We start from the raw sequence: 72089 nt of genomic DNA, 5'->3' as shown, positions 1-72089 counted from the left end.
CTGAGGGTAGGCTCTGAGGGTAGGCTCTGGGGGTAGGCTCTGAGGGTAGGCTCTGGGGGTAGGCTCTGAGGGTAGGCTCTGAGGGTAGGCTCTGGGGTAGGCTCTGAGGGTAGGCTCTGAGGGAGGGCTCTGAGGGTAGGCTCTGAGGGTAGGCTCTGAGGGTAGGCTCTGAGGGTAGGCTCTGGGGTAGGCTCTGAGGGTAGGCTGGGGGTAGGCTCTGAGGGTAGGCTCTGGGGGTAGGCTCTGAGGGTAGGCTCTGAGGGTAGGCTCTGAGGGTAGGCTCTGAGGTAGGCTCTGAGGGTAGGCTCTGGGGGTAGGCTCTGGGGGTAGGCTCTGAGGGTAGGCTCTGGGGGTAGGCTCTGAGGGTGGGCTCTGAGGGTAGGCTCTGAGGGTAGGCTCTGAGGGTAGGCTCTGAGGGTAGGCTCTGAGGATAGGCTCTGAGGGTAGGCTCTGAGGGTAGGCTCTGAGGGAGGGCTCTGAGGGTAGGCTCTGAGGGAGAGCTCTGAGGGTAGGCTCTGAGGGTGGCTCTGAGGGTGGGGTCTGAGGGTAGGCTCTGAGGGTGGGCTCTGAGGGTAGGCTCTGAGGGTAGGCTCTGAGGGTAGGCTCTGAGGGTAGGCTCTGAGGGTGGGCTCTGAGGGTGGGCTCTGAGGGAGGGCTCTGAGGGTAGGCTCTGAGGGTGGGCTCTGAGGGTGGGGTCTGAGGGTAGGCTCTGAGGGTGGGCTCTGAGGGTGGGCTCTGAGGGTAGGCTCTGAGGGTAGGCTCTGAGGGTAGGCTCTGAGGGTAGGCTCTGAGGGTAGGCTCTGAGGGTAGGCTCTGAGGGTGGGCTCTGAGGGTGGGCTCTGAGGGAGGGCTCTGAGGGTAGGCTCTGAGGGTGGGCTCTGAGGGTGGGGTCTGAGGGTAGGCTCTGAGGGTAGGCTCTGAGGGTAGGCTCTGAGGGTAGGCTCTGAGGGTGGGCTCTGAGGGTGGGCTCTGAGGGTGGGGTCTGAGGGTGGGCTCTGAGGGTGGGCTCTGAGGGTGGGGTCTGAGGGTAGGCTCTGAGGGTGGGCTCTGAGGGTGGGCGCTGAGGGTAGGCTCTGAGGGTGGGCTCTGAGGGTGGGCTTTGAGGGTGGGCTCTGAGGGTGGGCTCTGAGGGTAGGCTCTGAGGGTAGGCTCTGAGGGTGGGCTCTGAGGGTGGGCTCTGAGGGTAGGGTCTGAGGGTGGGCTCTGAGGGTGGGCTCTGAGGGTGGGCTCTGAGGGTGGGGTCAGAGGGTGGGCTCTGAGGGTGGGCTCTGAGGGTGGGCTCTGAGGGTGGGCTCTGAGGCTGGGCTCTGAGGGTGGGCTCTGAGGGTGGGGTCAGAGGGTGGGCTCTGAGGGTAGGCTCTGAGAGGTGGGCTCTGAGGGTGGGCTCTGAGGGTGGGCTCTGAGGGTGGGGTCTGAGGGTGGGCTCTGAGGGTGGGGTCTGAGGGTGGGCTCTGAGGGTGGGCTCTGAGGGTGGGGTCTGAGGGTGGGCTCTGAGGGTGGGTTCTGAGGGTGGGGCTCCGAGGGTGGGGCTCTGAGGGTGGGCTCCGAGGGTGGGGCTCAAAGGGTGGGCTCTGAGGGTGGGCTCTGAGGTGGGGTCTGAGGGTGGGGCTCTGAGGGTGGGGCTCTGAGGGTGGGGCTCTGAGGGTGGGGCTCTGAGGGTGGGGCTCTGAGGGTGTGCTCTGAGGGTAGACTCTGAGGGTGGGGCTCTGAGGGTGGGCTCTGAGGGTGGGTTCTGAGGGTGGGGCTCTGAGGGTGGGCTCTGAGGGTGGGGCTCTGAGGGTGGGGCTCTGAGGGTGGGCTCTGAGGGTGGGGCTCTGAGGGTGTGCTCTGAGGGTGGGGGCTGAGGGTGGGCTCTGAGGGTGGGCTCTGAGGGTGGGCTTTGAGGGTGGGGTCTGAGGGTGGGGTCTGAGGGTGGGGTCTGAGGGTGGGGTCTGAGGGGTGGGGCTCTGAGGGTGGGCTCTGAGGGTGGGCGCTGAGGGTGGGCTCTGAGGTGGGCTTTGAGGGTGGGGTCTGAGGGTGGGGTCTGAGGGTGGGCTCTGAGGGTGGGGCTCTGAGGGTGGGCTCTGAGGGTGTGGTCTGAGGGTGGGCTCTGAGGGTGGGCTCTGTGAGGTGGGCTCTGAGGATGGGGTGGGCTCTGAGGGTGGGCTCTGAGGTAGGGGTCTGTGGGGTGGGCTCTGAGGGTGGGCTCTGAGGTAGGGGTCTGTGGGGTGGGCTCTGAGGGTGGGCTCTGAGGGGTGGGCTCTGAGGGTGGGCTCTGAGGGTGTGGTCTGAGGGTGTGGTCTGAGGGTGGGCTCTGAGGGTGGGCTCTGAGGGTGGGGGTCTGAGGGTAGGCTCTGAGGGTGGGCTCTGAGGGTGGGGTCTGTGGGGTTGGCTCTGAGGGTGGGCTCTGAGGGTGGGCTCTGAGGGGTGGGCTCTGAGGGTGGGCTCTGAGGGGTGTGGTCTGAGGGGGCTCTGAGGGTGGGCTCTGAGGGTGGGGTCTGTGGGGTGGGCTCTGAGGGGTGGGCTCTGAGGGTGGGCTCTGAGGGTGGGGTCTGTGGGGTGGGCTCTGAGGGGTGGGCTCTGAGGGTGGGCTCTGAGAGTGGGCTCTGAGGGGTGGGCTCTGAGGGTGGGCTCTGAGGGTGTGGTTTGAGGGGTGAACTCTGAGGGTGGGCTCTGAGGGTGGGCTTTCTGTCCCTCTGGACGACCCTGGACGCTGGCCAGGCATCACCCACATCTCTGGACGACCCTGGACGCTGGCCAGGCATCACCCCGCACCTCTGGACGACCCTGGACGCTGGCCAGGCATCACCCCACACTTCTGGACGACCCTGGACGTTGGCCGGGCATCACCCCACACTTCTGGACGACCCTGGACGTTGACCGGGCATCACCCCACACTTCTGGACGACCCTGGACGTTGGCCGGGCATCACCCCACACTTCTGGACGACCCTGGACGTTGACCGGGCATCACCCCACACTTCTGGACGACCCTGGACGTTGGCCGGGGCATCACCCCACACTTCTGGACGACCCTGGACGTTGACCGGGCATCACCCCACACTTCTGGACGACCCTGGACGTTGGCCGGGCATCACCCCACACTTCTGGACGACCCTGGACGTTGACCGGGCATCAATTAGCGACACATCTGCCACTCTTCTAAATCCCGCGCCGGATTTCAGGATTTAATTTCCTTCCTTGCCTTTGATATAAAGTTGTCCATAATATTTTCCAATATTTTTGAATTGGTGGATCCAATGATGGATCCATAGCAGGTGTGTGTAACACCAGACCGTAGTGTATACACACACCAGGTGTGTGTAACACCAGACCGTAGTGTATACACACACCAGGTGTGTGTAACACCAGACCGTAGTGTATACACACACCAGGTGTGTGTAACACCAGACCGTAGTGTATACACACACCAGGTGTGTGTAACACCAGACCGTGATGTACACACACACCAGGTGTGTAAGGTATGGTTGTGTGAGGGCCAGGTGTGGACACGTGGTTAGCCGCCTGCCTTGTCTTCTCAACAGAACAGCTTTGATCTTTATAAACATGATTACTGCCTTTCACTGCTGGAAAACAGTGAGTAATTTACAATTAAATTAATAAATATACAAAACAAAATATCCTTTATTAATTATTTATTGTCCCCTTAATATTTTCTTATCACACGAGGCCTAATGTTGCCTACACTTTAGTGAACAATGTATTGTGGAGCATGAGGAGTGGTGACTGTGTACTGTGTACTGGTGACACTGTGCACTGGTGACTGTGCACTACTGTGTACTGGTTAACCTGAGTACGACCCAGCAATATAATATCATCAGCTACAACACTATATATAATATGAATTTAAATTTTTCACTTTGACAAGGTTGACAGCAAATGTACTGAACCAGTTGACATACAGGTTGCCGGCTGGTGTACTGGCAACACGTTCTTGCCTGCAAACATCACCAGTCAGTGAGTGTGTGTGTGAGTAGTCCTGGTGATGCTGGCTACCTCAGTAGCTCTCTTGATGGGAGGAAATACCTCCCTGCTAAAGTTCCTCTCTGTGGGTTGTTAACCTTCCTGGAAGCTGACTGTGAACCTCTCCTAAACTGTGGCTTAAACTGGGACATTAGACTGGCTCTCCCAGACCTGAGGTAATACTGTCACCATGACGGGGTAATGTTACGGCCAAGATGGGGCAATGAGCTGTTGAATAGCAGCTTAAGGTTCAGTGTATAGAGTCGGTTTAAAGTGGTGCCACTCTGTGTGTGAGAGAGAGAGAGAGAGAGAGAGAGAGAGAGAGAGAGAGAGAGAGAGAGAGAGAGAGAGAGAGAGAGAGAGAGAGAGAGAGAGAGAGAGAGAGAGAGAGAGAGAGAGAGAGGGAGAGAGAGAGAGGGAGAGAGAGAGGGAGAGAGAGAGAGGGAGAGAGGGAGGGAGAGAGGGAGAGAGAGAGAGGGAGAGAGAGAGGAGAGAGAGAGGGAGGAGAGAGAGGGAGAGAGGGAGGGAGAGAGGGAGAGAGAGAGAGGGAGAGAGAGAGGGAGAGAGAGAGAGGGAGAGAGGGAGGGAGAGAGGGAGAGAGAGAGGGAGAGAGAGAGAGAGAGAGAGAGAGAGAGAGAGAGAGAGAGAGAGAGAGAGAGAGAGAGAGAGAGAGAGAGAGAGACAGAGAGAGAGAGAGACAGAGAGAGAGAGACAGAGAGAGAGAGAGACAGAGAGAGAGAGAGAGAGAGAGAGAGAGAGAGATGGATCGGATTGGTGGATAGATAAATGGATCGATAGATGAATGAATAGATGGATCGATAGATGAATGGATAGATGGATGGATAAATGGATAGATACTTGAATAGGTAGATAGATGGAGAAATAGATGGATAGATAAATCTAGATGGATGAATAGACTGATAGACAGATGGGAGACAGATGACAGACCCGGGTAACGCCGGGTCCCTAGTATAGTACATATATGTGCTATAATAGGCCTGGGAATATTTAAGCTTGGGTTTTAGCTTTATTTTGTCCGGACACTATAAAATAAATTGTCCATTACGTCAATACATGAAAATTATGAGAAGAATCAAGACAGATGAAGATAGACAGAGACTACAGGACGACCTGGTCAGGCTGGAGGAATAGTCTAGAAAATGGCTACTAAAGTTCAACTCGGGAAAGTGTAAATTAATGAAATTAGGCGAAGGAGCAGGAGGCTGAACACAAGGTACCATCTGGGAGGTGAAATCCTGCAAGAGTCAAATAGAGAGAAAGATCTGCGGGGTTGATATCACACCGAACCTGTCCCCAGAGGCCCACATCAAAAGGATATCATCAGCGGCATATGCTAGATTGACCAACATAAGTACTGCCTTTAGAAACTTGTGAAAGGAATCGTTCAAGACCTTATATCCCACTTATGTCAGACCAATCCTGGAATATGCAACTCCAGCCTGGAGTCCATACCTAGTTAAACACAAGACAAAGTTAGAGAATATTCAAAGGTATGCCACCAGACTAGTCCCAGAAGTGAGAGGTATGAGCTCCGAGGGAAGGCTAGGGAAGCTAAACCTCAGGTCCCTGGAAGACAGAAGACTTAGTGGAGATATGATCACCACCTACAAAATTCTCACGAGGAACTGACAGGATGGACAAAGACAAACTATTTAGCATGGGTGGAACACGAACAAGGGGACACAGGCAGAAAATTAGTACCCAAATGAGCCACAGATATATTAGAAATAATTTTGTCAAGTGTCAGAGTAGTTAACAAATGGCAGTAATGTGGTGGAGGCTGACTCCATACACAGCTTCAAGTGTAGACATGATAGAGCCCAATAGGCTCAGGAACCTGTACACCAGTTGATTGACAGTTGAGAGGCGGGACCAAAGAACCAGAGCTCAACCACCGCAAGCACAACTAGGTGAGTACATGTTAGGCTTATATCGACATCCCTCCCGGGGTCGAATTACTGCCCCCTCCCCCTCCGATGCAACCCCACAATAAGCTGATTAACTCGTGTGTCCCTATTTACCGCTGGGTGAACAGGTGCATTAGATGATTAGAAACGCGCCCAACCGTTTCTGTTCCTCTTGGGATTCCCGAGCGTGAGTCAGGAACTTTGATATGCGTGTTAATTGGTCTGTTAGGTTAATCACCGTTGGACCTCGTTAGCAGTTGGATGGGTGATCCTGAGGACAGATTCTCCAGTGGACTTTGATAATCCTACGAGCCTTCATGAGCCCGACAACGGTATAGCTATACTATTATATATCAGAATATATGCGAGTGCCCAGCCCGATATATTCGAACATTCAAACTTACGAATGGAACACGTGCCAGAATATTTACGAAAATATGTTTAGAGATATGAACATGGCTTTAGGCATTGTATGTACTACCTCTATATATAATCTATCAATTTATGTAAAATCTCTTGTATGTATGTATGTACCTTACTTGAATAAAAATTTTATTTATTTTATTTATTTGTTATAACTGGGCCCCAGACCATAGTACAGGAACAAAGTACAGTTAATACAGCGCCATCCCACAAGTGTTTCATATAGACCAACCATTACCTCACACGCCAAGCCCGGCTAGCTCAGTCGGTAGAGCACGAGACTCTTAATCTCGGGGTCGTGGGTTCGAGCCCCACGTTGGGCGAGTGTTTTGAGGAGCGGGTGTGGCAGGCTACGCAGCGGCGGCTTGTCCACTCATTACGTCAACACAACTTGTCAATAAAACAAGTTATCAACAAGTTATCAACACAACTTACAAGTTATCAACACAATTTCAATAAGATTAATTAATTATAAAGTTTCTAATATAAATAGCCGAATATTTTGCTATAATTGTGGTACCTTTTGTATTTCCTTGAATGTTGGGTGAATGTGAGATGTACTCACCTAGTGGTGCTTGCGAGGGTTGAGCTCTGGCTCTTTGGTCCCGCCTGTATACACCTGTATAGTTGTTGTATAAACTCAAGTGCTCTTGTAGCCCCTGACGGCCGTCGATACAACTAATGTACAAAACATGACCACATTCCTGATGACCAAATGTGACATACTGGTTATCACTTGAATTGCTGACCATAAAGTTTGTGGCTCCAGCTACTTTACTGCAAAGTTACCTTTTATGCTTTTATTGTGTGAGAGAAACGAATATAAAATTTAGTACTTATATATATATATATATATATATATATATATATATATATATATATATATATATATATATATATATATATATATATATATGTTTATATATCATACTATTATATATGAGAATATAAGCGAGTGTTTCATATACATAAATCATGACCATACAATTCAAATCAAGGTGAGGCTATGGGTTCACCTTTAAGATGTCTCAGCACCAGGTGAGGCTACGGGTTCACCTTTAAGATGCCTCAGCACCAGGTGAGGCTATGGGTTCACCTTTAAGATGTCTCAGCACCAGGTGAGGCTACGGGTTCACCTTTAAGATGCCTCAGCACCAGGTGAGGCTATGGGTTCACCTTTAAGATGCCTCAGCACCAGGTGAGGCTATGGGTTCACCTTTAAGATGCCTCAGCACCAGGTGAGGCTATGGGTTCACCTTTAAGATGTCTCAGCACCAGGTGAGGCTATGGGTTCACCTTTAAGATGTCTCAGCACCAGGTGAGGCTACGGGTTCACCTTTAAGATGCCTCAGCACCAGGTGAGGCTATGGGTTCACCTTTAAGATGTCTCAGCACCAGGTGAGGCTACGGGTTCACCTTTAAGATGCCTCAGCACCAGGTGAGGCTATGGGTTCACCTTTAAGATGTCTCAGCACCAGGTGAGGCTACGGGTTCACCTTTAAGATGCCTCAGCACCAGGTGAGGCTATGGGTTCACCTTTAAGATGCCTCAGCACCAGGTGAGGCTATGGGTTCACCTTTAAGATGCCTCAGCACCAGGTGAGGCTATGGGTTCACCTTTAAGATGTCTCAGCACCAGGTGAGGCTATGGGTTCACCTTTAAGATGTCTCAGCACCAGGTGAGGCTATGGGTTCACCTTTAAGATGTCTCAGCACCAGGTGAGGCTATGGGTTCACCTTTAAGATGTCTCAGCACCAGGTGAGGCTACGGGTTCACCTTTAAGATGTCTCAGCACCAGGTGAGGCTATGGGTTCACCTTTAAGATGTCTCAGCACCAGGTGAGGCTATGGGTTCACCTTTAAGATGTCTCAGCACCAGGTGAGGCTATGGGTTCACCTTTAAGATGTCTCAGCACCAGGTGAGGCTATGGGTTCACCTTTAAGATGTCTCAGCACCAGGTGAGGCTACGGGTTCACCTTTAAGATGTCTCAGCACCAGGTGAGGCTATGGGTTCACCTTTAAGATGTCTCAGCACCAGGTGAGGCTATGGGTTCACCTTTAAGATGTCTCAGCACCAGGTGAGGCTACGGGTTCACCTTTAAGATGTCTCAGCACCAGGTGAGGCTATAGGTTCACCTTTAAGATGTCTCAGCACCAGGTGAGGCTATAGGTTCACCTTTAAGATGTCTCAGCACCAGGTGAGGCTACGGGTTCACCTTTAAGATGTCTCAGCACCAGGTGAGGCTACGGGTTCACCTTTAAGATGCCTCAGCACCAGGTGAGGCTAGGGAAGTGTGGAGTAGAGTGTTTTGGTCACGCTACGCTTGGTCGGTGACTGTTGGTCACACACGTACAGTAAAACCTCCTTATACGGTCCTCCAGCAACCGCCATATCCGGTATCCACACTGCTGGCCACCTGGAGATGTTGATAAACCTGAATTCTGAAATCAAGTTTCAGTGAATGTAGGTGTGTGTGTGTGTGTGTGTGTGTGTGTGTGTGTGTGTGTGTGTGTGTGTGTCTGTATACTATGTGTCTGCAGAAACGAGCTATTTAGTTCTTGGACCCCGCCTTTCTAGCCAATCTATTTTTCCTCTATTATGTCTATTACATATATTTCTCACTAACACCCCCCCCCCTCCCAGTAAGCAGCCCGTATTAGCTGTCTAACGCCCAGGTACCTATTTACTGATAGGTAACAGGGGCATCAGGGTGAAACTCTGCCCATTTGTATCTGAATCCGGCCGGGAATCGAACCCCGGACCTTAGGAGTACGACCACCGAGCGCTGTCCACTCAGCCGCGAGGCCCTTCCCGCCCCCCCCCTTCTTCCACAGAATTTTTTTTTTTAACAATTAGGCAAATTGACAATTAGGCTAAATACCTAGTTAAACACAAAAGAAAGTTAGAGAAGATTCAGCGGAATGCCACCAGACTCGTCCCGGAACTGAGAGGTATGAGCTACGAGGAAAGGCTAGGGGAGCTTAACCTTACATCCCTGGAAAACAGAAGAGTAAGGGGAGACATGATAACCACCTACAAAATTCTCAGGGGAATTGATAGGGTGGACAAAGACAAACTCTTTAGCACGGGTGGAACACGAACAAGGGGGACACAGGTGAAAACTTCGTACCCAAATGAGCCACAGAGACACTAGAAAGATTTTTTTCAGAGTCAGAGTAGTTAACAGATGGAATGTATTACGCAGTGATGTGGTGGAGGCTGACTCCAAACACAGTTTCAAATGTAGGTATGATAGAGCCCAGTAGGCTCAGGAATCTGTACACCAGTAGATTGATAGTTGAGAGGCGGGACCAAAGAGCCAAAGCTCAACTCCCGCAAGCACAAATAGGTAACTAGATAAGGACAAACACACACACACACACACACAGGGGATCTGGTAGCTGAGTGGACAGCATGCAGGACTCGTAATTCTGTGGCCCGGGTTCGATTCCCGGACCAGGCAAAAACAAATGGGCAGAATTTCTTTCACCCTGATGCCTCTGTTACCTAGCAGTAAATATGTACCTGGGTGTTAGACAGCTGTTACGGAGCTGCTTCCTGTGTGTGTGGGGGGGGGGGAATAGTAGTTACAGTTAATTGACTGACAGTTGAGGGGCGGGACGAAAGAGCAGAGCTCAACCCGCGCAATAACAACTAGGTTAATACAACTAGGTGAATACACACACAAAGAGAAAACGGAATGCGGAGGCGACCTTCCTGTGACGTGTCACTTGCGTCAATGTGTCAGGTCTCGCGGAAATTACTAGTGGGCCGGTCAGCAGGACGCCCCAGATGGTGCCGCGCCTCCCCACCACCTGCTGCATGGTCGTCTGCCTTTGTTACGCCTCCCCTCGCCACCATGTCAAGACTGGCTAACTGGACTGGCCTCGGGGGCCTGCCCTGGAAACACAAACCGAAACTGTCTCTATTTTCCGCTTGTTACAACTTGTAATAAAGTTGTTACATCTTGGCTTAACGTGTTTATGGCGGATTAGAACGTTGTTACAGCTTGCTATATTGGTTGTTATAACTGGTTAGGTGTTAAAACTTGTTCGAACGTTGTATCAACGTCGTAGTTTCGGTGTGTGTTTGGCGGGGATATGGTCCGCGCACTCGGGACTACGACCTAGAGTACCTCTAGATCTAACAAGTACCTAAAGGAGAGTTCCTAGAGATACTCACTTTCCTATACTGTACACACCTACCTGTACTCAACTTTACTTAAAGTGAAGAGCAGTAGAAGGTGGGGGAAACAAGAGTAATGTTGAGACATAAGTGAGTCAAGGAGAAGTCAGAAGTAGCGTGGGAAGTGGGCCCTCCCGCCCCCTGGGTGAGGCAGGATTACAAGGGGAAAAGTCCTGCGTAACGTTGGTTATCCTGCGTGTTGGCTTGGGAAAGTCAGGGGCTAATTTTAGAATGCGATATGAGTGTTGTTAAATAATAACCTGTGTTTACTTTGTTAGGTTAGTGTGAGTGCTGGAGGTTCCGCTGTTAGCCTGCTGTGTTCCTCTAGTATGTGTTGGGCTGGACGGTAGAGCGACGGTCTCGCTTCATGCAGGTCGGCGTTCAATCCTCGACCGCCCAAGTGGTTGGGCACCACCATTCCTTTCCCCTGTCCCATCCCAAATCCTTATCCTGACTTCCTTCCATGCGCTATATAGTCGTAATGGCTTCTCCTGGTAGTTTTTGTTTCAGCACCGCTCCTGTGCCAGGTAAGTCCACCACGTGCTCACCATAGCCCGTGCTACTGGCCCCGCTTCTGTTCTAGGTAAGTTACGGGTTCACCATAGCCCGTGCTACTTGGAACTTGTTCCGAGTAGCTGAATCTATAACAACAACAACATCCTGGTAGTTCCCTCTCTCCTTCTAGTATGTGTAGGAGCCTCGTGTGTGGAGCAGTGTCGAAGGCTCTCTGACAGTCCTGGAAGACGCAGTCAGCCATACGTTGTCTTTCATGGGTGATCATGTGCTGAAGCTCCGTCACATAATCTGTCCGGTTCACTACTCTCCAGGGGCCAGATTCACGAAGCAGTTACCCAAGTACTTACGAACCTGGGGCCAGATTCACGAAGCAGTTACCCAAGTACTTACGAACCTGGAGCCAGATTCACGAAGCAGTTACCCAAGTACTTACGAACCTGGGGCCAGATTCACGAAGCAGTTACCCAAGTACTTACGAACCTGGGGCCAGATTCCCGAAGCAGTTACGCAAGTACTTACGAACGTGTACATCTTTCCTCAATCTCTGACGGCTTTGTTTACATTTATTAAACGGTTTACAAGCATGAAAACTTCCCAATCAACTGTTGTTATTGTTATAAACAGCCTCCTGGTGCTTCGGAGCTCATTAACGGTTTAATAATTGTAACCAAAGCCGCCAAAGATTGAGAAAAGATGTACAGGTTCGTAAGTGCTTCGTGAATCTGGCCCCTGGCTCATTCCTTGAGGACCTTTCATGATATACATGTCGGTGACACAGACATGAAGTTTTGTCTATGTCTCTTCTATGCCCCTCTAATATATAGGTCTGACATCTGCAGTCTTCTATAACTTGGCAGTTCTCTTCTCTGCAAAGAACATTGTATACTATTGACCTTGATATGATGAGAGCCTAACTGCAGCCTAATGCAGCCTAACAATCAATGACTAATTGATTACGTTAATATTAATAGTGAGACTTACGTTAAAACAATGCTAACAGCTGTCAGCACCAACGACTACGTTAACTTAACCTTGTCTCCCACAGACAAGTCCAACTGTACATATCTTGAGGTTATCTTGAGATGATTTCGGGGCTTTAGTGTCCCCCCGGTCCTCGACCAGGCCTCCACCCCCAGGAAGCAGCCCGTGACAGCTGACTAACACCCAGGTACCTATTTTACTGCTAGGTAACAGGGGCACAGGGTGAAAGAAACTCTGCCCATTGTTTCTCGCCGGCGCCTGGGATCGAACCCAGGACCACAGGATCACAAGTACAGAGTGCTGTCCGCTCGGCCGACCGGCTCCCCAAACTGTCATTCGTAACTCGGAATTACACAAACACCTGACCCGTCAAGCATTCAGTGAGTAATCCCCATTAATCCCTGCCCTACAGACAGCTAATTATTCCCAGCACGAGTTACGTTATCGGTTACTATCGTCCACTCGATACTTTACTACAATTCTATGTCCAAAGTGCTAAGAGGATGGCAATCACTCTTAATTATCTTGAGCAATTAATTACTATCTCGAAGATCAATAATTAATTATACACAATTACGTTACCCTTGACACTAGCTTAACAGTTATAACTTCAACGAAATGAATTCCCTCTGAGGCCCTACATGTCCCAATGAACTCAGGTGACTAGTTCACTATCCCATGGACCAATAACTAATTACCACGTCTACGTTACTTAACAATGACTTTACTCACCCCAAGAGTCAATCAAATTACCTGTCCAACTGACAGCTACTTAATAACTGAGGTTAAGTTAATGCAACAATGTAGCCTTCGTGTGAGTTGATGAAACCAGGATCGGAGTTAACTACCTTGACTTCTGTCAACCCTTAATTACCTGTCAACTGACAGATAATTTGCAACAGACAGTATTTAAATGCAAGCCTTCAACCCTCCCAGAATTCAGGCAAATAAATGAATAGCCGTCTTCCAAAAATTTCGAAGACGGCTATTGTAGCCCCGATATACAAGATGGGTGACAGACAGGAGACACTGAACTACAGGCCAGTGTCCCTAACTTGCATACCATGCAAGCTGTTGGAGAACATTGCCTGAAAAATAGTTTATTTTGTTATGTTATAGTTTGAGTTTAATTGTCTATACAGTATACCAGGTCATAAAAGTATTTGTGTGTACGTCTGATACCATACTACTTGTGTAAAGGAGAAATGTATATGTTTATCTCTCAGAATGTTCGGTAATATGTTTATTGTTAGTGATGTGGTCTATGTATATATTAACACGATGTACTGAACGAGGTGAGAATAACTTGAGCTACCTCATCCCTTTGTGTGTATTTTACCTCAATAAACTTATTCAATTTCAATTTCAATTCCCAGAGTTATGAGGGATGGGGTATGAGGAGCGCCTGAAGGAACTGTGCCTTACGACACTAGAAACAAGACGGCAGAGGTGGGACATGATAGGAACGTATAAAATACTCACGGGGATTGACAAAGTGGACATGGACGAAATGTTCACACGGAATAGTAACAGAACGAGGGGACATGGATGGAAGCTGGAAACTCAGATGAGTCACAGGGATGTTAGGAAGTTTTCTTTTAGCGTGAGAGTAGTGGGAAAATGGAATACACTTAAGGAACAGGTTGTGGAAGCAAATACTATTCATAATTTTAAAACTAGATATGATAGGGAAATAGGACCATAGTCATTGCTGTAAACAACCGATGCTCGAAAGGCGGGATCCAAGAGTCAATGCTCGATCCTGCAGACACAACTAGGTGAGTACACACACACACACACACACACACACACACACACACACACACACACACACTTGGCCACCGGGGGAGCCAGTGGCCGAGCGGACAGCACGCTGGACACGTGATCCTGTGGTCCCGGGTTCGATCCCGGGCGCCGGCGAGAACGATGAGCAGAGTTTTCTTTCACCGTATGCCCCTGTTACCTAGCAGTAAATAAGTACCTGGGAGTTAGTCAGCTGTCACGGGCTGCTTCCTGGTATGTGTGTGTGGTGTGGAGAAAAAAAAGTAGTAGTAGAAACAGTTGATTGACAGTTGAGAGGCGGGACCAAAGAGCAGAGCTCAACCCCCGCAAGCACAACTAGGTGAAAACACACACACACACACACACACACACACACACACACACACACACACACACACACACACACACACATCCCACGGATGCAGGCCATAACAGCTGACCAGCTCCCAGACACTTGTTAACAACGTGAACAAGGGCTTCATATGAAACATACTACGCCCATTGGCTTCTGTTCCGTCTGGGAATCGAACCCTGGTCCGTGGACAGCGAATCCTGGAGGCTGCTGTAGGTGTGTGCGTGTGTGTTTATAGCGGCAGTGTTTGCCCACGAGAAGTATACAAAACTTGCCGTCACAGTGCCATCGTAACACCCCCCTCCCTCTCTCCCAGTGGCAGTAACCATGGGGCATGACTGTGTATCCTCTCTCACTGTACACTGTACTGTGTTGACACGCTCCCTCCGCCCCACACACGCCCCCGGCCTCTACACCACCCACACCCACCACCACCTTCCTCAGTCCCTTGTTTTTTAAATTTTGCCCCGAGGGCGGGTTTATTGGGCAGCGCCACTCATCCTTTGATCCCTTGTCCCCCTTGCTCAACCCCTTGTCCCCTTACTCAACCCCCTGTCTCTCCCTTGCTCAACCCCCTGTCTCTCCCTTGCTCAACCCCCTTGTCTCTCCCTTGCTCAACCCCCTTGTCTCTCCCTTGCTCAACCCCTTGTCTCTCCCTTGCTCAACCCCCTGTCTCTCCCTTATTCAACCCCCTTGTCTCTCCCTTGCTCAACCCCCTGTCTCTCCCTTGCTCAACCCCCTGTCTCTCCCTTATTCAACCCCTTGTCCCCCTACTCAACCCCTGTCTCTCCCTTGCTCAACCCCCTTGTCTCTCCCTTGCTCAACCCCTGTCTCTCCCTTACTCAACCCCTTGTCCCCTTACTCAACCCCCTGTCTCTCCCTTGCTCAACCCCTTGCTTAACTGTGAGTGAACATGCTGAAATATCAGTATGGACAACACCACCCCCCCTGGGAACCAGGCGCTGGGTTGGTCATTTTGTCTCTTGTATCTACACGCAGCTGGGGGTCTTGTAGTACAGTTGGCTTCGTTCTCAACTCGCACTCGGAGATCCCGGGTTCGATTCCCGGGCGGAATTAAGAAGAATGGACGAGCACGTTTCCTTTCAGCTAATGCCTATGTTCAACCTATCAGTACATTGGTACCAGGAAGCTAGGCAACTGTTGTTGGGTTGCATCCTGGCCAAGGGCAGTAGTTCCACCTTTGGGATACACCGATACGAGCCTGAAGTGTGAGTGTGTGTGTGGTGTGTGTGTGTGTGTGTGTGTGTGTGTGTGTGTGTGTGTGTGTGTGTGTGTGGACTCACCTATTTGGGTGAGTAGCACCCAATACTCACACACACACACACCACACACACACACACACACACACACACACAGGGGGGTGTGGTCCACGGGGTGTTGATCCACTGTGACAAACAGAGCAACAGCAGCAAACAAGCAAGCAGTGGTCCAGCAGCCACCAGCTGGTCCCGCCAATGTTTACCAAACAAAACACCCGGGAAAACCCGGGCTTCTCCTAGTATGAGTCACACACAGTTTTATAGGCTTGTTTTGGAGGAGTTCCATTTATATTAAGACGAGAAGGACTTCCATGTATTATTAAGACGTTTAGGAGTTCCATCTATATTAAGACGTGGTGGAGTTCCATCTATATTAAGACGTTTAGGAGTTCCGTCTATATTAAGACATGGAGGAGTTCCATCTATATTAAGACGTGGAGGAGTTCCATCTATATTAAGACATGGAGGAGTTCCATCTATATTAAGACATGGAGGAGTTCCATCTATATTAAGACATGGAGGAGTTCCATCTTTTTTCAGACATGGAGGAGTTCCATCTATATTAAGACGTGGAGGAGTTCCATCTATATTAAGACATGGAGGAGTTCCATCTATATCAAGAGAGGAGGAATAACCTAAGGGTACAGGCTTATCTTTCAAGAGTCTTTCAAGAGGCTCTCAAACGACTTATAAATATTTCTAATAGATTGAGCTTACCTAGTAATATTGTATGTACCTAGTAATATTGTACGTATGACAATCACATATTGTACTCACGTCTAGAGAGCAAGTTATTGTGATTTCATTATCGCCAAAAACCATCCAGTTATCCTTGCAAGATATTTATACTGGTTGATTACGTGTCACTTCCTAAGAAGCCTAAGCCAAGTGATAATTGGGGTCCAAGTGAATAATAATAATTCCTTCAAACTCGAACATAATAAACAGAAACCCAATAATATTCAGGAGAGGCAGATGTTGTACACCGCGACGAACACTTCCCACTAACAGTGATAGTTATCCTGGAAGGTGTTTAGTGGTGAGCCAGCAGCAACCCCGGGAACCGCAGGGTGACCCCCCCTCTTCCGCTTGTCACGCCTCTCTTCCTCTTCCTTTTCTTCTTGTTCGTTCGTTCGCCGTTCATTTCGTTCGTTCGTTCGTTCGTTCGTTCTCTCTCTCTCTCTCTCTCCTCTCTCTCTCTCTCTCTCTCTCTCTCTCTCTCTCTCTCTCTCTCTCTTCTCTCTCTCTCCTCTCTCTCTCTCTCTCTCTCTCTCTCTCCTCTCTCTCTCCCCCCGCCCATAGAAGCCGCTGGAAGTCACAACAGGAGCCGATCCATTGCCCTATCTATTGTCTAAGTTTTCCATCTCCCTACCTCTCTTGCCTTAATTAATACCCTTGCCTCCCTCGTCTCATTAAGTTACAGCCCCGCTCCTGTGCCAGGTAAGTCCACTACGGGCTCACCATAGCCCGTGCTACTTGGAACTTTTAGTCTCCAGTAGCTGAATCTTAAACAACAACAACAACGTCGTCTCATCACAATCGACTTATAATGGTCCAGGACGGACCGAAACGTGGTCGTCCTTCACTTTCTAATGTGGTTATCTTGAGGTTATCTTGAGATGATTTCGGGGCTTTTTTTAGTGTCCCCGCGGCCCGGTCCTCGACCAGGTCTCCACCCCCAGGAAGCAGCCCGTGACAGCTGATAAACCCAGGTACCTATTTTACTGTTAGGTAACAGGGGCATAGGGTGAAAGAAACTCTGCCCATTGTTTCTCGCCGGCGCCTGGGATCGAACCCAGGACCACAGGATCACAAGTCCAGTGTGCTGTCCGCTCGGCCGACCGGCTCCCTGTGGTCAGCTGATGTGTCTACCACCGGTGCTGACACCCACCTGGAGTGTCTACCACCGGTGCTGACACCCACCTGGAGTGTCTACCACCGGTGCTGACACCCACCTGGAGTGTCTACCACCGCTGCTGACACCCACCTGGAGTGTCTACCACCGGTGCTGACACCCACCTGGAGTGTCTACCACGGTGCTGACACCACCTGGAGTGTCTACCACCGCTGCTGACACCCACCTGGAGTGTCTACCACCGGTGCTGACACCCACCTGGAGTGTCTACCACCGCTGCTGACACCCACCTGGAGTGTCTACCACCGGTGCTGACACCCACCTGGAGTGTCTACCACCGGTGCTGACACCCACCTGGAGTGTCTACCACCGGTGCTGACACCCACCTGGAGTGTCTACCCCGGTGCTGACCACCACCTAGAGTGTCTACCACCGGTGCTGACACCCACCTGGAGTGTCTACCACCGGTGCTGACACCCACCTGGAGTGTCTACCACCGGTGCTGACACCCACCTGGAGTGTCTACCACCGCTGCTGACACCCACCTGGAGTGTCTACCACCGGTGCTGACACCCACCTGGAGTGTCTACCACCGCTGCTGACACCCACCTGGAGTGTCTACCACCGGTGCTGACACCCAGCTGACGTGCCTAACCCACATTAAAATTCGACACATTAAATCATGCGAGCAACTTAGACCACCACAAGTGTTGGCCCCTAGCTCACTGTCCAACAGTCACTTTAGGTAAGCACTGATAGGTAAACGTTATTACGTAAGACCTGTTAGGTCAGCACTTGTTGGGTTGGTATTTCCCAGCGTTAGTGTCCGCGTGTGGCTGGGTGGTCCACGTGTGTCCACGTGTGTCCACGTGTGTCCACGTGTGGCGGGACGTGTTCCCGCGTGTGGCTGGGTGTGGCGGGACATCTTCCCGCGTGTGGCTGGGTGTGGCGGGACATCTGCCCCGCGTGTGGCAGTTATTATCTTGCACCGTTCTTGTCCTACTCCGACCCTCCTTGCACATCCTTGTCGTCCCTGCCCCCCCCCCTGACTTCCTTGGGCATGTTAAAAGAGTGGATGATAAGCAGATGTGTTGAGCCGTCCACCTCCTCCCCCATGTGGGCGATGTTGGCTGGTATGTTGAGTTTAAAGCCTCACATTGAGGCTTTAAACTCAACACTTGAGTTTAACTTGCACTTGAGGCCGGCCTGCCAGACTTTGTCCAAGACTTTTGTTGCATAACTGAGCAACAAGTTGCAGTGATCTTTGTTCTTCACGGTGTGACGATTGTTCGGGGCCACTGCTGGCTGGTCACGTGTTGTGTGTGTTCCTCTCTCGTCATGTTTATTAATCTGTGGTTTAAAGTTTTGGCGCAAAACATAGTACTAAGTAGAACTATTCTTTGGTAAATAGAAGGTAAATTTTAGTTCCTCTCTCATGTTAACAATTCTGACAGTTCTAGGACAACCCAGGATGATGCGCATGGCATCATTCTGTACTACATCTTGGCCTTGTAATTGTTTAGGAGAAAAATTAAGAAGATGCAAGGCATAATAATCAACAACAGACCACATAAACGCAATATAAAAACTACGAGCATATTTTATGTTAATGCCAACTATATTCCCACCTTGGAAAGATGTGCAGGTCACTTTGCACTATACCCCCATCAGTGTAAAACAAATGTATAACACTGAAACTATGAGATGTATAACATTAGAAGCTATTGACAGTCATCTTTAAGATTTCAAACCGACTGAATCCTACGCCTTTACTGATGGTTCTGTGCAGTCAGGCACTGGTAGAACAGGTTGTGCATGCGCAGTATATAAAGGGAATGAAATGATCATGTCTAGTACACAGAGATTGAACAACTGGGCAAGCACGACACAGACCGAGCTATTGCGTATTTATCTAGCCACTGAATACCTTAAGCTCAATGGTGGTGGAGTGATTTTCTCTGACTCTACAAGTGCTCTGCAGTCCTTAAATAACCCATCACAATGTATGTCTGAAGTAGCTTGTAATATTAAATGGAATGTAACTTTTGCCAATGATAATAACTCTTGTATAAAACTTGTGTGGATCCCGGTCGGGGAGAGGAGCCGGTCGGCCGAGCGGACAGCACGCTGGACTTGTGATCCTGTGGTCCTGGGTTCGATCCCAGGCGCCGGCGAGAAACAATGGGCAGAGTTTCTTTCACCCTATGCCCCTGTTACCTAGCAGTAAAATAGGTACCTGGGTGTTAGTCAGCTGTCACGGGCTGCTTCCTGGGGGTGGAGGCCTGGTCGAGGACCGGGCCGCGGGGACACTAAAGCCCCGAAATCATCTCAAGATAACCTCAAGAAGATCCCATCCCATGTTGGAGTTGGTAAACATGACTTTGTAGATCAATTGGCCAATGAGGCTTGCAGGAAAGAAAACATTGATTATGACTTTGGACTATCTAATGCAATTATTAGAAACATACAAATTAAATAAATTAATTCAGCTTTAGAAGAACTAAGAAATGCCCAGAGACCTGAAAGCTGCAGTATTAAAAGTTATGACAAGTTCTGTAATAATAGGTATTTGTATGGTCAGCACAGCAACCGAACCAGGCAATGTGATGTAGTCATTGTGAGAATTCGCCTTGGCTATAGACACATCTGGCAGGTTAGTGAGGCTGAGCCACTACCAGAATACTCAGATTGTAAACTCTGTGATAAACCTTTAATGTATTCACTAGAACACTATATTGTTGAATGTGAAACCGTAAAAGACTTTAGACCTCCTGGTCTCTTGTACCACCAACTGTGTAACTATTTCATTCACTCAGGTGTTCTGGACGACATACTAACAATTTATCAAAAATTTGCTTGTCCATTTTAAAGAATGAAGAACAATTTTATTTATTTTACTCTAAGCTGCATCACTTATGAATCCATCCCTATCATTGTGTGGCAGTGCACAGTAGAAAGTTGTTTTCACATATCCATACATTAAAACATTGATTGTAACCATGATATATATGTGCTTCAGCCTACAGTTTAGACCTATTGTCTTGTGTATGACCCTATGTCCTGCGTGACAGTAAATATCAGCATTATCCTCACTTTAATAAGACTTAATTGAAATCCTCAGATTAGGCAAAATTGTAATTAATTTTATCAATAAAGATGTTAATAATAATAAGTCTGTAGTTCACTGTATACTTTACCTCGTCCCTCAGTCGTCGACGCCCTCCCCTCCCCTCTCTCTCTCAACAGGAGGATCCCCGCCCTCCTAGTCCCCTCTCTCTCGCTTTAAGATATCCCCAGACCCCCCTTCCCAGACCCCCTCCCCCAGACCCCCTCCCCCCAGACCCCCTCCCCCCAGACCCCTCCCCCCAGACCCCCTCCCCCAGGCCCGCATGACTGGGGTCCTATAAGTCTCCGGACGAATCCTGAGAGCTCATTCAGGCAGCAGCCAGCACTCAGTGCGCGCTATACCGCTAGTGCTCCGTGACTTGACCTCCGTGGTGCTCCGTGTCTCTAGTGTTCCGTGTGTCTCTAGTGCTCCGTGTCCCCGGTGCTCCGTGTCTAGTACTTCGTGAAAGGTTCCTCAAGTCATTACTGGATTTACTACATTTTTCAGGTTTGCACATATTTTAAACCACTTTAATTTAACTACAACTTACTTGAATGTAATTCTATAAAGACTGACTTCTTGTTGATACATCCAGACTTGTACTAACCACCACAAGTCCCAGACTTGCGCACAATCTTCCCCTGAACCAACAAGCAGGCCGATCCGGCCACTTACCAATCGTAACAATGGATAAAAACCAACACTTATGTATTTGTGAGACATATAAAGAAATAACACCAAGACCTTCACACCCTGCCGCATGCCTCTTATGTCAAGAGACGGGAGAGAGTGAGAAGAGTGCTATTATCACTTAATTAAGCCACTTAGTGCCTCCTGTGAGCACTTGCAAGGTGCCGGAGTGGCCAGGTGTGTGGGATAATTGACCCGGACTCCTTACAGAGCGTAGTATTTTGACGTATACTCTACCCGAGGGCAAAACCCGTTGTGTGAGAAAATGGCAGCGACTCGCGAAGTTGACGGACGTCGCTGTGAGACAAGATTCCCGCCCTAGTGGAGAGGTCGTTGACCACTTCCGTAAACAGGACCCGGGTCTGTTGACCACTTCCGTAAACAGGACCCGGGTCTGTTGACCACTTCCGTAAACAGGACCCGGGTCTGTTGACCACTTCCGTAAACAGGACCCGGGTCTGTTGACCACTTCCGTAAACAGGACCCGGGTCTGTTGACCACTTCCGTAAACAGGACCCGGGTCTGTTGACCACTTCCGTAAACAGGACCCGGGTCTGTTGACCACTTCCGTAAACAGGACCCGGGTCTGTTGACCACTTCCGTAAACAGGACCCGGGTCTGTTGACCACTTCCGTAAACAGGACCCGGCTCTGTTGCGGCGCGGTCACTCGCCTCATTCAAAAGTTTCTTTTGCAAAATTTAGTCTGCAATATAATTAGGTTTATTTACCAACACAAAAAATTGAGTTGGAACACACCTGTGTGACGGGGTATAGTCACCTGTGTGACGGGGTATAGCCAACTGTGTGACGGGGTATAGCCACCTGTGTGACGGGGTATAGCCACCTGTGTGACGGGGTATAGCCACCTGTGTGACGGGGTATAGCCACCTGTGTGACGGGGTATAGTCACCTGTGTGACGGGGTATAGCCAACTGTGTGACGGGGTATAGCCACCTGTGTGACGGGGTATAGCCACCTGTGTGACGGGGTATAACCACCTGTGTGACGGGGTATAGCCACCTGTGTGACGGGGTATAGCCACCTGTGTGACGGGGTATAGCCACCTGTGTGACGGGTATAGCCACCTGTGTGACGGGGTATAGCCACCTGTGTGACGGTGCACATGAACATTCTGTACCACGCTGTTCAAACTATAACACCACAATTTAGTCGGGCCTGACACGGGCAAGATAAAGCTGAAGACCAGCCTTAGATATCTCGCTGATAATTCTTCTATATGAATCCCAGTATCCTTGAGGCCTTAATGCCAACACTTACATGTCAATATTTTACCCCCAAGAGTCTCACTAATTATGATTTCCAGATATTTGTTGCATTAATATTTCATCTTGAAGTGATTTTAGCACTTCTGAATTTATTTCCCGTCATATTGTTGGCATTATCAGTAATTCTCTTACGTGAGGTCCAACCAGGACTTGACTCTTTTCAATGTATTTATTGTATTGTACTCACCTAGTTGTGCTTGGGGGGTTGAGCTCTGGCTCTTTGGTCCCGCCTCTCAACCGTCAATCAACAGGTGTACAGATTCTGAGCCTACTGGGCTCTATCATATCTACACTTGAAACTGTGTATGGAGTCAGCCTCCACCACATCACTGCCTAATGCATTCCATTTGTCAACCACTCTGACACTAAAAAAGTTCTTTCTAATATCTCTGTGGCTCATTTGGGCACTCAGTTTCCACTTGTGTCCCCTTGTGCGTGTGCCCCTTGTGTTAAATAGCCTGTCTTTATCTACCCTATCAATTCCCTTCAGAATCTTGAATGTGGTGATCATGTCCCCCCTGTGTGACGGAATATTGCCACCTGTGTGACGGTGGTGTGACGGTGATTGTGGTGTGTTTAGCGTGCGCGAGAGTAGCGAGAAAATACAACTATTAAGCAGTTGATGATAAATCCAATTATGTGGTTTCAGCATGAAGTTACTGGCCTAGTGGGGGCTGGCCGTCCTCACGGCCACACTGGCCGACCCCAACTCACCCCCGGGAGAGAGGGGCGCCCTGGGGGCATCATGCCCGGGGTCAGGCCACGACCCCCCAGGGACAACACCGCCATCGTCTTCCCGGGCTGGCGGGACCCCGTCCCGCCAGCAGTCGTGCCGGGCCCCCAGCCTGAACCCGCGAGACCGGGCCCACAACTCGTACCCGTGACGTCTGACTCCCGACCCGTACCCGCGAGGCCTGGCCAACAGCCCAGACCTGAGAGCCATGGCTCCCAGCCCCAGCCCGTGCAGCCTGGCGGTCAGCCCTACATCGGGCCCGTGCTGGAGCTGCCAGATGACCTGCACACGGTGAGTACCGCCCTTCCTCTCACGTTCTAAATACAAAGCTCACAATGTCATTATCCTATCATAGGACTCGACTATTACACAGCCGAACACGAATTAACGCAACACTACACTATTTTCAGTAAAAGAAATTGTACATATTTTATTTCACCTTTGTATTTTATATAAGTGGAAAGTGGCAACTTACACTAGTGAACTACCACAGTGTTACACAACTTTCCTTGTGTGGTGAGGTAGTTCACCCTTGGTGCAGTGGTTGTGTGGTGAGGTAGTTCACCCTTGGTGCAGTGGTTGTGTGGTGAGGTAGTTCACCCTTGGTGCTGTGGTTGTGTGGTGAGGTAGTTCACCCTTGGTGCAGTGGTTGTGTGGTGAGGTAGTTCACCCTTGGTGCAGTGGTTGTGTGGTGAGGTAGTTCACCCTTGGTGCTGTGGTTGTGTGGTGAGGTAGTTCACCCTTGGTGCAGTGGTTGTGTGGTGAGGTAGTTCACCCTTGGTGCAGTGGTTGTGTGGTGAGGTAGTTCACCTTGGTGCAGTGGTTGTGTGGTGAGGTAGTTCACCCTTGGTGCAGTGGTTGTGTGGTGAGGTAGTTCACCCTTGGTGCTGTGGTTGTGTGGTGAGGTAGTTCACCCTTGGTGCTGTGGTTGTGTGAGGTAGTTCACCCTTGGTGCAGTGGTTGTGTGGTGAGGTAGTTCACCCTTGGTGCAGTGGTTGTGTGGTGAGGTAGTTCACCCTTGGTGCTGTGGTTGTTGTGGTGAGGTAGTTCACCCTTGGTGCTGTGGTTGTGTGGTGAGGTAGTTCACCCTTGGTGCTGTGGTTGTGTGGTGAGGTAGTTCAGCCTTGGTGCAGTGGTTGTGTGGTGAGGTAGTTCACCCTTGGTCCAGTGGTTGTGTGGTGAGGTAGTTCACCCTTGGTGCTGTGGTTGTGTGGTGAGGTAGTTCACCCTTGGTGCTGTGGTTGTGTGGTGAGGTAGTTCACCCTTGGTGCTGTGGTTGTGTGGTGAGGTAGTTCACCCTTGGTGCTGTGGTTGTGTGGTGAGGTAGTTCACCCTTGGTGTGTGTTGTGTGGTGAGGTAGTTCACCCTTGGTGCAGTGGTTGTGTGGTGAGGTAGTTCACCCTTGGTGCAGTGGTTGTGTGGTGAGGTAGTTCACCCTTGGTGCAGTGGTTGTGTGGTGAGGTAGTTCACCCTTGGTGCAGTGGTTGTGTGGTGAGGTAGTTCACCCTTGGTGCAGTGGTTGTGTGGTGAGGTAGTTCACCCTTGGTGCAGTGGTTGTGTGGTGAGGTAGTTCACCCTTGGTGCAGTGGTTGTGTGGTGAGGTAGTTCACCCTTGGTGCTGTGGTTGTGTGGTGAGGTAGTTCACCCTTGGTGCTGTGGTTGTGTGGTGAGGTAGTTCACCCTTGGTGCAGTGGGTTGTGAGGTAGTTCACCTTGGTGCTGTGGTTGTGTGGTGAGGTAGTTCACCCTTGGTGCTGTGGTTGTGTGGTGAGGTAGTTCAGCCTTGGTGCTGTGGTGTGTGTGGTGAGGTAGTTCACCCTTGGTGCAGTGGTTGTGTGGTGAGGTAGTTCACCCTTGGTGCTGTGGTTGTGTGGTGAGGTAGTTCACCCTTGGTGCTGTGGTTGTGTGGTGAGGTAGTTCACCCTTGGTGCAGTGGTTGTGTGGTGAGGTAGTTCACCCTTGGTGCAGTGGTTGTGTGGTGAGGTAGTTCACCCTTGGTGCAGTGGTTGTGTGGTGAGGTAGTTCACCCTTGGTGCAGTGGTTGTGTGGTGAGGTAGTTCACCCTTGGTGCAGTGGTTGTGTGGTGAGGTAGTTCACCCTTGGTGCAGTGGTTGTGTGGTGAGGTAGTTCACCCTTGGTGCAGTGGTTGTGTGGTGAGGTAGTTCACCCTTGGTGCTGTGGTTGTGTGGTGAGGTAGTTCACCCTTGGTGCTGTGGTTGTGTGGTGAGGTAGTTCACCCTTGGTGCAGTGGTTGTGTGGTGAGGTAGTTCACCCTTGGTGCAGTGGTTGTGTGGTGAGGTAGTTCACCCATGGTGCAGTGGTTGTGTGGTGAGGTAGTTCAGTCCACAACTGGAGCAGTGTGGAGGGGTAGTCCACAACTGGAGCAGTGTGGAGGGGTAGTCCACAACTGGAGCAGTGTGGAGGGGTAGTCCACAACTGGAGCAGTGTGGAGGGGTAGTCCACAACTGGAGCAGAGTGGAGGGTAGTCCACAACTGGAGCAGTGTGGAGGGGTAGTCCACAACTGGAGCAGTGTGGAGGGGTAGTCCACAACTGGAGCAGTGTGGAGGGGTAGTCCACAACTGGAGCAGTGTGGAGGGGTAGTCCACAACTGGGGCAGTGTGGAGGGGTAGTCCACAACTGGAGCAGAGTGGAGGGATAGTCCACAACTGGAGCAGAGTGGAGGGGTAGTCCACAACTGGAGCAGTGTGGAGGGGTAGTCCACAACTGGAGCAGTGTGGAGGGGTAGTCCACAACTGGAGCAGTGTGGAGGGGTAGTCCACAACTGGAGCAGTGTGGAGGGGTAGTCCACAACTGGAGCAGTGTGGAGGGGTAGTCCACAACTGGAGCAGTGTGGAGGGGTAGTCCACAACTGGAGCAGTGTGGAGGGATAGTCCACAACTGGAGCAGTGTGGAGGGATAGTCCACAACTGGAGCAGTGTGGAGGGGTAGTCCACAACTGGAGCAGTGTGGAGGGGTAGTCCACAACTGGAGCAGTGTGGAGGGGTAGTCCACAACTGGAGCAGTGTGGAGGGGTAGTCCACCAACTGGAGCAGTGTGGAGGGGTAGTCCACAACTGGAGCAGTGTGGAGGGATAGTCCACAACTGGAGCAGTGTGGAGGGATAGTCCACAACTGGAGCAGTGTGGAGGGGTAGTCCACAACTGGAGCAGTGTGGAGGGGTAGTCCACAACTGGAGCAGTGTGGAGGGGTAGTCCACTTTCATAGGTGGGGATTTCCTGAGTTTCCTGTCCAGATGTCTCGATTGTGAAACGTTTTCACTTGGCGAGCGCCACACTCCCAGGCACTCTCCCAGGCACTCTCCCAGGCACACTCCCAGGCACACTCCCAGGCACTCTCCCAGGCACACTCCCAGGCACACTCCCAGGCACTCTCCCAGACACACTCCCAGGCACTCTCCCAGGCACTCTCCCAGGCACACTCCCAGGCACTCTCCCAGGCACACTCCCAGGCACTCTCCCAGGCACTCTCCCAGGCACTCTCCCAGGCACACTCCAGGCACTCTCCCAGACACACTCCCAGGCACTCTCCCAGGCACACTCCCAGGCACTCTCCCAGACACACTCCCAGGCACTCTCCCAGGCACACTCCCAGGCACTCTCCCAGGCACTCTCCCAGGCACACTCCCAGGCACACTCCCAGGCACTCTCCCAGACACACTCCCAGGCACTCTCCCAGGCACTCTCCCAGGCACACTCCCAGGCACTCTCCCAGGCACACTCCCAGGCACTCTCCCAGACACACTCCCAGGCACTCTCCCAGGCACTCTCCCAGGCACACTCCCAGGCACTCTCCCAGGCACACTCCCAGGCACTCTCCCAGGCACTCTCCCAGGCACTCTCCCAGGCACACTCCCAGGCACTCTCCCAGACACACTCCCAGGCACTCTCCCAGGCACTCTCCCAGGCACACCTCCCAGGCACTCTCCCAGGCACACTCCCAGGCACTCTCCCAGGCACTCTCCCAGGCACTCTCCCAGGCACACTCCCAGGCACTCTCCCAGACACACTCCCAGGCACTCTCCCAGGCACTCTCCCAGGCACACTCCCAGGCAACTCTCCCAGGCACTCTCCCAGGCACACTCCCAGGCACTCTCCCAGACACACTCCCAGGCACTCTCCCCAGGCACTCTCCCAGGCACACTCCCAGGCACTCTCCCAGGCACTCTCCCAGGCACACTCCCAGGCACTCTCCAGGCACACTCCCAGGCACTCTCCCAGGCACTCTCCCAGGCACTCTCCCAGACACACTCCCAGGCACTCTCCCAGGCACTCTCCCGGGCACACTCCCAGACACACTCCCAGGCACTCTCCCAGGACTCTCCCAGGCACACTCCCAGGCACACTCCCAGACACACTCCCAGGCACTCTCCCAGGCACTCTCCCAGGCACTCTCCCAGGCACACTCCCAGGCACTCTCCCAGACACACTCCCAGGCACTCTCCCAGGCACTCTCCCAGGCACACTCCCAGGCACTCTCCCAGGCACACTCCCAGGCACTCTCCCAGGCACTCTCCCAGGCACTCTCCCAGGCACACTCCCAGGCACTCTCCCAGACACACTCCCAGGCACTCTCCCAGGCACTCTCCCAGGCACACTCCCAGACACACTCCCAGGCACTCTCCCAGGCACACTCCCAGGCACTCTCCCAGGCACACTCCCAGACACACTCCCAGGCACTCTCCCAGACACACTCCCAGACACTCCCAGGCACACTCCCAGGCACTCTCCCAGGCACACTCCCAGGCACTCTCCCAGGCACACTCCCAGGCACTCTCCCAGGCACACTCCCAGGCACTCTCCCAGGCACACTCCCAGGCACTCTCCCAGGCACTCTCCCAGGTACACTCCCAGGCACTCTCCCAGACACACTCCCAGGCACTCTCCCAGGCACTCTCCCAGGCACACTCCCAGACACACTCCCAGGCACTCTCCCAGGCACACTCCCAGGCACTCTCCCAGGCACACTCCCAGGACACACTCCCAGGCACTCTCCCAGACACACTCCCAGACACTCCCAGGCACACTCCCAGGCACTCTCCCAGGCACACTCCCAGGCACTCTCCCAGGCACACTCCCAGGCACTCTCCCAGGCACACTCCCAGGCACTCTCCCAGGCACACTCCCAGGCACTCTCCCAGGCACTCTCCCAGGTACACTCCCAGGCACTCTCCCAGACACACTCCCAGGCACTCTCCCAGGCACACTCCCAGGCACTCTCCCAGACACACTCCCAGACACACTCCCAGGCACACTCCCAGGCACTCTCCCAGGCACACTCCCAGGCACTCTCCCAGGCACACTCCCAGGCACTCTCCCAGGCACACTCCCAGGCACTCTCCCAGGCACACTCCCAGGCACTCTCCCAGGCACACTCCCAGGCACTCTCCCAGACACACTCCCAGGCACTCTCCCAGGCACTCCCAGGCACACTCCCAGGCACTCTCCCAGGCACACTCCCAGACACACTCCCAGGCACTCTCCCAGGCGCTCTCCCAGACACACTCCCAGGCACTTTCCCAGACACACTCCCAGGCACTCTCCCAGACACACTCCCAGGCACTCTCCCAGACACACTCCCAGGCACTCTCCCAGGCACACTCCCAGGCACTCTCCCAGGCACACTCCCAGGCACTCTCCCAGGCACACTCCCAGACACACTCCCAGGCACACTCCCAGGCACTCTCCCAGACACACTCCCAGGCACTCTCCCAGGCACTCTCCCAGGCACACTCCCAGACACACTCCCAGGCACTCTCCCAGACACACTCCCAGACACACTCCCAGACACACTCCCAGGCACTCTCCCAGGCACACTCCCAGACACACTCCCAGACACTCTCCCAGGCACACTCCCAGACACACTCCCAGATACTCTCCCAGGCACTCTCCCAGGCACACTCCCAGACACACTCCCAGACACACTCCCAGACACACTCCCAGGCACACTCCCAGGCACTCTCCCAGGCACACTCCCAGACACACTCCCAGACACTCTCCTAGGCACTCTCCCAGACACACTCCCAGACACACTCCCAGGCACTCTCCCAGGCACTCTCCCAGACACACTCCCAGACACACTCCCAGACACACTCCCAGGCACACTCCCAGACACTCTCCTAGGCACTCTCCCAGACACACTCCCAGACACACTCCCAGGCACTCTCCCAGGCACTCTCCCAGACACACTCCCAGACACACTCCCAGACACACTCCCAGGCACACTCCCAGGCACTCTCCCAGGCACTCTCCCAGACACACTCCCAGACACACTCCCAGACACACTCCCAGACACACTCCCAGACACACTCCCAGGCACTCTCCCAGGCACACTCCCAGACACACTCCCAGACACTCTCCCAGGCACTCTCCCAGACACACTCCCAGACACACTCCCAGGCACTCTCTCAGGCACTCTCCCAGGACACACTCCCAGACACACTCCCAGGACACACTCCCAGGCACTCTCCCAGGCACACTCCCAGGCACACTCCCAGGCACTCTCCCGGGCACTCTCCCAGACATACTCCCAGGCACACTCCCAGACACATTCCCAGGCACACTCCCAGACACTCTCCCAGACACACTCCCAGACACACTCCCAGGCACACTCCCAGACACACTCCCAGACACTCTCCCAGGCACTCTCCCAGACACACTCCCAGACACACTCCCAGGCACTCTCTCAGGCACTCTCCCAGACACACTCCCAGACACACTCCCAGACACACTCCCAGGCACTCTCCCAGGCACACTCCCAGGCACACTCCCAGGCACTCTCCCGGGCACTCTCCCAGACATACTCCCAGGCACACTCCCAGACACACTCCCAGGCACACTCCCAGACACTCTCCCAGGACACACTCCCAGACACACTCCCAGACACACTCCCAGACACACTCCCAGACACACTCCAGGCACACTCCCAGACACACTCCCAGACACACTCCCAGCCACACTCCCAGACACACTCCCAGACACACTCCCAGACACACTCCCAGACACACTCCCAGACACACTCCCAGACACACTCCCAGACACACTCCCAGACACACTCCCATTCTCTACTGGTTACTAAGCAGTTGAAGTTGGTCAACATGGCTGACGTGTACAGTGAGGGTGACGACGCGAGAGTGTTGAACTGTGAACAGTGTTGAGAGTGGTGAGTGGTGGCTGAGTGGTGAGCAGGCGCGCTCACCAGTCACTCCACACCTGGCCCTGAGTGGTGGCTGAGTGGTGAGCAGGCGCGCTCACCAGTCACTCCACACCTGGCCCTGAGTGGTGGCTGAGTGGTGAGCAGGCGCGCTCACCAGTCACTCCACACCTGGCCGTGAGTGGTGGCTGACTGGTGAGCAGGCGCGCTCACCAGTCACTCCACACCTGGCCGTGAGTGGTGGCTGACTGGTGAGCAGGCGCGCCTCACCAGTCACTCCACACCTGGCCCTGAGTGGTGGCTGACTGGTGAGCAGACGCGCTCACCAGTCACTCCACACCTGGCCCTGAGTGGTGGCTGACTGGTGAGCAGACGCGCTCACCAGTCGCTCCACACCTGGCCGTGAGTGGTGGCTGACTGGTCAGCAGACGCGCTCACCAGTCACTCCACACCTGGCCGTGAGTGGTGGCTGAGTGGTGAGCAGGCGCGCTCACCAGGTCACTCCACACCTGGCCGTGAGTGGTGGCTGAGTGGTGAGCAGGCGCGCTCACCAGTCACTCCACACCTGGCCGTGATATAACAGCATTACAGCTGTTTTAACAAGGACAATGTTGCTTGGAGGATATTTGTAAGGTTATTTTGTAGGAGGTTACTTGTAAGGTTATTTGTAGGAGGTTACTTGTAAGGTTATTTGTAGGAGGATATTTGTAAGGTTATTTGTGTTAGTGCCCAGTTACCCCCAGTGTTCTCGACCACAAGGTGACCACAAGTCACTCTACTGGTGACCACAAATCACTCTACTGGTGACCACAAGTCACTCTACTGGTGACCACAAGTCACTCTACTGGTGACCACAAGTCACTCTACTGGTGACCACAAGTCACTCTACTGGTGACCACAAGTCACTCTAATGGTGACCACAAGTCACTCTAATGGTGACCACAAGTCACTCTACTGGTGACCACAAGTCACTCTACTGGTGACCACAAGTCATTCTAATGGTGACCACAAGTCACTCTAATGGTGACCACAAGTCACTCTAATGGTGACCACAAGTCGCTCTACTGGTGACCACAAGTCACTCTACTGGTGACCACAAGTCACTCTACTGGTGACCACAAGTCACTCTAATGGTGACCACAAGTCACTCTAATGGTGACCACAAGTCACTCTAATGGTGACCACAAGTCACTCTACTGGTGACCACAAGTCACTCTAATGGTGACATCACACACACGACACTCGGGGGACAATACTGGATGACATCATCGCGTAGTAATGACACTATGTGCACAGGGGCCAGATTCACGAAGCACTTTACGAACCTGTACATCTTTTTCTCAATCTTTGGCGGCTTTGTTTACAATTATTAAACAGTTTAATGAGCTCCGAAGCACCAGGAGGCTGTTTATAACAATAACAACAGTTGATTGGCAAGTTTTTCATGCATGTAAACTGTTTAATAAATGTAATGAAAGCCGTCAAAGATTGATGAAAGATGTACAGGTTCGTATGTACTTGCGTAACTGCTTCGTGAATCTGGCGTCTAGGCCACAGGTGGGAGGCAAGCACACCACCCGCTCCTGAACAACATGGCCCAGGAGCTGAGATTTGATCTCTCACCATTAGATTAGGAAGCGCGCATACACACGGGGGACGTTTTACGCAACGTATGTTATACCGGTACTTGAGTACAGTATACTGCGCCTATGTGGCAACTCCAAGTACATGCAATACAGAGAAAGTCCAGAAGTTATCAACCAGACTGGTCCCGGACCTGCTGAGGATTTGAGCTACGCAGAATGCCTAAAGGAAAAGCTTATCACCACAATGGAAAAGCGTAGGACAAAAGAGGACCTGATTACGACCTATAAAATACTCCAGTGTGTATATAATATGAGAAAACTAATTCAACTGGAGATACCTTATCTACGAGGACAATGGAAGAACCCAACTCAAGATCTGCCGAAAGCCAAGTCGGAACAAATCCAAAAGATCCTGGCTTAGATCCTCGTAGAGGAACGAAAGCTTTTGGGTATGCTTCCTTTCATCTGATGCCGCTGTTCACCTGGCAGTATATAAGTACAGGGGAGTTAAGTAGTGTCAGGGGGCCGGTAGCTGACGTCAGCGTCAGCGTAGTGCGGAAATGGAACGAGGCTCCATGACGCAATATTTTTGAGACGGACTTTTTACATGATTTCAAAAGTTGGTCTGATAAAGTCGAGCGGAAGGTATGAGGCGGACCCAAGAGCTGAAGCTAAGTGTCCACATAAACAGGTACAAGAGAGCACACCCCCCCCCTCTCGTACCGTCACTCACCAGAGGGCCTTCATAACCTTGGGAGTGACACCCCCCCCCCCCCCAGCCTGGCGCGCCTACTAAACAAATACTCATTTTTGGACACAACAGGGAGGGGGGGGGGAGGGTGGTTAGCACTGCAGGGGAGGGGGGAGGGGGTTATACAATAGGGGAGGGGGTTAACACCACACGGGAGGAGATAACACCTCAGTGGAGGAGGTTGACACTTCAGTGGAGGAAGGAGGAGTTAACACCACAGGAAGAGGGAGGGAGTTAACGAGTTAACACCACAGAGAAGGTGACGGCTTATCACCTCCTGGAGGGTTAACACCACGGGAAGGGGAAAGGATTTAACACCAAATGGTTCAGAAGGGGGTTAACACCACAGGATGGAGGAGGGGAGTTAACACCACAGGAAGGGGGAGGGGAATTGTAAACTTACAAATCATGTGGAAAAGAATTACAGAACTGTAAAAAAGAAGGAGACCCAGGGGTTGTTTTTAGTCAGCTATGGCCAGAGGAACACATAAAGAACATTGTGAGAGGAGCGGATGCGTCGCTTCCAACGTCAGACTTGCTTTTAATTACATGGATGGTGAAATATTAAATAAACTGTTCATGACTTGTGTGAGACCAAAGCTGGAATATGCAGCAGGTGTATGGTGTCCGAATCTCAAGAAGCACATACACTGGAAAAGGTGCAGTGGCATGCTATAAAATGGCTTCCGGAACTGAAAATCCAAGAGTTACGAGAAGCAACTAGAGGCATTAAACATGCCAAAATTAGAAGATAGAAGAGATGTGACATGATCACCACTTACAAAATACTAACAAGAACAGACCAACTTGACAAAGAGGAATTCCTGAAAACAACAACTTCACGAACAAGAGGACACAGATTCAAGCTAAGAAAACAGAGGTGTCGAAAAAATATTAGAACATTTTTATTTTGCAAACAGAGTGGTAGACCGTTGGAACAAGCTAAGTGAGAAGGTGGTGGAGGCCATATATATATATATATATATAATATATATATATATATATATATATATATATATATATATATATATATATATATATATATCTCTCTCTCCTCTCTCTCTCTCTCTCTCTCTCTCTCTCTCTCTCTCTCTCTCTCTCTCTATATATATATATATATATAATATATATATATATATATATAATATATATATATATAATATATATATATATATATATATATATATATATATGTTCGTACCTAGTAGCCAGAACTCACTTTTTGGCCTACTATTCAAGGCCCGATTTGCCTAATAAGCCAAGTTTTCCTGAATTAATATATTTTTCTCTAATTTTTTTCTTATGAAATGATAAATTAACCCATTTCATTATGTATGAGGTCAATTTTTTTTTATTGGAGTTAAAATTAACGTAGATATATGACCGAACCTAACCAACCCTACCTAACCTAACCTAACCTATCTTTATAGGTTAGATTTGGTTAGGTAGCCGAAAAAGTTATGTTAGGTTAGGTTAGGTAGGTTAGGTAGTCGAAAAACAAATTAATTCATGAAAACTTGGCTTATTAGGCAAATCGGGCCTTGCATAGTAGGCTGAGAAGTGCGTTCTGGCTACTAGGTACGACATATATATATATATATATATATATATGTCGTACCTAGTAGCCAGAACGCACTTCTCAGCCTACTATGCAAGGCCCGATTTGCCTAATAACCCAAGTTTTTCATGAATTTATATATTTTCTCTAATTTTTTTCTTATGAAATGATAAAGCTATGCATTTCATTATGTATGAGATCAATTTTTTTTTTATTGGATTTAATATTAACGTAGATAATATGACCGAACCTAACCAACCCTACCTAACCTAACCTAACCTATCTTTATAGGTTAGGTTAGGTTAGGTTAGGTAGCCGAAAAAGGTAGGTTAGGTTAGGTTAGGTAGGTTAGGTAGTCGAAAAACAATTAATACATGAAAACTTGGCTTATTGGGCAAATCGGGCCTTGCATAGTAGGCTGAGAAGTGCGTTCTGGCTACTAGGTACGACATATATATATATATATATATATACACATTATACATATACATAATATACACATATACATATATATATTGGAAAATTCAAATGGCCTTGCTGGGACTAGAACCTTTCACCCACGTGAAGCAAAGACGAATACATGTACCACTGCACCATCACCCTACAAAAGCATGGAGGAGTCTTTACGAACTCATAGTCTTTATGGCCTATGACATTCCCATACCTCTCATTCTTCATTAGTCAAAGTTGGGTGAGGCTTGCCTTGGATTGAAATAAAAACATACATTCTTTCTTATATAAATTTGAGGGGATACCTGGTTATGCTTGGAACCCTCTCCTCCTCTCTCTCCCAATCTCTACTTCTCCCATCTCTCACACTCTCACTCCTCTCCTTCTCTCTCTCTATTCACTCTGCCAATCACCTATCTCTCCGGCCTCTCCATCTTTCCCTCCACTCTTCCCAACATCCCCCTCTCCACCTTTCTCCCTCTCTCTCTCTCTCTTTTTCCTCTTTTCATACATCTCCCATATCCTCGTTTATCCTTCCCCGTTCTTCAAAAATTCCTTCCTTCTCCCCCCCCCCTGTGAAAATTAAAATATATATAATTTACCCCGATTGCTTGGGAAGCAAACTGTGGAAGATGTATCTGTTTTATGCTACTACGCCTAAATATGAATAGCAGAAAATATTTTCGTTTTCCATAGATCACTTAATGGTGTATATTACTACGAGAACATTTTATATTTTTTATTAAATTATTTGTTAATATTTGCTAGGTGTAGCCGGGGGGAAGATCCAAAATCGTCGTGAGATCAGGTGTGACCATGGCACTCTGTTGCCTCTTGAATTCTGGCGACCCCCGACCAGCCTGTGTACGTCCCATACCACAGACGATTCTCCCTGTAAAGTTGGGTGAGGGTTAACCCAAAGTGTGTGGCCTCCAACCTCGGACAGACAGAGAGACATTCTCGTCTTTATAGCTACTGATATATATGTGTGTTGGTGGGTGTAGGATGGAGGGACATGGTGGTGGTGGGACGGGGGGCTGGTATTGTTCTCCCGGGAGTGGCAGATCACACCACATTAACTTTCACCCTTGTTATGACAACCTATTATGTAGTCTGTGTATCAGTTCCCTCCTCAATGTCAAGTGTCTAATATTTATGGTCCCTTTAGCGCCACTCCTCCTCCTCCTCCTGCCTCTTATGTTCGCCACCTGACACAGGGAACACTCCCATTTATCATCCATGTGTTGTGTTCTTGATGGCTTTACCTAACAGTACTTCTGGATGTTGACCAGACCCACACACTAGAAAGTGAAGGGACGACGACGTTTCGGTCCGTCCTGGACCATTCTCAAGTCGATTGTGTGACTTTGAGAATGGTCCGGAACGGACCGAAACGTCGTCGTCCCTTCACTTTCTACTGTGTGGTCTGGTCAACATATTTCAGTCACGTTATTGTGACTCCTCGCCTGCATACAGTACTTCTGGATAAGGAGACTGAGCATTTGGACCCTCCCTGGTAACGTGGCGCAGTGGTAACGAGCTCACCCCATTCTACGTGAGGGATGTCGGCTGGGATCGAGCCCTTTGTAAAAATAAGAGAGACGCCTTGGGCACCAATACTCCTAAGTGTCCGGCGGTGTTGCTGTGGAGCGTGAGCAAGGCCGGGTGGTAGAGGCGTGGGAGAGGAGTTGTCAGCAGGGACCACACAACTGCGTAAATGTTCTTCTTATGCACGGTCATTACCGTCTTGTGTGTGTGTGTGTGTGTGTGTGGTGTGTGTGTGTGTGTGTGTGTGTGTGTGTGTGTGTGTGTGTGTGTGTGTGTGTGTGTGTGTGTACTCACTAGTTGTGCTTGCGGGGGTTGAGCTCTGGCTCTTTGGTCCCACCTCTCAACCGTCAGTCAACAGGTGTACAGGTTCCTGAGCCTACTGGGCTCTGTCATATCTACATTTGAAACTGTGTATGGAGTCAGCCTCCACCACATCACTGCCTAATGCATTCCATTTTACTAACTACTCTGACACTGAAAAAAATTCTTTCTAATGTCTCTGTTGCTCATTTGGGCACTAAGTTTCCCACCTGTGTCCCCTTGTTCGTGTCGTGTCCCTCCCGTGCTGAAGAGTTTGTCTTTGTCCACCCTGTCAATTCCCCTGAGAATTTTGTAGGTGATTATCATGTCTCCCCTTACTCTTCTGTTTTCCAGGGATGTGAGGTTCAGCTCCCTTAGCCTTTCCTCGTAGCTCATACCTCTCAGTTCCGGGACCAGTCTGGTGGCAAACCTCTGAATCTTCTCTAACTTTATCTTGTGTTTAACTAGGTATGGACTCCAGACTAGAGCTGCATACTCCAGGATTGGTCTTACATAAGTGGTATACAGGGTCCTGAACGATTCCTTACACAAGTTTCTAAAGGCAGTTCTTATGTTGGCCAGTCTAGCATAGCCGCTGATTGATATCGTTTTTTAGATGTGGGCCTCTCGGGATAGGTTCGGTGTGATATCAACCCCGCAGCTCTTCCTCTCTATTTCACTCAGGATTTCACCTCCCAGATGGTACATTGTGTTCAGCCTTCTGCTCCCTTCGCCTAATTTCATTACTTTACACTTTCCTGAGTTGAGCTTTAGTAGTCATTTTCTAGACCATTCCTCCAGTTTGTCCAGGTCATCCTGTAGTCTCTGTCTATCTTCATCGGTCATCTGTCTTGTTCTCATAATTTTTGCATCATCAGCATACATTGAGAGGAATGAGTCTATACTCTCTCGATGATCGTTTAAATATATTAGAAACAGGATGGGTCCAAGTACAGAGCCCTGTGGAACCCCGCTGGTGACATCTCGCCACTCTGATATCTCCCGCCCTCACAGTTACTCGCTGTTTTCCTGTTGCTTAGATACTCCCTTATCCACTGGAGCACCTTACCTTTTATTCCTGCCTGTTGCTCCAACTTTTGTAACAGCCTTTTGTGAAGGTACTGTGTTAAAGGCTTTCTGACAGCCCAAGAAAATGCAGTCTGCCCACCCTTCTCTTTCTTGCCTAATTTGTATTGCTTGGTCATATAAGTCTATTAATTAAGCCTGTGAGGCACGATTTACCATCTCTGAACATATGCTGGTGGTGTGTTACAAAGTTATTTCCCTCCAGATGCTCTACTAGCCTTTTCCTCACGATCTTCTCCATCACCTTGCATGGTATACAAGTTAGGGAAACTGGCCTGTAGTCAGTGCCTTTTGCCTGTCACCCTTATTGTATATTGGGACTACATTAGCTGTCTTCCAACTTTCCGGTAGGTCTTCTGTTTCCAGTGACCTGTTATACACCATAGAGAGTGGCACACTTAGTGCTTCTGCGCCTTCTTTTAGTGTCCACTTTGAGATTCTGTTAGACCCAACAGCCTTTGTCACTTTCAGCTCCAACAGATTCCCTTTGACCTCATCACAGGTGAGGTCAAATTCCTCCAAGGGTGCTTGGTTTGCCTCCTCCTTATTTAGTGCAGGGGGCTTCTTGTTCTATTGTGAAGACTTCCTGAAATCTCTTATTGCGTTCTTCACACACCTCCTGTCATTCTCTGTGTATCTGTTTTCCAATTTTCTTAGTTTCATCACTGTGTGTGAGTGAGGTGTGTGTATGTGAGAGAGAGAGAGAGAGAGAGAGGAGAGGAGAGAGAGAGAGAGAGAGAGAGAGAGAAGGAGGAAGAGAGAGAGAGAGAGAGAGAGAGATAGAGAGAGAGAGAGAGAGAGAAAGCGAGAGAGAGAAAGCGAGAGAGAGAAAGCGAGAGAGAGAAAGCGAGAGAGAGAGAGAGAGAGAGAGAGAGAGAAGAGAGGAGAGAAGAGAGAGGAGAGAGAGAGAGAGAGAGAGAGAGAGAGAGAGAGAGAGAGAGAGAGAGAGAGAGGAAGAGAGAGAGAGAGAGAGAGTGACAGAAGGCAAGTTAAGCGTGTGGTAGTGACCGGGCTATATATATATAATAATATACATGAGAGTGTCGTATTAAGGATGAAGGAAGCCAGAGTGGACCAAGTGGGACACGCAGGCACAAGGCTCTGCCCCAGCGACGTAACAAGGGCAAGCGGGTCAAGTGAGTGCCACTCCACCCACTTATAAGGCCAGGGCTCTTGGGCACCAATTCAACTCTTTCTTATGCACCCCATACCCATGCCGTGGGAGGTGGTGGGAAGGGTTACAGAGGCCCATAATGGGTTCATTAACTGAACCCCAGAGTTCGTTTAGCTAAGCAAGTGACAATCTTGTGGAGCTGGTTACACAATTGTTAATGTTACATATACATGTACATATATGTACAATTATTTATGCAAACACATAAACATATCAATAATCTGTTTATATGACAATGATTCAACAAGAGGCTCACAGCAGTTATTATACAAGGCACTTTACATCTATGGTGAGTCACACAGTTACTAGTCTTGCTCCACACCCACCCAACTGGGCGGCAGCTTTACAGTCATGTGCTCCACACCCACCCAACTGGGCGGCAGCTTTACGGTCATGTGCTCCACACCCACCCAACTGGGCGGCAGCTTTACAGTCATGTGCTCCACACCCACCCAACTGGGCGGCAGCTTTACAGTCATGTGCTCCACAACCACCCAACTGGGCGGCAGCTTTACAGTCATGTGCTCCACACCCACCCACTGGGCGGCAGCTTTACAGTCATGTGCTCCACACCCACCCAACTGGGCGGCAGCTTTACAGTCATGTGCTCCACACCCACCCATCTGGGCGGCAGCTTTACAGTCATGTGCTCCACACCCACCCAACTGGGCGGCAGCTTTACAGTCATGTGCTCCACACCCACCCAACTGGGCTGCAGCTTTACAGTCATGTGCTCCACACCCACCCAACTGGGTGGCAGCTTTACAGTCATGTGCTCCACACCCACCCAACTGGGCTGCAGCTTTACAGTCATGTGCTCCACACCCACCCAACTGGGCGGCAGCTTTACAGTCATGTGCTCCACACCCACCCAACTGGGCGGCAGCTTTTACAGTTCATGTGCTCCACACCCACCAACTGAGCGGCAGCTTTACAGTCATGTGCTCCACACCCACCCAACTGAGCGGCAGCTTTACAGGCATGTGCTCCACACCTACCCAACTGGGCGGCAGCTGCACCTACAGTAAGCAAATGTTGGATACTTCGCTAAGATTCCTGGCAGTACATCATTATGAATGAAGTACTTACACATTTCTTGGACTACATTGATGATGTATCTCTGAATTCCGCGATGTTATCACATTCCATTATATAATGACGCAAAGTATGCGAATAGTTCTGTTGACAGAGTTTACATTTAGTCAGATCTACATCAGCAGATGTTACAAACTGCCAGAGGTACTTGTAGCCGAGCCTAAGCCTAGCAGTGGTAACATCTAGAAGTCTGCTAACATTATTGGATGACCCATAGACGTGCGGTTCTCCCTGCATAACAGAATGATGATAGATGGAGCAACTGGTGTGCACTCCACTCTGCCTTGGAGGACCAGCTGACAGACACTGTACAGTCTCTGCTTGTGTAACGATTCCTTTCCTAGGTGCACCATAGACAGTAGCAAGGGCAGGTGTGTGACGGCCCTTGAGGTACGGGCCTTGAGGTACGGGCCTTGAGGTACGGACCTTGAGGTACGGGCCTTGAGGTACGGGCCTTGAGGTACGGACCTTGAGGTACGGGCCTTGAGGTACGGCCTTGAGGTACGGGCTCCCAGGCACTTTAACATATCCTTCCTCAACGATAAGCGTCTCAATCTTATTACCTGTATATGATCATCACTGGACCCTCCTGACACCACTGCTGACACTGTTTTGCTAGCTCCTGACACCACTGCTGACACTTGTTTTGCTGGCTCCTGACACCACTGCTGACACTTGTTTTGCTGGCTCCTGACACCACTGCTGACACTTGTTTTGATGGCTCCTGACACCACTGCTGACACTTGTTTTGCTGGCTCCTGACACCACTGCTGACACTTGTTTTGCTGGCTCCTGACACCACTGCTGACACTTGTTTTGCTGGCTCCTGACACCACTGCTGACACTTGTTTTGCTGGCTCCTGACACCACTGCTGACACTTGTTTTGCTGGCTCCTGACACCACTGCTAACACTTGTTTTGCTAGCTCCTGACACCACTGCTGACACTTGTTTTGCTGGCTCCTGACACCACTGCTGACACTTGTTTGCTGGCTCCTGACACCACTGCTGACACTTCCGTCACCTTTGATTCTGTAACTAGTATTTACAAAACAAAATGCCAACTAAATCAAATATTTTTTCACCCACTGACAGAACCATTTTTTACACTTCATATCACAATGAGTGTCACTCAGAAATCATCACTACCACCACTCAGGAACCAACATTACCACACTCAGGAACCACCATTACCACCACTCAGGAACCACCATTACCACCACTCAGGAACCAACATTACCACCACTCAGGAACCAACATTACCACCACTCAGGAACCAACATTACCACTCAGGAACCAACATTACCACCACTCAGGAACCAACATTACCACCACTCAGGAACCAACATTACCACTCAGGCACCAACATTACCACCACTCAGGAACCAACATTACCACCACTCAGGCACCAACATTACCACCACTCAGGAACCAAACATTACCACCACTCAGGCACCAACATTACCACCACTCAGGAACCAACATTACCACCACTCAGGCACCAACATTACCACCACTCAAGGAACCACATTACCACCACTCAGGCACCAACATTACCACCACTCAGGAACCAACATTACCACCACTCAGGAACCAACATTACCACCACTCAGGCACCAACATTACCACCACTCAGGAACCAACATTACCACCACTCAGGAACCAACATTACCACCACTCAGGAACCAACATTACCACCACTCAGGCACCAACATTACCACCACTCAGGAACCAACATTACCACTCAGGCACCAACATTACCACTCAGGAACCAACATTACCACTCAGGAACCAACATTACCACCACTCAGGAACCAACATTACCACCACTCAGGAACCAACATTACCACCACTCAGGAACCACATTACCACCACTCAGGAACCAACATTACCACCACTCAGGAACCAACATTACCACCACTCAGGAACCAACATTACCACCACTCAGGAACCAACATTACCACCACTCAGGAACCAACATTACCACCACTCAGGAACCAACATTACCACCACTCAGGAACCAACATTACCACCACTCAGGAACCAACATTACCACCACTCAGGAACCAATATTACCACCACTCAGGAACCAACATTACCACCACTCAGGAACCAACATTACCACCACTCAGGAACCAACATTACCACCACTCAGGAACCAATATTACCACCACTCAGGAACCAACATTACCACCACTCAGGAACCAACATTACCACTCAGGAACCACCATTACCTCTACTTTCTCTCCCGACAGCTGGACATTGAGAACCTACACCGCCTGAACGCCGTCTCGGACATCAATGACTTCATGGCCATGTTCAACCTCTCCAAACCCAAGGACAAGGAAGAGGAGAAGCCCTCCATCACCACCAGGTTCGGTAACAGCGGAGGTGAGTCTCACTCATGTCCTTCCTCATAACTTGTACCTAACTGCTCCTTCATTCATCAGCATGAATGAAGGAGCAGGGTTTCGAGTCACCCCAGAAGTGACTCGAACCCATACTGCCAGGAGCAACGCAACTGGTATATACAGGACGCCTTAATTAAGGCGTTTTAATTACAGGACGATTAAGGCGTCCTGTACATACCAGTTGAGTTGCTCCTGGCAGTATGGGTTCGAGTCACTTCTGGGGTGTGAGTTTTCAGTTGCATATAGGACCTAGGGACCATTCAGGCTTGTTCGCATATATATATATATATATATATATATATATATATATATATATATATATATATATATATATATATATGCAATTGACGATCACAAAACACTGATCATTTTATGCGGAAAATCCACAGAGAAATATGAAATGAGGTTTAACAAAGCCGAAAAGTTCACCTCATTTCATATTTCTCTGTGGATTTTCCGCATATATATATATATATATATATATATATATATATATATATATATATATATATATATATATATATATATATATATATATATATATATATATATAATCACTTATTCGTTCTTAAAATATTAAACGAATCTGCCATAATTTTTGAATTATGGAAGAAATTAAAAAAAAGTCAGAGTTCAGTTTTATAAAAAAATATTTCAGTTCATATATTCATAGAAGTTTCTTAAAGAGTTTAAGACCGAAATTATTCAAAAAGACCATTTTCAGAAAATATGTCCATGGAAGTTTGTTAAGGAAAAATAGACATCTTAGCAGTAAGTTTTAGTCTTATATCCATCTTACTGCTGTTTCACCAGTAAAAGACCTAAATTATTCAGAGGCCATTTGAAGACCGAATTTCTCCAGAGACCATTTTCAGACCAGCATGTTCTCTGCACAACTTTTATACTCATTATTCATGTTCTTTGCAACTTCAAATCATATTTTTCTTCATTTTTCTGTGATCTTTGTTCATAGTCGCATAATGTTCGTAGCATGTTCTTCACAAGTTCATAACCTTCTCTTACATGTTCTCTGTGTTCTTGTAATATTCACCATGTTCTCAGAATGTTCTTCACAAGTTCAGTGTTCATTCTCGTTCATATTCTCTGTGTTCTTTGTCATATTCCCCGCATGTTCACTGGGTTCACCACACTCAAAACATCAATAACACACTCAGACATCAAAGACACACTCAAAACATCAATAACACACTCAGACATCAAAGACACACTCAAAACATCAATAACACATTCAGACATCAAAGACACACTCAAAGACGTCAAAATACTACTCACGTCATCAAAAGTTATTCTCAGAGTCATCAGAAGTTATTCTCAGTCATCAGAAGTTATTCTCAGTCATCAAAAGTTATTCTCTTACTCATCTTCGTGCATAAAAGATTGTTCTCTAACTCAACTTCGTTCATCAAAGTTGTTCTCTAAGACATCAAAGTTGTTCTCTAAGACATCTTCAGGCATTAAATAACACTCCCAAATGTAACAAACGTTGTTCTTCATTCAATCAATAGGTAATATAGCTATCGTTTATGCAAAACAAGGTGAGTACAACTTGGTGAGTACACACCCATTACCACCACACACTCTTCACCACCACTACAATACCATTCACCACCACCACACCCCTCACCACCACCACACACCCACCACACACCCACCACATACCCACCACCACCACCACACCTGACGGCCACACCTGCACCCCCTCAGAGATACCGGCCGAGGACGCTGTGATGGCCAACTGCAAGCCGGAGCTGACGACGGTGGCGCTGGACCTGCCGGTGGAGCCGAGCACCTTGTTCTTCCCGACCTGCGTGAGGCTGGAGCAGTGTGGGGGCTGCTGCTACGGGCCCCTCCTCACCTGCCGCCCCACCGTCACCAAGCTTGTCAAGTACAAGGTCAGTCACTGCTACGCTCGACAAGGTCAGTCACTGCTACGCTCGACCAGTCACTGCTACGCTCGACCAGTCACTGCTACGCTCGACAAGGTCAGTCACTGCTACGCTCGACCAGTCACTGCTACGGTCGACCAGGCACTGCTACGCTCGACAAGGTTAGTTACTGCTAGAGTCGACAAGGTCAGTCACTGCTACGGCCAACAAGGTCAGTCACTGCTACGGCCAACAAGGTCAGTCACTGCTACGGCCAACAAGGTCAGTCACTGCTACGGCCAACAAGGTCAGTCACTGCTACGCTCGATCAGTCACTGCTACGCTCGACCAGTCACTGCTACGCTCGACCAGTCACTGCTACGCTCGACCAGTCACTGCTAGGGTCGACAAGGTCAGTCACTGCTAGGATCGACATGGTCAGTCACTGCTAGGATCGACAAGTTCAGTCACTGTTATGGTCGACAAGTTTAGTTACTGCTAGGATCGACTGATAAGGACAAACAACATATTTAGGTTAAACAGTAAGTTTAGGTTAAACTTACTCAGTTTACTAACTGATCAGTAAAATAAATATTGTTAGTAATATTGCTCTGGATGAACCTAAATCATCTCCATTCTGAATAAGGAGTGATGATGATGTTGCCTCAGGCTGATGGCGATGATTCCTCAGGTGTTGAAGACGTCGCTGGTCGCCTCGGAGCCGTTGAGGCGACGCAGGCTCCGTCGCCAGAACGAAGTGAGTTACCACGTGGTGGAGGCCTACAAGCACACCGAGTGTTCGTGCGGCTGTAAGGTGCAGGAGACGGACTGCGACCCCAAAATCCACACTTACTTCGAGGGGGAGTGTGCCTGCGTCTGTACCAACAGGTACTGGTTCTATATGCTTCTCTATTAACCCCCTGGCCCAACGGTGGTTGGCCCACCGATCTTTCATCTCCCCTCTTCACCTCGTCTCCAGTTCCTTGCTCAAGATTTCTGCATCCTCGCCCCTGTCTTCAATCCCCTGCTTGCCTACTCTAGGGCCTTAAAACCGAAACCAAAACCCCCTTCCCTTCACTCTACGACGTACTGCGCCACTGCTCTTCCTTTGTGTTTACCAGTACCAGCCCGATACTCTTTTCTTAAACCCCAAGTACTAGTCCAATACCCATCTACAAGTACTAGTTCAATACCCATCTACAAGTACTAGTCCAATACCCATCTACAGGTACTAGTCCAATACCCATCTACAAGTACTAGTCCAATACCCATCTACAGGTACTAGTCCAATACCCATCTACAAGTACTAGTCCAATACCCATCTACAGGTACTAGTCCAATACCCATCTACAAGTACTAGTCCAATACCCATCTACAGGTACTAGTCCAATACCCATCTACAAGTACTAGTCCAATACCCATCTACAAGTACTAGTCCAATACCCATCTACAAGTACTAGTCCAATACCCATCTACAGGTACTAGTCCAATACCCATCTACAAGTACTAGTCCAATACCCATCTACAGGTACTAGTCCAATACCCATCTACAAGTACTAGTCCAATACCCATCTACAAGTACTAGTCCAATACCCATCTACAAGTACTAGTCCAATACCCATCTACAAGTACTAGTCCAATACCCATCTACAGGTACTAGTCCAATACCCATCTACAGGTACTAGACCAATACCCATCTACAGGTACTAGTCCAATACCCATCTACAAGTACTAGTCCAATACCCATCTACAAGTACTAGGACCATTCTACTGAGTCTATAAGAACTAATACCAGTTATAAACCCTTTGTGTTAGGCAGCTAGAACATATTCATGTCATATAGACTAGTAGCGCATCTCCACGATCAGGTTCTGAGGCCTGGGTAGGTTAGACTATTTGCTTATCATACACCTGGCTGTCTCAGGGACACCTGTCCTGTCCCTGAGTCCGCAAGAACTTGCAATTGTCATGTATTGTGTTAGCGAGTCTTCAAGACGTCGAAATCGAGCATCAGTCACGTGGTCTACAATCGTTTTATGATTTCTATAAATCTCAGCATTGCATGCATATTACATGCTTACTCTTCCAGGTTTTCGAAGTGTAAGATAAAATGTTCCAGTACATGGTTACATCTTCAACAGCACACGTAAACTGCATATCACTGAGGTTTACACATCCACACACACACACATACATATACACACACACCCACACCCACACACACACACACACACACACACACACACACACACACACACACACACACACACACACACACACACACAGAGTGGAGTATTTAAGACATGTGTGGTGATCTTCCACAGTGACGAGAAGACCAAGTGTGAGGAGCAGAACTCGACCAAGTACTGGGACAACCAAACCTGCAACTGCTACTGCCGCAAGCCCCAGGAGTGTAGCAGCGGCGAGTACTTCTCCCCCGTCTCCTGCAGGTGAGTCCTCCGCTCACACTCACACCCACATAATAACATAATAACATAATAACAGGAATTTGCCCAAGAAATCAGCAAAACCCCAAAATATATCATCACATATACAAAGAGCTAACACGTACCTCTGCACATATAGACCTCTTACTTACATGAGGTGATACGTACACACATGACAACAAAACGAATTCCTAAACGAATAATATGAATAAATGTTTAGTAATGCCACTGACACAATGAAAGTAGATAATACTGTAACTTCTCATACACTCGACCATCACTGAAAGGCATATGTCAGATAATAGAAGAAAATCCACAGTCTTCCACAAGGCCGTACACAACATGTGTTTAGTCCTTACTGCTGGCACGGACGCTGAGTATAATATGGCAAGGAAGTGTTAACCAAACCACACACTAGAAAGTGAAGAGACGACGACGTTTCCGTCCATCCTAGACCATTATCCCGGACAATCGACTTGAGAATGGTCCAGGACGGACCGAAACGTCGTCGTCTCTTCACTTTCTAGTGTGTGTGGTCAGGTCAACATTTTTCAGCCACTTGTGACTCCTCGTCTGCATATGGCAAGGGAGCCTGGAGACAAGAGACATCCAGCAGTCCCTAATAACAGCACCCATCGCCCCACTACACAAGGGAGGTAGTAAAGCATTCGCACAAGTTGTAGACCAGCAGCACTAACATGTGATGTTTAGCTGTACTTAACACCATTAAGGTTTATGAGAGGATGATAAGAAGATAACATTCCAGTTTTATGGAACATAATGAGTTACACACAAGGGAACGTGATTTTAGAGAAATTACTTCATTATTAGGAAAGAAATATAGAGTCAGTAGAAACAAACTAATATGCAATGTCATATACTTAGATGCTGCAAAAGCATTTGATAAATTAAGTAATAGTACGTAACAAGACAGGTAAAGAAATGACAGGTAAAGCAGGGAACTGGTTTTAAAATTTTGTAACACAAGTAATACAACGTGTTGCAATAAATCCAACAAAATACAACCTGAATATGGCGTCGCTGTGTGCCACAATGCCTGGCCCTCACTCCGTCACTTGTTCTCGTCCTCACACAGGTATACATCCCACACTTTTGTTAGAGTTTATTGACGACACCAAAATAAGTATGGAAATTGCTTAGACGGAAGAACAAAACAATACAAATCGGTTATCAAAAAGATCTTACAATCGGTATCAATGACAGATTTAAATTACTTCAGTGCATGAAAAACATAAAATCTTAAACTAAGTAATGGACAAAAAACACTCAGCCACATCTTCCCATAGAAAAGAGTCACTAAGTCAAACATTGGAAAATAATAATGTCAGGCGGTGTAGTTCAGAGAACACAACGAAGCAAATATTACAAACCAATGCAGGTATGGACACACCAGGCCTCAAGTCAGGCCAAGCTCTGAGAGTTACAGTGTATGCTCTGAGAGTTACAGTGTATGCTCTGAGAGTTACAGTGTATGCTCTGAGAGTTTACAGTGTATGCTCTGAGAGTTACAGTGTATGCTCTGAGAGTTACAGTGTATGCCCTTTCAAGGCTGCCAAGATGGCAGAGGAAGAACGGAGTACATTCAGAGATCATTTTGCGCCAACATAGAAATCAGTTGAGTACTTAAACTTCTGGGTACCACCCGAATGGACCCCCAAATGTACTCCTTGGAACGGAGGCGAGAGATATTTCATATTATCCACATGGAAAATATGAAGGGTAGTTTCAAACCTGTGAAATTAAATTACAACATTCTGGGGTGAGAGATATGGTAGATGTGTAAAATAAATCAAAGGAAAAGTCTAGGTGCCATAAATACAGATAGAGAACACAATGTAAAACTCAGAGGCCGACGACTCTCCAATCTACTGAAAACATATATAAGAAATGTCACTCGAACAACACTAGATGGTTTGAGGAAGAAAGTTGACATGTTTCTGTTTTAGAAACATGGCAAGTTGGCTGATCAAGTTAGTTGATCTGCTAATCAGCTAACTTAGCTGGTTAGCAGATCAGCTTATCTGTGTTGGCTAAGTGGTCCTGATTGCTACGAAGACAAACAGCCTCACAGAGCAGGCAATCACCAGGGGAAGGCTGACCTTAGGCCTGACTGCGATAAGAGAAGACTTATCAACACATAAAGATATCACAATGGCATGATATATCAGTGAGAAAATCATTTGGAGGAATGCAGTGACTCGAACCAGCGTTCTAGTGGCTCCCAGATGCTTGCCTTAAGGGGGCGTTATTCGGGTATCATAAAGTTGTTGTTTAGTGTCAACCATTATTTTTGACTAGTTGTATATGAAAAGGGCTACAATTGTTCGAAGTTTCAGCACTGTAGCCTAAATAGTAAGGGAGATTTTTAATTTTTTTATTTTCTTCAACGAATTTTACACATTTTCAAGTGTAAATTTACAACCACACCTTTCAGATATAATCATTCTATGACACTTTTCTGACACATTAACATATAATAAAGGATCTCTATCAAAAGATTTTCCAAAACGTCTTTAGTTTTCTTAATACAAATAGTCTAAGTTCCCCCCCAAAATTATGCAAATATATCATGTTTATTGCTATTATAAAGTCAATAAAGAACTCAAGATAAAACCACTTGCAAACGATTTTAGAGACATAAAATTTATATATAATGTGTAAGTTTCATGTAAATTGCATAAAAAATGAAAAAGATATTCATTTTCAAGTAACATAAACTTTCAAGTAAGTAAAAAATAAAGTCTAAGGTGTTGCCCTCTGTGGCTGAAGTTGACATCAACCAATTTCCTCCAAAATTGGCACCCTTACAGATAGGCATACGTGCAGTCAGGTGTATACGTTTAACCAACTCGCCCATGCCAGGACAAAAGCTATTCAATCTGAAACTCTATTGATTCCACTGGGTAGGTTTAGAAGCCCCAACGGGTGCCACAATCTGGCATTTTTTTACGAATAGCCTGCCCACATTCTGGCCTGTGGGTAAGGGTGTTTTTCTCCATACGCCCCACCTATATCACCTGTGATTTTTTTAACCACAGTATTCATAAAAAATACTGGTTGTGGCGCCATTTGGGCCCTCCAGACCTTTCCAGTAAATTCAGTAGAGTTCCAGGTTGGATAGCTTTTGTCCTATCATGGGAGAGTTGGTTAAGGCAAGCATCTAGGAGCCACTAGAATGCTGGTTCAAGTCACCGCATTCTTCCAAATTATTCTCTTAATAGACTTATCAAAATCATCCACAAGGAATCGCGTCCATTTTATTACTTTTGCTTACTAGAAAATAAAGTTAATTAAACAAATAAGTGATTTATTTTTATTTATAAAAACGTTTAATTTAAGATTCCATAAATATATTATAATGTGACTTTTCCCTTCCAGCTGTGAGAGGCTGGAGGCCAGAAGCGGCTTCGTGGCCAGCCATGGACGTAGAGAAGGTACCCCGGCCTAGCTGCCCACCACCTCTCTGGCCTAAACCCCATCACTAGTACCTGCCTCCTCCTGCCTCACCTGCCTCACCTGCCTCACCTGCCTGCCTCTAATACGCTCCTCGGAGAGTCCTCACCACTCACGGCGTCTGCATCCACTCACATGCACTGTCTTCTCTGCATTATTCATTAAAATATAATTTATATTTCATGATTGTTCATTAGCAAACGTTTTTCCCATTGAATGTAGCTAAAAGTTAATTGTATTTTACAATCACCATCAGCTTGTCTGTATTTTGTTATTAACAGGCGTTATATAGTGACGGCCACGACACTGTTTAGACCTCCCTGGTTGATGGTCTACTGGGCTGTGTTACTCTCCCTGGCTGATGGTCTACTGGGCTGTGTTACTCTCCCTGGTTGATGGTCTACTGGGCTGTGTTACTCTCCCTGGTTGATGGTCTACTGGGCTGAGTTACTCTCCCTGGTTGATGGTCTACTGGGCTGTGTTACTCTCCCTGGCTGATGGTCTACTGGGCTGTGTTACTCTCCCTGGTTGATGGTCTACTGGGCTGTGTTACTCTCCCTGGTTGATGGTCTACTGGGCTGTGTTACTCTCCCTGGCTGATGGTCTACTGGGCTGTGTTACTCTCCCTGGTTGATGGTCTACTGGGCTGTGTTACTCTCCCTGGCTGATGGTCTACTGGGCTGTGTTACTCTCCCTGGTTGATGGTCTACTGGGCTGTGTTACTCTCCCTGGTTGATGGTCTACTGGGCTGTGTTACTCTCCCTGGTTGATGGTCTACTGGGCTGTGTTACTCTCCCTGGTTGATGGTCTACTGGGCTAGTGCCTCAGGGAACATGTTGCCTAAGAGTGCCTCAGGGAACGTGTTGCCTAAGAGTGCCTCAGGGAACATGTTGCCTAAGAGTGCCTCAGGGAACATGTTGCCTAAGAGTGCCTCAGGGAACGTGTTACCTAAGAGTGCCTCAGGGAACATGTTGCCTAAGAGTGCCTCAGGGAACGTGTTACCTAAGAGTGCCTCAGGGAAGGTGTTACCTAAGAGTGCCTCAGGGAACATGTTACCTAAGAGTGCCTCAGGGAACATATTGCCTAAGAGTGCCTCAGGGAACATGTTGCCTAAGAGGACCTCAGGGAACATGTAGCCTAAGAGTGCCTCAGGGAACGTGTTGCCTAAGAGTGCCTCAGGGGACGTGTTGCCTAAGAGTGCCTCAGGGAACATGTTGCCTAAGAGTGCCTCAGGGAGCATGTTGCCTAAGAGTGCCTCAGGGAACATGTTGCCTAAGAGTGCCTCAGGGGACGTGTTGCCTAAGAGTGCCTCAGGGAACGTGTTGCCTAAGTGCCTCAGGGAACGTGTTGCCTAAGAGTGCCTCAGGGAGCATGTTGCCTAAGAGTGCCTATTTAACACCTTCCCTGAGTGAATATTATGCACATTTAAAATACTTGAAGAGTGTCAACAAATCATATCTGGTTTGTACAAGGAAAGGGAGGGTTTCAAAGTGTACTCTGAGAGTTACAGTGTATGCCCTGAGAATTACAGTGTATGCTCTGAGAGTTACAGTGTATGCTCTGAGAGTTACAGTGTATGCTCTGAGAGTTACAGTGTATGCTCTGAGTTACAGTGTATGCCCTGAGAGTTACAGTGTATGCCCTGAGAGTTACAGTGTATGCTCTGAGAATTAGTGTATGCTCTGAGAGTTACAGTGTATGCTCTGAGAGTTACAGTGTATGCCCTGAGAATTACAGTGTATGCTCTGAGAGTTACAGTGTATGCTCTGAGAGTTACAGTGTATGCTCTGAGAGTTACAGTGTATGCTCTGAGAGTTAGTGTATGCTCTGAGAGTTAGTGTATGCCCTGAGAGTTTCAGTGTATGCCCTGAGAGTTACAGTGTATGCTCTGAGAGTTACAGTGTATGCCCTGAGAGTTACAGTGTATGCCCTGAGAGTTACAGTGTATGCTCTGAGAATTAGTGTATGCTGTGAGAGTTACAGTGTATGCTCTGAGAGTTACAGTGTATGATCTGAGAGTTACAGTGTATGCTCTGAGAGTTACAGTGTATGATCTGAGAGTTACAGTGTATGATCTGAGAGTTACAGTGTATGCTCTGAGAGTTACAGTGTATGCTCTGAGAATTAGTGTATGCTCTGAGAGTTACAGTGTATGCTCTGAGAGTTACAGTGTATGCCCTGAGAGTTACAATATATGCCCTGAGAGTTACAGTATATGCTCTGAGAGTTACAGTGTATGCTCTGAGAGTTACAGTGTATGCTCTGAGAGTTACAGTGTATGCTCTGAGAGTTACAGTGTGAACTATAAAGGATACAGCATAAGATAATTCCCAGGAGAAAGTGTGCTAAGCCAGTGTGACTACATAGATCTGAGGGATACAGTGTACTCTAAGGATTACAGCTTGTACTTGAAGGGTTCAAATGTGTATTACTGGACCTCTAACGCTGCCCCTGCATGGACTGTAAACGAGAGCATGGACTGTGGACTGTGAGTGAATGGACTGTGGACTGTGGACTGTGGGTGCATGGACGTTGCTATTGCATGGACCATTAGAGTGCAACTAAGCACGCTACATGGTTAACTAATCCACTCATTTTACTGATTACATTGCATACAATTCTTCCCTTTCTACAATGTTATAATGAGTGAACATTTAATTACTGATTTAGCACACAAAACTTTACACTTTAGAACCCCAGATGTTCACATCACACATATATTTACTAACTAAAGAAAGTCAACATAAACACAAACAAACAAACAAACAACAGTACACCAACTAGGTCTGAGCATTTCAGCGCTGGTCTGATCATATCAACGTTACAGTGATCTGTAACTTGATCTTGTCTGATCATATCAGCGCTGGTCTGATCATATCAGCGCTGGTCTGATCATATCAGCGCTGGTCTGATCGTATCAGCACTGGTCTCATCATATCAGCACTGGTCTGATCGTATCAGCACTGGTCTCATCATATCAGCACTGGTCTGATCATTAAGCACATAAAGACCCAGACCACACTTCTCCATAGTCACTGTAATACAAGCAGAGTTAGGTAAGGCACACTGCTGCATACACCTCTCATACTCTTTAATCTGACCCTTTTGCTAAATTGTTCCATTACGTCGGGTTGTTGGGCAGTATATAACTTTGTCCTTGACTGGTGCCCTCGCCAGCCAGGGCACTTACGGTAACCGGTTCATGTCAACACAGCGTGAACCAGGTCCTCTAAAATTAGCACATCTTGAACCGGTTCCTCTCGAGTCAACACACATCCCAAATGGGGCGTCATTCAGCTCTGTTAACCCATTGATGCCATTGCTGACTCAGTGGGTGGCTGAGTAACTCAGCAACATGTAAGTATATTCCTCCAGCACTCGTCCTCTTGCAGTACTTCTCTCTGTCCCGCAGTACTCCTCCCCCCTCCTACAGTATTCCCCCTCCCCTACAGTACTCTTCCCCCCTCCTACAGTACTCCTCCCTCCTACAGTACTCCCCTTTTCTACGGTATTCCCCTCTCCTACAGTACTCCTCCCTCCTACAGTACTCCCCCCTCCAACAGTATTCCTCCTCCTCATACAGTCCTCCCCCCCCCCCCAGTACTCCTCCCCACGCCTCGCATATTGTGCATATTTAGGCGTATGTTAGGTTAGGTGTTTTGGTTCTGTTGGCGATTATTTATTTTTGAAGTACGGTGGTGAATCATTTACAGAGTTGAGATTCGAACACTAGAGGTAGCCAGCGAAGCACTCGTCGAGAAATGTTCGAACATCATCAGTTGTGAATCTTATGTAAACCGTTTTCATTCACAAAGAGGGCGGGAGGTTGGCGGTTGGATTAACGAGTATTTGACCTTTGTTGAAGAGGACGAGCAGATTTATGAATAAAAACGGTTTACACACGACTCACAACTGGCGGCACTTGAACATTTCTCGAAGAGTGCTCGCTGGCGACCTCTAGTGTTCGAATCTCAATGATTCACCCGCGTTCTACAAATGCAAATAATCGCCAACAGAGCCTAAACACTTCACCTAACCTAACCTACGCCTAACTACACATAGAACTTTAATATATAACAATAATGCAGGCGATGAGTCACAATAACGTGGCTGAAGTATGTTGACCAGACCACACACTAGAATTTGAAGGGACGACGACGTTTCGGTCCGTCCTGGACCATTCTCAAGTCGATTGAGCAACTCAACTGAGCATTGAATCGACTTGAGAATGGTCCAGGACGGACCGAAACGTCGTCGTCCCTTCAAATTCTAGTGTGTGGTCTGGTCAACATATAACAATAATGATTCATCTATGAGAGAAAACTGTTTTTAATACGTAATTCAAATACAAGTAATCGCCAACAGAACCTAAACACCTAACCTAACGTCTACATAGATCTGTCTCTACACAAAATGCTAATATATAATAATATTAATTTATATTTGATACATTACTATTTTGAATGAGCAGCATGTTAAATTGTGTGTCTTTGGGGTGGGACGCTGGATGGCATGAACCGCTTGGGCACGGGTTGCTAGCTACCCCAGTGAATGATGGCACGACACTACTCACCCACAGCACGTAAACTCCTCCTACTACTAGTTCTACTATTACTTTTACTACTAGCAGGAGTGCTAATAGTAGGAGTTATAAGAGAAGTGATATATTATGATTACTGATACAATTATTCTGAGAGGAGTTATGTAGAGATGATTGACCAGACGCGTGGTGTGTCTCTCCCGCCCAGGTGACCTCCGCCCAGACACCAGCCTCGCCCCCACCTCGTCTGTACTACACAACGGCAGGCACAAGCCCACCAGGGTCCCTCTCTACGACTAGGCCTTCCCTCACCCACACCCACCTGCCTGTCTCCCTCACCCCCACCCACCTGCCTCCCTCACCACCACCCACCCACCTGCCTCCCTCACCACCCCCACCTGCCTCCCTCACACCCACCCACCTGTCTCCCTCACCACCCCCACCCACCTGCCTCCCTCACCACCCCCACCCACCTGCCTCCCTCACCTCCACCCACCCACCTGCCTCCCCCACTCCCACCCTCCTGCCTCCCTCACACCCACCCACCTGCCTCCCCCACCCCCACCCCCCCACCTGTTGCTAAGGGCACTCACCAACTCGGAGAGCTCTCGGGAATATGCTATATAATAAATATTTATCTCAAGAATATCATGCATTCAATGTTTACCCCTCGTGTAGGTCAGTGTTGCGTCCTGTTGTGACTGTGTATCTTGTGAGGCGTCAGTGTTGTGACTGTGTGTTGTGTTGTGAGGCGTCAGTGTTGCCCCATGTTGTGACTGTGTGTGTTGTGAGGCTATACATGACTGGTTGTCCACTACGTGCTCTCCTTACTGTGTACCCTAAGCACTATACATTGTATATCTACCAATACTGCTTAAATCATTTCATTTGTACTTTGCATATCTTTTACTTTTTAGGGTGAGAGTAAATGTGTTAGCTGCCCCCGCACACCTCGGGCCGAAGTAGTCGATCATGGCTTGTTTGATCTTGCCTAGCTTGAGTTTATCTTAGGTCATCCTTGCTAGAAGTTGTCTGGTGGCTTCCTAGTTATGCCTTCCGCGACCAGACTCCTGAACATATTTCCTTCACTCCATCACCTTCAGTCTTTCCTCTACTAGGGCGCACGAATGGTATTACACAGTGATCTGTCTTTTCTACAAGGGCCTTCAAGATGATTAATTTTTGGTTTAGTTCATTCAAGCTTTAGCTGACAGCTTTAGCTTTCTCTCTCATGGTCGTGAATCTGTTGGTGTGCTCACTCGTCTGAGGATTAGCATTATCCTCACTTTAATAATTAATAAGACTTAATCGAAATCCTCAGATTAGGCAAAATTGTAATTAATTTTGTCAATAAAGATGCTAATAATAATAAACTCGTCTGAGGTCCCTCCTTCACACCTCAACATCTCTGACCCCAGCTTTATTGTTTACAAAATATTTCATGTTATTGAAGGCACTTAATATTTTAGAGTGTTTTTCCTATCGTGTGTGTGTGTAATCAATGCAGTCTGCTGTCTTGTGGGTAATTAATGCAGCCCTCTTTCTCTGATATTTATGATTACTTGGAGTATGTGTGTATCTGTGTGTGTGTGGGGGGGGGGGAAGGGTTGTATGTGCGTGAGGAGGGTGCATGTATGTATGTGCGTGTGTGTGTGTGTGTGTGTGTGTGTGTGTGTGTGTGTGTGTGTGTGTGTGTATGTATGTATGTGTGGCATGGGGCTTGGGGCTGTTTGTATGTGTGTGTGTTTGGGTGTGTGTTGTGTGTGCGTGCGTGCGTGCGTGCGTGCGTGCGTGCATGCGTGCATGCATGCGTGCGTGCGTGTGTATACATGTCTTAGTTATAAATTTATGCCTCAAAACAAACTAGCGCGACAGATGCTGGCAAATCTTTTAATCACACACACACATAAGAATGCTTCATCCTCGCTAATACATAACCATATATATATTTAATACATATTTATACACACTGCTGTTGCCTACCCAGAGCCTCGCGGCAGGCTACGGAGAGGTGTTCCTACCCAGCAATGTGTTGAAGCTCGTGAACCATTATGTGTTTAATAAGTACTAACCACAAGTTATCATGAGTATTCTACCAGTATTATTTCTTTATAAACCTGGCGAAATTGACCTTGTATCATAAACACATTTTCAATAAATTATTCTGACATTGATATGGACTTTCCTTGAAGAAAATCCAATTGTGTGGAGTAACCAACACTTTATAGAGTGAGCAACACTTTACGACAACACTTTATAGAGTGAGCAACACTTTACGACAACACTTTATAGTGAGTAACACTTTACGACAACACTTTATAGTGAGTAACACTTTACGACAACACTTTATAGAGTGAGCAACACTTTACGACAACACTTTATAGTGAGCAACACTTTATGACAACACTTTATAGTGAGCAACACTTTACGACAGCACTTTATAGAGTGAGCAACACTTTACGACAGCACTTTATAGAGTGAGCAACACTTTACGACAACACTTTATAGAGTGAGCAACACTTTATAGTGAGCAACACTTTACGACAACACTTTATAGAGTAAGACTCCACAACAGTGCTAATACTATTTAAGTCACTGGTGCTGTCCCGTCTTAGGTACTGCTCGGTACTCACTTCCCCTTCAGAGCAAGAGATCTCTGATTTAGAGGGAATACAGAGAACATATACGGTACGATACGCATAGAAACGATAAAACATCTAAATTACTGGGACCGTCTCAAAGCTCTCAAATGGTATTCTCTGGAAAGGAGACGAAAAAGGTATCACATGATATATACATGGACGATACTAGAGAGCCAGGTCCCAAATTTGCACAATAGAATATAAACATACTGGCGCGAAAGATACAGAAGAAAATGTAAAATAGAACCAGTGAAGAGTAGAGGTGCCATAGGCACAATCAGAGAACACTGTCTGAACATCAGAGGTCAACAGCTGTTCAACACCCTCCCAGCAAGCATTAGAAATATTGCCGGAAGGCACTTGGACAGGTTCTTGCAAGAAGTGCGGGCCTGCGGATCACTCCAAGCAAAAACCTGTTGGACCAAGTTATCACCAGTCGAGCCTGGCCTCAGGCCGGGCTCGGGGAGTAGAACTCCAGAAACCCTCTCCGGGTATGAGACACGTGGATAATTTGTTTGGGATTACACTTAAGGAGAAGAGCAAGCTGTAGCCCGCTAGTTAGTGCATTCAACTCACACCCGATTGGTCAACTGTTGTGGGTTACATCCGCTGAAAGGTCAGTTATTGGCTAGGTGGGCCTTGATAAGCCTAGCAACTAGGCTTCCTGTTCCAGACAATGGGAAAGTAAAACCAGGCACTCAGGGCTCAACAGATTAGGTATATTGGTGGCGGTATAATCCAGTGGGTGTAGGACTGTGTGCTACACAGACCTACACAACCCTCACAACACCACAATCCTCACAACACCACAACCTTCACAACACCACAACCTCACAACACCATAACCTTCTCTACGTTTCAATAACAAAAAGGTACCATAGTATATGTGTCTGACTACATAGGTGGAAGTGCGCAACGTTACAGAGAACGTGTTTGTATAAGCATGTGGCGGGTGCAGGAAGACAACTGAGCGCAGGTAGTGTGCGCAGGTTGTGGTCCCTGGCGGAGAGTGTGAGCGCTCCCAGGGATACTTACACCTTCACCCCGGTCACTGCCTCATCCTCTCCACCCTCACTGCCTCACACAGGTGAGTCCCACAAACTCCTGCAACATCTACGTTCGTGAAGAACATTACATACAAAATTTAATTATTCTTGTCCAGCACGTGTAAATGAATGCAAAACATCTTATTAATTGTACAACTAATGTCATAATTAGCCTCTAGCAAATACGAGTAAGGATGACATACATAGCTGTACGCCCTTTGACTCAACATCTACAGAACAAGAGTCATATGTGTAGTGCCACTCTGCAGTTCTCAATACCTGTGGGATGTGCCTTAAAACAGTCGTTTATCTCTGTATATATGTGCAAATGGAGGGTTAACAAGGGGTTCATAATACTCGTATAGGCCTAGGTCAAGCCTAATCAAGTGAACATGGACTCTCAAAACATTTGCTCAATATACTGATCAATGTTAAATCAGAATATAATGAGACACGACCATATGTGGAAAGACAAGACTCTTCAGCGAGTACACAACATTGAGGAAGACTGAGGAGTCTTCAGTGAGTACACAACATTGCGGAAGACTGAGGACTGACTTTAGCGAGTACATATCATTGAGGAAGACTGAGGAGTCTTCAGCGAGTATACAACATTGCGGAAGACTGAGGACTGACTTTAGCGAGTACATATCATTGAGGAAGACTGAGGAGTCTTCAGCGAGTACACAACATTGAGGAAGACTGAGGAGTCTTCAGCGAGTACACAACATTGAGGAAGACTGAGGAGTCTTCAGCGAGTACACAACGTTGAGGAAGACTGAGGAGTCTTCAGCGAGTACACAGCTTTGAGGAAGACTGAGGGCTGTCTTCAGCATTTTATACAAAACATTTATGCACGAACTAGCAAGGACGGATTGTAAATAATTTAATATTAGTGTAAAATTTAGTTTCATTTAATCTTATGTTTTTATGTATAATGCGGGGATATGTTCCTCGAATTCCTTTTATTAAACCATGTCCAAAATACAGAAAATAAAACTACTGGCATACAGTTTTAGCACACATAAAGCTGTACTTACCACATGTAGCAGTGTGTGTTGAGACAGGATTGTTTGCGGTTTCAATTGCTGAGTAAATTGATAGGCTGCTTCTGTGTACAGGCTCAGTGCTCGTCTTCACGTTCTCCAGGCTGTATAGTACTCAAGCCACCCGTTGCTGGCTCAACACCGCTCAACTCTCACTATGCTCTTTCTTTAAGTACTAAAATAATGGCAATGCTTATGCTTATGCTTATGTTTAATCATCACTTAACTGATGAATTTTTTATCATAAATCGAAACACTCGGCAATTTCGCAATTGAAATATAAATCGAATGTCTGTCTTTCATAGTAAACACTTTGGAAGCATTTAATAATGGGTCACAGTTGTAATTATACGGTCCAGCGTCCATAATGAAGTGTTGATGTGGGCACCAGGTCGCCCGATACATGGCGTCGGAACCCTTCCACTCATCACAGGGATTTATAATCTCCACCTCTGAACTTCTTGGCTCTCTTTGGATACGAGGCGTCACTATCACTTGACCAACACGCTACACTCACGTTTGCTGGGAGTTGTTAAAGTTCTACAGCTGTGAACGTGAAATAAATACGAACGACATGGGCGGGTCGCTTCCACAATAGCAACGTAAACAATGCGGAAGGTCGCTTAAAGTACATCCCGTCACTCTCAAAGGAGATTAAAATAAATATATGTATACATATATTTATATTTACTGTATATATATTTGGTGCATATTGGCAACAGGTTTTTATTTACACATGTTTCATTGAATATGACTGCATATTCTGTTAATTATTTTCTTGTTTAGGGCTTTATTCCTCTGACTACTGTTCTTGCATCTTGATTTAATTTGAAGAGGATTTCTCCAAATGTCATCTTCGTTCAAGGTTAACTAAAAGAACAAAAAAATTAACCGTATAGTGTATTTAACCGTTTCTCACCTACAAGGTTCGTTCTCAAGTGAGGAGTTACAAGATATGAAGGGAACATCTGATTTATAACATGTTGTTGTTGTTTTAGGTTCAGCTACTCGGAACAAAATTTCCATGTAGCACGGGCTATAATTGATTGACTGATGAAGATTAAGCTATCCAAGAGGTGGCACGGGCATGAATAGCTCGTAAGTGGAAGATTTTTTAGAGTGAATGTATACTGCTTGACGTCGCATTTATTTCGTCAGGCTGCTATCGCGGGGGAGGATACTGCTTGTACGGGCTATGGTGAACCTGTAAGATTTATAACACTGGAAGGTCAGTGAAAAAAGTAGAGGTAAAGTGAGGTGATGGGTCAATAAACTATTCATACTAAGATAAGTCAGGTGATAAGGTAATTGGAGCTCAGATGACTGTAGTGGGCATGGCGTTTTGGGCAGTGACGTTATAGTTGGCATTTTCACATTCCGGTCTTGCTCTCACTCTCATGGTGGGTAGAGTGAATAGTTCTGTTATTTGTGTGTTTATGGGGGAGTTGTCCTACTTTTATGTGTAGAGCTTCAAGAATTTGTAATCTGGTTACATCTTGGGTTTTATTTAATATGCAATATGCATTCAGCATTTCTCTGTTAAGGTGATGTCATGGGCTTTTCGCGTGTGATTTTTATGGCACCTGATTGAAGATGACAGGTCAAACGCCTCGTCAGTTTGGTCGACGTCATACCTGTGTACTTAGATTGAAGGCTACATCCTTCGTGGGGGCAGGTGTACATATATACCACGTTTGACTGCTGTGAAAGGTTCTCTGTCGGCTTCGGGCTGTTTTTAATGGTCGTCTTTGTGTTATAGAATATGATGATGTCTAAGTTTTGATTAGGTGTGGAGATTTTTACTACTTTACGAATTACTTATTTAATTATTCTTTCCTCTTACTTGTATTCACTGTGGATGGTGGCTTTGTAGTATAATTTAGTGTTGGTGTTGTGGTTTCTATTCTTGGTTCAGGATTGTGCCACCGGTCCAAGTGTCGTCCTATACTGGTGTTGATCTCGTGGTTACTATAGCCATTGTTCACCAGTACTTGTGTTATCCTTTCAAACTCTTTACTCACGTTGCTCCAATCAGAGCAGTGGGTAAGGGCTCGACGAATATAAACGTTGAGAACACTGGCTTTATATCTTTGGGGACACTCACTCTTACCGTTTAGGCATAACCCTATGTTTGTAGGCTTAGTATATACGCTGGTGCTTAGAGATGCTTCTGATTTTGTTATTAACACATACAGGAAAGGCAGACTGTTATTGTTACTACTCTCGTGGGTGAAATGGAGTCCTGACTCTCTCTAGATGAACCATGACTACAGTAACCACCAGCTCAACTCACCACTATAGGACGACACTTGGACCGGTGGTACAATCCTGAACCAATAATAGAAACCACAACACCAACACTAAACATTACACTACAAATCCACCATCTAAAGTGAAAACAAGAAAGAGGACAGAATAATGCAAGAAACAATCCCCGGGCATCTACTTAATACTGCTAGGTGAATAGAGGCATTAGGTGAAAGGAAACGCGCCCAACCATTCGTGTTCCGCCGGAATCTAAGGTCTCTGAGTATGAGTCGAGAACGAAGCCAACTGAACTACGAGACCCAGTATTCCACGACAATGCTCCTTCCCACCAGCGGACTTACTAATCCTGGCTTTAATTACTATATCATAAATATTTAACTACTATATCATAAATATCTATCTATTTTACCAAGAATTCTATATAAAGAAAGTCACGACCATAACTGTACAGCCCAGTTTAGAATAATTACCCTCACAAGTGAGCAATCAACGTGTCTGCAACCCGTCCTCCTAATAACACAACGTATTTTGACGTATACTTCACCTAAGGCTAAAACTGTCGTATTAATTATAAAATGGCAGCGGCTCGTGAAAGTGACATAATGTCCCGTTTTCTGTTCGTGGGTCCTCTAGTAGGTTAAGATAAGGCATTTTAGACGACAATTTCTTGACGTTGGGAACGCTGGCGGCAACAGGCTGGCTGTACAGCGTGGACGCACTGGAACATAACTTGCACAGTTGTGCTAAGCTAACTGATAAAGGGAAACTAAATACTAAAGTAAATTGTTAATATAAAACCTCTATAATTCCCAACTACAAACCACGTGTGTTTTTAGGTAAACATATGACTGTCCTCCATCGCCGTTTTTGTAAGTGGTGTATTGAAGCTGCGAGTGTACCACACTTCCTAGTGGAGATGGGCACTAATTATTAGTCTACCACACTTCCTAGTGGAGATGGGCACTAATTATTAGTCTACCACACTTCCTAGTGGAGATGGGCACTAATTATTAGTCTACCACACTTCCTAGTGGAGATGGGCACTAATTATTAGTCTACCACACTTCCTAGTGGAGATGGGCACTAATTATTAGTCTACCACACTTCTTATAGCAGATATAAACTAGCTGTTTTACACCACAACACTTGCCCTGCACCACACCACAACACTTGCCCTGCACCACACCACAACACTTGCCCTGCACCACACCACAACACTTGCCCTGCACCACACCACAACACTTGCCCTGCACCACACCACAACACTTGCCCTGCACCACACCACAACACTTGCCCTGCACCACACCACAACACTTGCCCTGCACCACACCACAACACTTGCCCTTCACCACACCACAACACTTGCCCTGCACCACACCACAACACTTGCCCTGCACCACACCACAACACTTGCCCTTCACCACACCACAACACTTGCCCTGCACCACACCACACCCCAACAGTTGCCCTGCACCACACCCCAACAGTTGCCCTGCACCACACCCCAACAGTTGCCCTGCACCACACCCCAATACTTGCCCTGCACCACACTACCATACATGCACCAGAATCATTACAACTCTGACTCCTCCATCAATCTCATTCAAAAAGAGAGAACCACTTTGACTGTACAGTTTAATGAACTATAATCAAAAGTCTTCACCAAAATGATCAAATACAAACGACCAGACTGAATAATAGACCGAGTCAAGACATCGTAATGTTGGAGAAACTTCTTTTCTTGTTGTTTAAGATTCGCTACTTGGAACAAAAAGTTCCAAGCAGCACGGGCTATGGTGAGCCCGTAGTAACTTCTTACAATGTCGTTGTAATTGAAGGAAGGTGAAAGAAAGACCCAATATATATGTGTATGTAAGTGTATTAGAAACTTTTGTACCCGGAGGTGGTACAGGGAGGTTTTCTACTCCCCAAGCTCGGTCCAGGGCCTGGCTTGTTTTAATACACGTAGGTGTATTACAAAAATTTTGGATATAACCTTCAATTTGATTCATAATACACTTACACATATAGTGGATCTTCCCTTGACCTTCATCGTACTGTTAATAATATCTGTCTCTGGGAAATCGTCTAACATTGATGCCTGGAAGGAGAGGCTACCTCTAAATATTTGGTAAGAAGTGAACACTTCATAACTGTCTTCTGACACGACATTCCAGTCATACTCAGATTCCACACCCATCTACACACACACACATACACACACACACACACACACACACACACACACACACACACACACACACACATATTTCTAATATACATAAATGACATGTTTACAGGAATAGAGTCATACATGTCGATGTTCGCGGATGACGCAAAGTTGATAAGAAGAGTTGTGACAGATGAAGATTGAAGGATCCTGCAAGAGTACTTGAACAAGTTGCAGAGATGGTCAGAAAAATGGCTACTGGAGTTCAACACGAGGAAGTGTAAAGTTATGGAAATGGGACTAGGTGACAGGAGAGCAAAGGGACAGTATACAAAGAAAGAAAACTTCCTACCTGTGACGATTCGGGAAAGAGACCTGGGAGTGGACGTAACACCAAATCTAACTGCTGAAGAACATATAAATATGATGATGACAGCAGCGTACTCTACGCTAGTAAAGGTTAGAATATCTTTCAGAGTCATAGAGATGCTAAAAAGTTTTCTTTTACCTGAGAGTAGTGGGAAAATGGAATGAACTGAAGAGCAGATTGTGGAAGCAAACTCTATTCCTAATTATAAACTTTATATGACAGGGAAATAGGACAGGAGTTATTGCTTCAAACAACCGGCGGCAAGAAAGGCGGGATCCAAGAGCCAATGCTCGATCCTGCAGGCACAAATAGGTAAGTACGCACACAGACGTATGCAGCCCCATCATGGAGTCCCCACCTGAAGAAACACATAAGGAAACTGGAAAAGGTTCAGAAGTTTGCGACGATGTTTGTCCCAGAGTTACGAGGGATGGGTATGAAGAGCGCCTGAAGGAACTGAACCTTACGACACTAGAAAAAAGAAGAGAGAGGTTGGGATATGATAGGAACATATACAATACTCAGTGGGATTGACAGAGTGGAAATAGACAAAATGTTCATGCGGAATACTAACAGAACGAGGGGACATGGGTGGAAGCTGGAAACTCAGATGAGTCACAGAGATGTTAGGAAGTTTTTGTTTTAGCGTGAGAGTAGCGGAAAAATGGAATGCACTTAAGGAGCAGGTTGTGGAAACAAACTCTATTCATAATTTTGAAACTAGATATGATAGGGAAATAGGACCAGAGTCATTGTTGTAAACAACCGATGCTCGAAAGGCGGGATCCAAGAGTCAATGCTCGATTCTGCAGGCACAAATAGGTGAGTACACACACACACACATAAACATACACACTGAGAGTGTGTGTGTGTGTGTGTGTGTGTGTGTGTGTGTGTGTGTGTGTGTGTGTGTGTGTGTGTGTGTGTGTGTGTGTGTGTGTGTGTGTTAATTTTCTCATTAATTATCCAATTAATTTTCTCACTTCTTAGGAGAAGTGAGAAGGTGGTGGGGTGGTGGAGGCCAAGACCGTCAGTAGTTTCAAAGCGTTATATGACAAAGAGTGCTGGGAAGACGGGACACCACGAGCGTAGCTCTCATCCTGTAACTACACTTAGGTAATTACACACGCCATCCTATGATAGAATTAAATTTGAGAGTGTGACTGAGGGAGCTAGCTGGTGGCCCTCGCAAGACTTGCGAGATATACAATATAGGAGACATGATAGAGACATGTACGACTTTCAGAAGAATTTATACAACTTAACATGACATGCAAAGTATAACATAAGATAACACAACTGGGACATGGCAGGACACCTGAGCCACTGACGAAGCACAGTGACGGTGAGACCTGCGATAGCGAACTTCCAGTAAACAAATGTAACGGACTAGATAGCGATAAAAGATATACAATTTGTAAACTAGACGAGAGACATTGAGGGTCGAGAGTCACTGCCATAGACAACCCACTTCTGGTAAGGCAGGACCCAGGAGCTACCACTCGTTACTGCAGGAACATCTAGGTGAACACACAGACACACTTTAAAGCTAGAGTCACATAAATAATTATACCAATATAGCTGCACTTCTTGGACCTGACTATATTAGTCCCGTGTATAATAGTTTCGCTGAATCCCTCACCTTAGTCAATATAAAGTGGAGCACCAACACCACACTGCTACAAGCTCATCACTTCACTCTCCCAGATGCAGGCATTATTCTTTTTTATGTTCACTATTGCATAGTGAACATAAAAAAAGAAGAAAGAATAATTAAATAAATAATCTGAAAAGGAGTAAAAAGCACAACGCCAAACCAAAACATAGACTTAATCATATATTATAAAACAAAGATGACTACTGACCTCCTCATTAAGAACAGGCCGAAGCCGACGGAAAACCCTTTACACCAGTCGAACGTGGTATATATGTACACCTGCCCCCATGTGTGTGGTATCCTCTTGGTATCCAAGATGCAGGTATCCAAGAGGATACTTCAATCCAAGTACACAGGTATGAAATTGTCATCCACACTTCCGAGGAAGTAAACATTCCATTCACCTGGGCTCCTAAAGGAGACTCGAACCGTGAACTCCACATGTGTAAGGCCGAAGCTCTAATAAGGAACACACAAAAATCACAATAGCGTGATGCATCAAATGAACAAATCCACAAGGGCCGTGACGAGGATTCGAACCTACGTCCGAGAGCATCCCAAACGCTGTTTTATCCTCGTCACGGCCCTTGTGGATTTGTTCATCTAATAAGGAAACTTTCCTTATTAAGATTGCCCAATAGCTCGGTCGATAGAGTTTCGGCCTCACACACGTGGAGTTCATGGACGGTTCGAGTCTCCTCTTAAGCAAATCATCATCAATCTTATTCTCACTCACTGCTCAAGAGGATCCCGGGTTGGGATAGAAGTATACAGTCTACATGTCCTCGTGTTTTAAAAATAGTAGAGTATTACTTTAACTGATTAGTACTATAATGTTCCCTTGTCAGGAGAGGCGTCGCTGCCCTACTATGACTTGGGAGATGCAGCGTCACTGTCCCAAGATGTCATGGGAGACGCGACATCACCTGTTCCAGGAGAGGCGTCGCTATTCCAGTATAGTGTGGGAGAGACAGTATCACATCTCTCAGGAGAGACACTGCTGCTCCAAGATGTCATGGGAGACGCAGCGTCAATACCAGAAGATATCCTGGAAGACGCAGCATCACCTGTTCCGGAAGAAGCGTCGGTGCTCCAAGATGTTGTTTGAGAGGCGACATCACCTGTCCCTGTTGAGTGCCTTCATCACCCTGCTGGCCGGAGCCCACACTCTACAAGGTGGGCTGCGTTTCTCTCTCATCTGCTACCTTTCACCAAACGTAGCAGACCCCTGATCTCTTAGGCCTCCATCTTGGACACCTTAGAATCTCTAGATAGATATGACATTCTAAGATGCAGCCTAGTGGTACCGTTTGGTTAATGGTAGAGTGGGAGAGAGTATGTTATTATGACTACGTATTGGTGTCTTGTCGAGATATGATCGGATAAGGTTCAGAATAAGGCCTCTAATTCCATAATGATGACGTTTAAGTAGGTTATTGTAATTTATGGTATCAAAAGCCTTTCTCAGGTCAATGAAGAGGCCAATTGGGAACTCATTTTTTTCAAGGGACGTGTAGATTACTTCAAGTAAACTAATAATGGCATCATTGGTACTCTTTTGGGGGATCTGACGCCTAACTTGCTGGAACTTAATATTTTGTATTTCACAAAGTAGGAGTAAAGCTGTTTATACATAATCTTTTAAAATATTGGTTTTAATATTGGCAGGTTTGATATTAGTCTGTAATTGTTTATGTCAGCTGTATCACCCCATATATGAACTTCAGTTACTCTTGCTTTTCAGTATATCAGAAAAACGTTTGAGACTTTGCGTAATAGTGGCTTTAGGCTTTGTATGTACTAGCTCTATCTATAAATCCATCAATGTTTGTATCTCACCTTGTATGTATGTATTTTACCTGAATAAACATTTGATTTGATTTGATTTGATTTGATCTGTTGACAAGTATAGCTAAAGTTGGTACATGGACATGAGCAGCACTTTTGTTTAACATTATTGATATTGCACCAATGTTCTCAGCTTTGGTTTTTGACGAGGGAATTGTGGAGGTAATGTGTGTGGAGATGATAGGCAAGAGTAGCAGGGGGTTAGGATAGCTACCGTGAGATATGTAGTGACATGAGTCTGGGTGCAGATGATAAGTCACAATAAATATATTGTGAAATATATTGACCAAACCACACACAAGAAATTGAAGAGACGACGACGACGTTTCGGTCCGTTCTGGATCATTATCAAGTCGATAGTCTCTTCAGTTTCTACTGTGTGGTTTGGTCAACATGAGTCTGGGCCCCGGGAATATTTCCAGCTAGGCTTACATCAATTGATGAACAGAAGCTATTAAATTCAGCTACAGTTTTTAAACCCGATGCCAGTTTATTACCACGACATGTAGTCATAAAGCTGACTACGTGTTTACATTTAGCACGTGTTTACAAACAGATTAAACTCACGTTTAGTTTAATAAAAGCGGTGAGTTTAATCTGTTTGTTCTGTTCTATATATTAAGACTGGCTTTGCACTTTCCCCTTATAATTACTTTACCTCTCACCTATTTGTTTTGCTGCTTCTAAGGCAAAGAAATCTGTATTTAGATTTAAATTTGATCTTATTATTGTGTGCAGCGTCGTCAGTAGCAGGACTGCAGGAGGACGGCGTGGCCCGGCGCGACTCGTGGCTCACCTGGCGTCAGACGCTGCCTGCCCTCCCCGCCTTCACCTTCTGTGTGAGGCTCTACCCCTTCCGCACCCGCTACTCTGACTACTTCTTCTCGTACGCCGTCAAACACAACGACAACGAACTCGCTCTAAGTATGTCATTTTCTTGTTCACTTTTAATGTCACAAAAATATGCAGAAAATGGTTATATATTATGCATGGCGTAGTGACGACAGATGCCACGATAAACATATATATATATATATATATATATATATATATATATATATATATATATATATATATATATATATATATATATATATATTATGCTTCAGAATCAACCTGTCATCCAAGAGATAAAATAAATAGCGACTACGGATTGAATGTACAAAATATGAACTGTTTCACCCACGTTTTGTGTTCTCTATTTTGTACAGAGTCCGGTAAAGAATGTAACAACAAAACCTAATACCTGTTAACATTTTATAAATTTTGCTAGAATTTACCTACTTAAATTAAGGACCTGCCCGAAATCCTGCGCGTACTAGTGGCTTTACAAGAATGTAAACACAATGCTATGTACGTTCATAAACCCAATGTACCGTCTTGTATAAAAATAAATAAATAAATAAATATTTCCTAGCCCTAAGTTAGGTTAGGCTGATGGCAAGATTGTAGCAGTTTTTCTTATGCCCTTAAGTACACCAATAGTACAAAACATTGACATTTTTGGTGTGCAACAGTCCATAGCATGTACATTCCATCTATAGTTACATAGGTACTATAGTTTTAAAAGATGGTATGGGTTCTTGATGGCTATTATGTAGTCAAAGTAAGCTACATGATAAAGTGGACTTTATGACCGACCATCTTTATTCTCTTAGACCTGAAGTACGACACCAAGGAGCTGCAGTTTGCGTGCTGCTCCAAGCGGATATTCAAGGCCTTGCGGGTAGACGTGGGGCTCCTAAGGTGGTTCTCCTTCTGCATTGCTGTCGACCTGTCGGCTCACCGCGCCACCTTCCTCCACCAGGACTCAGTCGAACACTTCATGCTGGTTGACTCGGTAGGTATCTCCCTGTGATCCAACAGTTATTTTTTATGGACACATCACAAACGTTTGTGATGAAAATGTCTATATGCACTTAAATTAAATTGTATTAATGATAGATATGTAGATGGTTTCTAGATTAAATATTTTATTTCCGTAATCGCAGTTCCAGGTAAACAAGTCGATCATGATGGAGTCTGGGGGCAGCGTTGTGATCGGGCAGGACCAGGATGAGCCTCTGGGCGGGTACGACAAGCGTCAGAGCTTCAGTGGCTTCATCGCTGACCTCTACCTCACTCAGAGTCTCCTCACTCTTGATCAGATGAATGATTATGTACACTGTAGAACAGACGCGTTATTGACTCATCAACATTTAATGGATTTTGTAAATATTCGAGAAGATTTTATGTTTGGGGTGGAAGCAAGCGTCGTGAGCAGGGTGAACCCTTGCCGCCCCAACAGCAACAAATTCTTCTCCATCTTCCCGGAAGCACGAAGCATGAAAGAATGTAGCCATTTCTGCTCTATACTTAACGGCAACGTTCCTATCCCACTGAATGATGAAGAAAATATAGCTTTATTCAACGAAGGGTCTGATTTTGCAGACAAATGCACGGCGTTTGATAAAAGCAACAGTATGTGGATTGGTATACAATGGGCCCCTAATGAATCTTTGTGGAAAAACCAAATTACTAATAGAGAAGCTGTTTACAAAAATTTTAAAATTGAAATTTTACCCTCTTCGGGAAAAGTTGTGTGTGTTACCGCGAGTACTCTTAATGCCACGCCGGAAGCCACCCATAAGTATAACTGGAATATGGAAGAGTGTGAAAGAAAATTATGCACCGCTTGTCAATTCGAAAACCCCGTTCCACTGAAGCTTAGAGGCCTGTGTGCCGCATCATTGTTTGACCGAGAATATTATATATATGATACCTTTAACTATCGGCCGATCTTCAATGGGTACAGCTCGTCAAAAATTATCTGGAGCGTTAACCAATCTGTCACATACTGGTTGCTGTACCAGATAAATAATCCACACATCCAGGCAAGGATGATGACCACCTCGGAGCTATTGTATCCTGTGGGTGTACACAAATTTGAAATTTCTGGCGATAATTGTGAGAATCAGATGCATACATTAAAACTCACTTCCTGCAGGCAGAACATGTTTACATGCGGAGACGGCAAATGTATAGACCTGAACCAGCGGTGCAACTTAGAACTGGACTGTGACGACCACAGTGACGAGCTCAACTGTGAAACTCTCATCGTCCCTCCTGGCTACGAGAAAAGACTTCCACCTCCTAAGGTCAACAGCTATACTCCTGCCTCGGTTTCCATCGACTGCAAAATACTTTTAGTCCGCAAGCTCGACCTGATCAACTCGCAACTCGTTATGGACATCGTCATCAGGAAAACTTGGTATGACTCGCGTCTTCACTATAAAAACCTCCACTCGGACAACAACCTAAACCAAATTGACGATATAAACCTTGTATGGTTCCCAGAGGTGACCATGCTGGGTTCCGACTTCAGCCAAGCAACAACTGAGCGGCTCCGGACAGCTGCTTGGGGTCAGCGAACCTCTCGCCCCTTGCCCGACGACGACCGCCTCATCGATGAAGGTTAGTGTCTGTCATATGTCTCTATGCTTACTGCTTACTGAAAATGTAACGAGTTAACAGCATATTTCTTATGTGACATGGTTCCATGCCGCCTGGGAGTTGAACCATGGTCAGTACAAAGACATATTGACGCCTTACCTTCAGTGGCTGGGAGAATACGCTGCCGTGTTCGTACAAGGTTGTGCAGACTCCCAAGAGGTTTAAAAACATATAGACATTACGCATGTTTATACAAAGAATGCAATTGGGAGTATAAATACCTGCAATTTTGTTTACAATGGTGAATATATTCATTACAATTGGGTCTTGCAGATGTGTTGTACTCAGGGACTGAGAACCCGCTGGTTCTGGACCGGGAGTTCACTGTGACACTTATGTGTACCTTCGACCTTACGCTCTACCCCTTCGACATGCAGCGCTGCCCCTTGGTCATCTACGTCGGCGTGTACACCCACCAGTACGTCGTCACAACGCTCGACGGCATCACCTTCCTTGGCGCCAGACGTCTCCTCGAGTACCGGGTTAGTTTTCCCCTTTACTCTGGCGATGGTTTGTCATGCTTGATGGTTGACGTGGCGGTGTCTTGTCACGCCTGATAGTTAACGCGGTGGTGCTTTGTCATACCCCATGGTTGACCTGGCGGGGCCTTGTCATGCCTGATAGTTAACGCGGTGGTACTTTGTCATACCCCCATGGTTGACCTGGCGGGGCCTTGTCATGCCTGATAGTTAACGAGGTGGTGCTTTGCCATATCCCATAGTTGACCTGGCGGTGCGTGGGGCACAGGTGACGGGCCTCACGCACCAACCCATTCTCTTCCAGAACAAGAGCGGCCAGCACATCAGGATCCAGCTGGCTAACCTGTACTGGTACTACATCAGCGGCGCCTACGTCCCCACCACCCTTCTCGTCATCATCTCCTACCTCGCCTTCTATTTCTCCCTCGACGACTTCACCAACAGAGTCATGGTCTCCCTCACCTCCCTCCTCGTCCTCGCTTCGCTCTTCTCCCAGGTGAGGCATCCACATTTTGC

The 72089-nt window shown here is 47.4% G+C and overlaps 2 protein-coding genes, 1 long non-coding RNA gene and 1 other non-coding gene across 5 annotated transcripts in view; all 4 read left to right on the top strand.

Annotated features, from left to right (window-relative positions):
• Positions 1-2557: 2557 nt before the first annotated feature.
• LOC138358271 (uncharacterized) lies at positions 2558-3617 on the top strand. Its single transcript, XR_011225303.1, has 2 exons — positions 2558-3256; positions 3413-3617. It is a non-coding gene; the product is annotated as an uncharacterized lncRNA (long non-coding RNA).
• A 2946-nt stretch (positions 3618-6563) lies between these two features.
• TRNAK-CUU (transfer RNA lysine (anticodon CUU)) lies at positions 6564-6636 on the top strand. The gene has a single exon. It is a non-coding gene; the product is annotated as a tRNA-Lys (tRNA).
• A 14061-nt stretch (positions 6637-20697) lies between these two features.
• LOC123761372 (uncharacterized) lies at positions 20698-55910 on the top strand. Its single transcript, XM_045747373.2, has 8 exons — positions 20698-20878; positions 22998-23372; positions 42053-42188; positions 43934-44121; positions 44786-44982; positions 46419-46544; positions 49941-49996; positions 54764-55910. The coding sequence occupies exons 2-8, from the start codon at positions 23094-23096 to the stop codon at positions 54853-54855; spliced, it is 1074 nt and encodes a 357-aa protein (XP_045603329.2). The 5' UTR covers positions 20698-20878; positions 22998-23093; the 3' UTR covers positions 54856-55910.
• Positions 55911-65087: 9177 nt separating this feature from the next.
• The window catches only part of LOC123761370 (uncharacterized), a 10651-nt gene continuing 3649 nt past the window's right edge, over positions 65088-72089 (top strand). Inside the window, exons 1-6 of one of the 2 annotated variants that reach the window (XM_069313500.1) lie at positions 65088-66930; positions 68341-68526; positions 69261-69442; positions 69594-71055; positions 71368-71576; positions 71878-72069. In XM_069313500.1, the coding sequence (XP_069169601.1) occupies positions 66588-66930; positions 68341-68526; positions 69261-69442; positions 69594-71055; positions 71368-71576; positions 71878-72069 (2574 nt within the window). In that variant the 5' untranslated portion in view covers positions 65088-66587. Of the gene's footprint in view, positions 66931-68340; positions 68527-69260; positions 69443-69593; positions 71056-71367; positions 71577-71841; positions 72070-72089 lie in introns of both variants that reach the window. The other variant, XM_045747372.2, reaches the window with a different exon arrangement.

This window comes from Procambarus clarkii, chromosome 7 (genome assembly GCF_040958095.1).
Source record: "Procambarus clarkii isolate CNS0578487 chromosome 7, FALCON_Pclarkii_2.0, whole genome shotgun sequence".
NCBI classification, from domain to species: Eukaryota; Metazoa; Arthropoda; class Malacostraca; order Decapoda; family Cambaridae; genus Procambarus; species Procambarus clarkii.
Note: the sequence above shows the minus strand (reverse complement) of the source record. Positions and strands in the feature narration are given on the sequence as shown.

Bases quoted from the DNA above. Each gene is read 5' to 3' on its own strand.
- LOC123761372 (XM_045747373.2), top strand. From the start codon at position 23,094: ATGCCCGGGGTCAGGCCACGACCCCCCAGGGACAACACCGCCATCGTC. The intron at 23,373-42,052 runs GTGAGTACCGCC...CTCTCCCGACAG, and splicing joins TGCCAGATGACCTGCACACG to CTGGACATTGAGAACCTACA. The intron at 49,997-54,763 runs GTACCCCGGCCT...TCTCCCGCCCAG, and splicing joins CAGCCATGGACGTAGAGAAG to GTGACCTCCGCCCAGACACC.